A 72,089-nucleotide genomic window follows, 5' to 3' on the forward strand; every position below is an offset into this window, starting at 1 on the left:
CTGTGAGAATTTACTTAATTTCTGAAAGGAATTGTTCCTGGAACTTAGGGTTTCCAAGGGGTAGATCGGATATTGTCCTTCCAAATAGGCCTTTTCAGCAGAGATGAAGAAACACATGCAATTCTCAAAAGAAAACCATGTGTGACCGAACAGAAGCATCAGGCATATTGTTTTTCTGTGAGAACTGAGTTAGTTTATCAAAGGAATACATCCTCCAGCCTTGGTTTTTCACAGTGGAGTTTAGCTCTTTTTGTTTCTAGTAGACGTATTCAGGTTATTTGAACAAATACAAGTATCTCCTGAAAGAAAACCATCCACGTTAGAAGGAGGAACATCTAGCGCATTGTATCCCTGTGAGAACTGAATAGGTGTTTTAACAGACTACTTCCTGCAAGTTCGATTTTTTGAGGGTGAGATGAAATCACTTCCTTCCTTATAGGCCTTTTCAGCTACTTTGAAGAAACACATTTATCTCTACAGGAAACCATCTGTGTTGGAAACTGCCACATCTAAGACATTGTTTTCTTTGAGAATTGAGTTAGTTTCTAAAAGGTACACTTCGGGTAATTCGGTTTTTCAAGGTGGATTTAGGTTCTCTGTTTTCCCACTAGGGCTGTTCAGCCGAGTTGAAAAAACACATTTATGTCTTAAAGAAAACCATTAATGTTGCAAACTTCAGCATCTAGCACATTGTTCGCCTTTGAGAAGTGAGTGAGTTTTCCCAGAAATACTTCCTGCCAATGAGAGTGTACAAGGTGGAGAAAGCCTCGTTTTGTCACAAATAGGCTTATCCAGCAACGTTGAAGAAACCCATGTGAATCTCCAAAGTAAATCACGTGTGTTAGAAGCATGAGCACAGAGCACATTGTTTCCTTTTGAAACTGAGCAGGTTTCACCAAGGAAAACCTTCCCACAATCAGAGATTTCAAGGTGGAGAAAGGTCATATTGTTCAAAATTGGCCTATTCAGCAAGTTGAGGGAACACATGTATATGTCGACAGAAAAGCATGTGTGTTAGAAGCAGAGCATTCAGCATAATTTTTAACAGTGAGAATTGGGTGTATTTGTCAAAGGAATATTTCGTACAACTTAGGATTATCAACGATGAGGTAGGCTTCCTTTGTTTATCGTGGGCACATTCATGTTAGTTGAAGAAACACATGTATCTCTAAAAGAAAACCATGTATGTTAGAAGCTCCAGTATGTAGCACATTGATTCCCTCTGAGAATGGAGCAACTTCTTAAAAAGAACACTTCAGTCAATTTAGGTTTTTCAAGGAGAAGATAGGCTCCCTTTCTTCCAGCTGAGTTGAAGAAACACATGTGTCTCTTGAAAGAACACCATCGGGTTTAGAAGCAGGAGCAACTACCACATGTTTCCAAGTGAGAACTGCATTAGTTTTTGAAAGGAAAATGTCCTGCCATTCAGAGTTTTCCAAAGGGAGATAGGTCCTCTTTGTTTCATGTAGGCCTATTCAGCTGATTTGAAGAAAATCATGTATCTCTCCAAAGAAAACCATGAATCATAGAAGTAGGAGGATCTAGCACATTGTTTCCCTCTGCAATTGAGTTAGTTTTTGAATGAAATACCTCCTGCAGCTTTGGTTTTCCATTATCAAGTGAGAATCTCTTTCTTCCAAATATGTCCTTTCAGAGGAGGTGAAAAACACAGTTATGTCTCCAAGAGAACCATCTGTGTTAGAAGCTGCAGTACCTAGCACATTTTCTCCCAGGGAGAAATGACTTCGTTTTTCAGAGGACTATTTCCTACAATTTAGGTTTTCAAGGTTGAGAGAGGCTCCCTTTGGTCCAAACAGACCTGTCCAGCTGAGTTGAAGAAACACATGTGTCTCTCACAAGCACACCATCTGGCCTTGAAGCAGGAGTATCTAGCACATTGCTTCCATGTGAGAATTGAGTTACTATTAGCTAGAAGACAGCCGGCAACTTTGCTTTTTCCAAGGGGACTTAGGCCGTCTTTCTTCTAAATAGGCCTATTCTGCTGAGTTGAAGAAACACATGTATCTCTACAAGAAAACATTCCCCATTACAAGTAGGAACATCTAACAGATTGCATCCCGGGGAGAATGGAGATAGTTTTTGGAAGACTATCTTCCTGCCAATCATAGTTTTCAAGATGGAGAAACTCGTTTTCTTCCAAATGGGCCTATCCAGCTAATTTGAAGAAGCACATATATCTCTCCAAAGAAAAGCATGTATGTTAGAAGCAGAAGGGTCTAGCACATGCTTTCCCTTTGAGATCTGAGTAAGTTTTTGAAAGAATACTTCCCTGCAACTTAGGTTGTTCAAGGTGGAGATGGGCTCTCTCTGTTCCAAACAGGCCTATTAAGCGGAGCAGAAGACCCACACGTATCTTTTGAAAGAAATCCATCTGTGTGCGAAGCAGGAGTATCGAGGACCTTGATTCCCTGTGAGAATTGAGGTAGTTTTGGAAAGAAATATCTCCTGCAACTTAGGTTTTTCAAGGATATGTTAGGCTCTCTTTTGTCCAATTAGGCCTATTCTGCTCAGCTGATGAAGCATATGTGTCTGTCCAAAGAAAACCATCTGTGTGAGAACGTGCAGCACTCAGCACATATATTCCTTGTGATAATTTGTTTTTGGATGGAATTGTTCCTGGAACTTAGGATTTCCAAGGGGTAGAGAGGCTATATTCCTTCCAAACAGGCCTTTTCAGCAGAGTTGAAGAAACACATGCAATGCTGAAAAGGAAACCAGTTGTGTCTGAAGCAGTAGCATCAGACACATTGCTTTTCTGGGGGAACTGAGTTAGTTTTTGAAAGGAATACATCCTCCAGCATTGGCTTTTCAAGGTGGAGATCGGCTCCTTTTGCTTCTAGTAGACATCTTGAGCTTACTTGAACAAATACCGGTATCTCCTGAAAGAAAACTATCCAGGTTAGAAGCACGAACATCTTGCACATTGTTTCCCTGTTGGAATTGAAGAAGTGTTTTTCAAAGACTCCGTCCTGCAACTTAGGTTCCTTTAGGGTGAGATGGAGTCACTTTCTTCCAAATAGGCCCTTTCAGCTCACTTGAAGAAACACATGTATCTCTACACGATAGCATCTATGTTAGAAGCTGCAGCATCTCGCACAGTGTTTTCTTTGAGAATTGAGTTAGTTTTTACAAGGCTTACTTCGGGTAATTCGGTTTTTGCAGGTGGATTTATGCTCTCTGTTTTCCAACTAGTACTGTTCAGCTGAGTTGAGAAAACACATGTATCTCTTAAAGAAAACCAACTATGTTGCAAACATCATCATCCAGCACATTGTTCCCCTTTTAGAAATGAATGAGTTGTCATAGAAATACTTCCTGTGAGTCAGGGTGTTCCAGGTGGACAAAGCCTCAGTTTATGACAAATAGACTTATCCAGCTAAGTTGAAGAAACCCATGTGTATCTCGATCGAAAACCATGCGTGTTAGAAGCAGGAGCATCGAGCACGTTGGTTTCTTTTGAGAACTGAGTTGGTTTTACTAAGGAAATCCTTCTCACAATCAGAGTTTTCAAGGTGGAGAAAGGCTCGTTTTGTCCCAAGTAGGCCTATCAAGCTAATTTGAACACATATATCTCTCCAAAGTAAACCACGTACGTTGGAAGAAGGAGGGTCTAGCACGTTGTTTTCCTGTGAGATCTGAGTGAGTTCTTGAAAGGAATACTTCCTGCAACTTACGTTGTTCAAGGTGGAGATGGGCTCTCTTTCTTCCTATAGGACTCTTCAGAGGAGTGGAAGACACAGCCATGTCTTTGGAAAGAAATCCATCTGTGTTAGAAGCAGGAGTATCTAGGACATTGATTCCCTGTGAGAATTGTGAGAGTTTTTGAAAGAAATACCTCCTGCAACTTAGGTTTTCCAAGGCTCACATAGGCTCTCTTTTTTTTCCATTTAGGCGTATTCTTCTCAGTTGATGACGCACATGTGTCTGTCCGAAGAAAACCTTCTATGTTAGAATGTGCAACACCTAGCATGTTGATTCCCTGTGAGAATTTACTTAATTTCTGAAAGGAATTGTTCCTGGAACTTAGGGTTTCCAAGGGGTAGATCGGATATTGTCCTTCCAAATAGGCCTTTTCAGCAGAGATGAAGAAACACATGCAATTCTCAAAAGAAAACCATGTGTGACCGAACAGAAGCATCAGGCATATTGTTTTTCTGTGAGAACTGAGTTAGTTTATGAAAGGAATACATCCTCCAGCCTTGGTTTTTCACAGTGGAGTTTAGCTCTTTTTGTTTCTAGTAGACGTATTCAGGTTATTTGAACAAATACAAGTATCTCCTGAAAGAAAACCATCCACGTTAGAAGGAGGAACATCTAGCGCATTGTATCCCTGTGAGAACTGAATAGGTGTTTTAACAGACTACTTCCTGCAAGTTCGATTTTTTGAGGGTGAGATGAAATCACTTCCTTCCTTATAGGCCTTTTCAGCTACTTTGAAGAAACACATTTATCTCTACAGGAAACCATCTGTGTTGGAAACTGCCACATCTAAGACATTGTTTTCTTTGAGAATTGAGTTAGTTTCTAAAAGGTACACTTCGGGTAATTCGGTTTTTCAAGGTGGATTTAGGTTCTCTGTTTTCCCACTAGGGCTGTTCAGCCGAGTTGAAAAAACACATTTATGTCTTAAAGAAAACCATTAATGTTGCAAACTTCAGCATCTAGCACATTGTTCGCCTTTGAGAAGTGAGTGAGTTTTCCCAGAAATACTTCCTGCCAATGAGAGTGTACAAGGTGGAGAAAGCCTCGTTTTGTCACAAATAGGCTTATCCAGCAACGTTGAAGAAACCCATGTGAATCTCCAAAGTAAATCACGTGTGTTAGAAGCATGAGCACAGAGCACATTGTTTCCTTTTGAAACTGAGCAGGTTTCACCAAGGAAAACCTTCCCACAATCAGAGATTTCAAGGTGGAGAAAGGTCATATTGTTCAAAATTGGCCTATTCAGCAAGTTGAGGGAACACATGTATATGTCGACAGAAAAGCATGTGTGTTAGAAGCAGAGCATTCAGCATAATTTTTAACAGTGAGAATTGGGTGTATTTGTCAAAGGAATATTTCGTACAACTTAGGATTATCAACGATGAGGTAGGCTTCCTTTGTTTATCGTGGGCACATTCATGTTAGTTGAAGAAACACATGTATCTCTAAAAGAAAACCATGTATGTTAGAAGCTCCAGTATGTAGCACATTGATTCCCTCTGAGAATGGAGCAACTTCTTAAAAAGAACACTTCAGTCAATTTAGGTTTTTCAAGGAGAAGATAGGCTCCCTTTCTTCCAGCTGAGTTGAAGAAACACATGTGTCTCTTGAAAGAACACCATCGGGTTTAGAAGCAGGAGCAACTACCACATGTTTCCAAGTGAGAACTGCATTAGTTTTTGAAAGGAAAATGTCCTGCCATTCAGAGTTTTCCAAAGGGAGATAGGTCCTCTTTGTTTCATGTAGGCCTATTCAGCTGATTTGAAGAAAATCATGTATCTCTCCAAAGAAAACCATGAATCATAGAAGTAGGAGGATCTAGCACATTGTTTCCCTCTGCAATTGAGTTAGTTTTTGAATGAAATACCTCCTGCAGCTTTGGTTTTCCATTATCAAGTGAGAATCTCTTTCTTCCAAATATGTCCTTTCAGAGGAGGTGAAAAACACAGTTATGTCTCCAAGAGAACCATCTGTGTTAGAAGCTGCAGTACCTAGCACATTTTCTCCCAGGGAGAAATGACTTCGTTTTTCAGAGGACTATTTCCTACAATTTAGGTTTTCAAGGTTGAGAGAGGCTCCCTTTGGTCCAAACAGACCTGTCCAGCTGAGTTGAAGAAACACATGTGTCTCTCACAAGCACACCATCTGGCCTTGAAGCAGGAGTATCTAGCACATTGCTTCCATGTGAGAATTGAGTTACTATTAGCTAGAAGACAGCCGGCAACTTTGCTTTTTCCAAGGGGACTTAGGCCGTCTTTCTTCTAAATAGGCCTATTCTGCTGAGTTGAAGAAACACATGTATCTCTACAAGAAAACATTCCCCATTACAAGTAGGAACATCTAACAGATTGCATCCCGGGGAGAATGGAGATAGTTTTTGGAAGACTATCTTCCTGCCAATCATAGTTTTCAAGATGGAGAAACTCGTTTTCTTCCAAATGGGCCTATCCAGCTAATTTGAAGAAGCACATATATCTCTCCAAAGAAAAGCATGTATGTTAGAAGCAGAAGGGTCTAGCACATGCTTTCCCTTTGAGATCTGAGTAAGTTTTTGAAAGAATACTTCCCTGCAACTTAGGTTGTTCAAGGTGGAGATGGGCTCTCTCTGTTCCAAACAGGCCTATTAAGCGGAGCAGAAGACCCACACGTATCTTTTGAAAGAAATCCATCTGTGTGCGAAGCAGGAGTATCGAGGACCTTGATTCCCTGTGAGAATTGAGGTAGTTTTGGAAAGAAATATCTCCTGCAACTTAGGTTTTTCAAGGATATGTTAGGCTCTCTTTTGTCCAATTAGGCCTATTCTGCTCAGCTGATGAAGCATATGTGTCTGTCCAAAGAAAACCATCTGTGTGAGAACGTGCAGCACTCAGCACATATATTCCTTGTGATAATTTGTTTTTGGATGGAATTGTTCCTGGAACTTAGGATTTCCAAGGGGTAGAGAGGCTATATTCCTTCCAAACAGGCCTTTTCAGCAGAGTTGAAGAAACACATGCAATGCTGAAAAGGAAACCAGTTGTGTCTGAAGCAGTAGCATCAGACACATTGCTTTTCTGGGGGAACTGAGTTAGTTTTTGAAAGGAATACATCCTCCAGCATTGGCTTTTCAAGGTGGAGATCGGCTCCTTTTGCTTCTAGTAGACATCTTGAGCTTACTTGAACAAATACCGGTATCTCCTGAAAGAAAACTATCCAGGTTAGAAGCACGAACATCTTGCACATTGTTTCCCTGTTGGAATTGAAGAAGTGTTTTTCAAAGACTCCGTCCTGCAACTTAGGTTCCTTTAGGGTGAGATGGAGTCACTTTCTTCCAAATAGGCCCTTTCAGCTCACTTGAAGAAACACATGTATCTCTACACGATAGCATCTATGTTAGAAGCTGCAGCATCTCGCACAGTGTTTTCTTTGAGAATTGAGTTAGTTTTTACAAGGCTTACTTCGGGTAATTCGGTTTTTGCAGGTGGATTTATGCTCTCTGTTTTCCAACTAGTACTGTTCAGCTGAGTTGAGAAAACACATGTATCTCTTAAAGAAAACCAACTATGTTGCAAACATCATCATCCAGCACATTGTTCCCCTTTTAGAAATGAATGAGTTGTCATAGAAATACTTCCTGTGAGTCAGGGTGTTCCAGGTGGACAAAGCCTCAGTTTATGACAAATAGACTTATCCAGCTAAGTTGAAGAAACCCATGTGTATCTCGATCGAAAACCATGCGTGTTAGAAGCAGGAGCATCGAGCACGTTGGTTTCTTTTGAGAACTGAGTTGGTTTTACTAAGGAAATCCTTCTCACAATCAGAGTTTTCAAGGTGGAGAAAGGCTCGTTTTGTCCCAAGTAGGCCTATCAAGCTAATTTGAACACATATATCTCTCCAAAGTAAACCACGTACGTTGGAAGAAGGAGGGTCTAGCACGTTGTTTTCCTGTGAGATCTGAGTGAGTTCTTGAAAGGAATACTTCCTGCAACTTACGTTGTTCAAGGTGGAGATGGGCTCTCTTTCTTCCTATAGGACTCTTCAGAGGAGTGGAAGACACAGCCATGTCTTTGGAAAGAAATCCATCTGTGTTAGAAGCAGGAGTATCTAGGACATTGATTCCCTGTGAGAATTGTGAGAGTTTTTGAAAGAAATACCTCCTGCAACTTAGGTTTTCCAAGGCTCACATAGGCTCTCTTTTTTTTCCATTTAGGCGTATTCTTCTCAGTTGATGACGCACATGTGTCTGTCCGAAGAAAACCTTCTATGTTAGAATGTGCAACACCTAGCATGTTGATTCCCTGTGAGAATTTACTTAATTTCTGAAAGGAATTGTTCCTGGAACTTAGGGTTTCCAAGGGGTAGATCGGATATTGTCCTTCCAAATAGGCCTTTTCAGCAGAGATGAAGAAACACATGCAATTCTCAAAAGAAAACCATGTGTGACCGAACAGAAGCATCAGGCATATTGTTTTTCTGTGAGAACTGAGTTAGTTTATGAAAGGAATACATCCTCCAGCCTTGGTTTTTCACAGTGGAGTTTAGCTCTTTTTGTTTCTAGTAGACGTATTCAGGTTATTTGAACAAATACAAGTATCTCCTGAAAGAAAACCATCCACGTTAGAAGGAGGAACATCTAGCGCATTGTATCCCTGTGAGAACTGAATAGGTGTTTTAACAGACTACTTCCTGCAAGTTCGATTTTTTGAGGGTGAGATGAAATCACTTCCTTCCTTATAGGCCTTTTCAGCTACTTTGAAGAAACACATTTATCTCTACAGGAAACCATCTGTGTTGGAAACTGCCACATCTAAGACATTGTTTTCTTTGAGAATTGAGTTAGTTTCTAAAAGGTACACTTCGGGTAATTCGGTTTTTCAAGGTGGATTTAGGTTCTCTGTTTTCCCACTAGGGCTGTTCAGCCGAGTTGAAAAAACACATTTATGTCTTAAAGAAAACCATTAATGTTGCAAACTTCAGCATCTAGCACATTGTTCGCCTTTGAGAAGTGAGTGAGTTTTCCCAGAAATACTTCCTGCCAATGAGAGTGTACAAGGTGGAGAAAGCCTCGTTTTGTCACAAATAGGCTTATCCAGCAACGTTGAAGAAACCCATGTGAATCTCCAAAGTAAATCACGTGTGTTAGAAGCATGAGCACAGAGCACATTGTTTCCTTTTGAAACTGAGCAGGTTTCACCAAGGAAAACCTTCCCACAATCAGAGATTTCAAGGTGGAGAAAGGTCATATTGTTCAAAATTGGCCTATTCAGCAAGTTGAGGGAACACATGTATATGTCGACAGAAAAGCATGTGTGTTAGAAGCAGAGCATTCAGCATAATTTTTAACAGTGAGAATTGGGTGTATTTGTCAAAGGAATATTTCGTACAACTTAGGATTATCAACGATGAGGTAGGCTTCCTTTGTTTATCGTGGGCACATTCATGTTAGTTGAAGAAACACATGTATCTCTAAAAGAAAACCATGTATGTTAGAAGCTCCAGTATGTAGCACATTGATTCCCTCTGAGAATGGAGCAACTTCTTAAAAAGAACACTTCAGTCAATTTAGGTTTTTCAAGGAGAAGATAGGCTCCCTTTCTTCCAGCTGAGTTGAAGAAACACATGTGTCTCTTGAAAGAACACCATCGGGTTTAGAAGCAGGAGCAACTACCACATGTTTCCAAGTGAGAACTGCATTAGTTTTTGAAAGGAAAATGTCCTGCCATTCAGAGTTTTCCAAAGGGAGATAGGTCCTCTTTGTTTCATGTAGGCCTATTCAGCTGATTTGAAGAAAATCATGTATCTCTCCAAAGAAAACCATGAATCATAGAAGCAGGAGGATCTAGCACATTGTTTCCCTCTGAAATTGAGTTAGTTTTTGAATGAAATACCTCCTGCAGCTTTGGTTTTCCATTATCAAGTGAGAATCTCTTTCTTCCAAATATGTCCTTTCAGAGGAGGTGAAAAACACAGTTATGTCTCCAAGAGAACCATCTGTGTTAGAAGCTGCAGTACCTAGCACATTTTCTCCCAGGGAGAAATGACTTCGTTTTTCAGAGGACTATTTCCTACAATTTAGGTTTTCAAGGTTGAGAGAGGCTCCCTTTGGTCCAAACAGACCTGTCCAGCTGAGTTGAAGAAACACATGTGTCTCTCACAAGCACACCATCTGGCCTTGAAGCAGGAGTATCTAGCACATTGGTTCCATGTGAGAATTGAGTTACTATTAGCTAGAAGACAGCCGGCAACTTTGCTTTTTCCAAGGGGACTTAGGCCGTCTTTCTTCTAAATAGGCCTATTCTGCTGAGTTGAAGAAACACATGTATCTCTACAAGAAAACATTCCCCATTACAAGTAGGAACATCTAACAGATTGCATCCCGGGGAGAATGGAGATAGTTTTTGGAAGACTATCTTCCTGCCAATCATAGTTTTCAAGATGGAGAAACTCGTTTTCTTCCAAATGGGCCTATCCAGCTAATTTGAAGAAGCACATATATCTCTCCAAAGAAAAGCATGTATGTTAGAAGCAGAAGGGTCTAGCACATGCTTTCCCTTTGAGATCTGAGTAAGTTTTTGAAAGAATACTTCCCTGCAACTTAGGTTGTTCAAGGTGGAGATGGGCTCTCTCTGTTCCAAACAGGCCTATTAAGCGGAGCAGAAGACCCACATGTATCTTTTGAAAGAAATCCATCTGTGTGCGAAGCAGGAGTATCTAGGACCTTGATTCCCTGTGAGAATTGAGGTAGTTTTGGAAAGAAATATCTCCTGCAACTTAGGTTTTTCAAGGATATGTTAGGCTCTCCTTTGTCCAATTAGGCCTATTCTGCTCAGCTGATGAAGCATATGTGTCTGTCCAAAGAAAACCATCTGTGTGAGAACGTGCAGCACTCAGCACATATATTCCTTGTGATAATTTGTTTTTGGATGGAATTGTTCCTGGAACTTAGGATTTCCAAGGGGTAGAGAGGCTATATTCCTTCCAAACAGGCCTTTTCAGCAGAGTTGAAGAAACACATGCAATGCTGAAAAGGAAACCAGTTGTGTCTGAAGCAGTAGCATCAGACACATTGCTTTTCTGGGGGAACTGAGTTAGTTTTTGAAAGGAATACATCCTCCAGCATTGGCTTTTCAAGGTGGAGATCGGCTCCTTTTGCTTCTAGTAGACATCTTGAGCTTACTTGAACAAATACCGGTATCTCCTGAAAGAAAACTATCCAGGTTAGAAGCACGAACATCTTGCACATTGTTTCCCTGTTGGAATTGAAGAAGTGTTTTTCAAAGACTCCGTCCTGCAACTTAGGTTCCTTTAGGGTGAGATGGAGTCACTTTCTTCCAAATAGGCCCTTTCAGCTCACTTGAAGAAACACATGTATCTCTACACGATAGCATCTATGTTAGAAGCTGCAGCATCTCGCACAGTGTTTTCTTTGAGAATTGAGTTAGTTTTTACAAGGCTTACTTCGGGTAATTCGGTTTTTGCAGGTGGATTTATGCTCTCTGTTTTCCAACTAGTACTGTTCAGCTGAGTTGAGAAAACACATGTATCTCTTAAAGAAAACCAACTATGTTGCAAACATCATCATCCAGCACATTGTTCCCCTTTTAGAAATGAATGAGTTGTCATAGAAATACTTCCTGTGAGTCAGGGTGTTCCAGGTGGACAAAGCCTCAGTTTATGACAAATAGACTTATCCAGCTAAGTTGAAGAAACCCATGTGTATCTCGATCGAAAACCATGCGTGTTAGAAGCAGGAGCATCGAGCACGTTGGTTTCTTTTGAGAACTGAGTTGGTTTTACTAAGGAAATCCTTCTCACAATCAGAGTTTTCAAGGTGGAGAAAGGCTCGTTTTGTCCCAAGTAGGCCTATCAAGCTAATTTGAACACATATATCTCTCCAAAGTAAACCACGTACGTTGGAAGAAGGAGGGTCTAGCACGTTGTTTTCCTGTGAGATCTGAGTGAGTTCTTGAAAGGAATACTTCCTGCAACTTACGTTGTTCAAGGTGGAGATGGGCTCCCTTTCTTCCTATAGGACTCTTCAGAGGAGTGGAAGACACAGCCATGTCTTTGGAAAGAAATCCATCTGTGTTAGAAGCAGGAGTATCTAGGACATTGATTCCCTGTGAGAATTGTGAGAGTTTTTGAAAGAAATACCTCCTGCAACTTAGGTTTTCCAAGGCTCACATAGGCTCTCTTTTTTTTCCATTTAGGCGTATTCTTCTCAGTTGATGACGCACATGTGTCTGTCCGAAGAAAACCTTCTATGTTAGAATGTGCAACACCTAGCATGTTGATTCCCTGTGAGAATTTACTTAATTTCTGAAAGGAATTGTTCCTGGAACTTAGGGTTTCCAAGGGGTAGATCGGATATTGTCCTTCCAAATAGGCCTTTTCAGCAGAGATGAAGAAACACATGCAATTCTCAAAAGAAAACCATGTGTGACCGAACAGAAGCATCAGGCATATTGTTTTTCTGTGAGAACTGAGTTAGTTTATGAAAGGAATACATCCTCCAGCCTTGGTTTTTCACAGTGGAGTTTAGCTCTTTTTGTTTCTAGTAGACGTATTCAGGTTATTTGAACAAATACAAGTATCTCCTGAAAGAAAACCATCCACGTTAGAAGGAGGAACATCTAGCGCATTGTATCCCTGTGAGAACTGAATAGGTGTTTTAACAGACTACTTCCTGCAAGTTCGATTTTTTGAGGGTGAGATGAAATCACTTCCTTCCTTATAGGCCTTTTCAGCTACTTTGAAGAAACACATTTATCTCTACAGGAAACCATCTGTGTTGGAAACTGCCACATCTAAGACATTGTTTTCTTTGAGAATTGAGTTAGTTTCTAAAAGGTACACTTCGGGTAATTCGGTTTTTCAAGGTGGATTTAGGTTCTCTGTTTTCCCACTAGGGCTGTTCAGCCGAGTTGAAAAAACACATTTATGTCTTAAAGAAAACCATTAATGTTGCAAACTTCAGCATCTAGCACATTGTTCGCCTTTGAGAAGTGAGTGAGTTTTCCCAGAAATACTTCCTGCCAATGAGAGTGTACAAGGTGGAGAAAGCCTCGTTTTGTCACAAATAGGCTTATCCAGCAACGTTGAAGAAACCCATGTGAATCTCCAAAGTAAATCACGTGTGTTAGAAGCATGAGCACAGAGCACATTGTTTCCTTTTGAAACTGAGCAGGTTTCACCAAGGAAAACCTTCCCACAATCAGAGATTTCAAGGTGGAGAAAGGTCATATTGTTCAAAATTGGCCTATTCAGCAAGTTGAGGGAACACATGTATATGTCGACAGAAAAGCATGTGTGTTAGAAGCAGAGCATTCAGCATAATTTTTAACAGTGAGAATTGGGTGTATTTGTCAAAGGAATATTTCGTACAACTTAGGATTATCAACGATGAGGTAGGCTTCCTTTGTTTATCGTGGGCACATTCATGTTAGTTGAAGAAACACATGTATCTCTAAAAGAAAACCATGTATGTTAGAAGCTCCAGTATGTAGCACATTGATTCCCTCTGAGAATGGAGCAACTTCTTAAAAAGAACACTTCAGTCAATTTAGGTTTTTCAAGGAGAAGATAGGCTCCCTTTCTTCCAGCTGAGTTGAAGAAACACATGTGTCTCTTGAAAGAACACCATCGGGTTTAGAAGCAGGAGCAACTACCACATGTTTCCAAGTGAGAACTGCATTAGTTTTTGAAAGGAAAATGTCCTGCCATTCAGAGTTTTCCAAAGGGAGATAGGTCCTCTTTGTTTCATGTAGGCCTATTCAGCTGATTTGAAGAAAATCATGTATCTCTCCAAAGAAAACCATGAATCATAGAAGTAGGAGGATCTAGCACATTGTTTCCCTCTGCAATTGAGTTAGTTTTTGAATGAAATACCTCCTGCAGCTTTGGTTTTCCATTATCAAGTGAGAATCTCTTTCTTCCAAATATGTCCTTTCAGAGGAGGTGAAAAACACAGTTATGTCTCCAAGAGAACCATCTGTGTTAGAAGCTGCAGTACCTAGCACATTTTCTCCCAGGGAGAAATGACTTCGTTTTTCAGAGGACTATTTCCTACAATTTAGGTTTTCAAGGTTGAGAGAGGCTCCCTTTGGTCCAAACAGACCTGTCCAGCTGAGTTGAAGAAACACATGTGTCTCTCACAAGCACACCATCTGGCCTTGAAGCAGGAGTATCTAGCACATTGCTTCCATGTGAGAATTGAGTTACTATTAGCTAGAAGACAGCCGGCAACTTTGCTTTTTCCAAGGGGACTTAGGCCCTCTTTCTTCTAAATAGGCCTATTCTGCTGAGTTGAAGAAACACATGTATCTCTACAAGAAAACATTCCCCATTACAAGTAGGAACATCTAACAGATTGCATCCCGGGGAGAATGGAGATAGTTTTTGGAAGACTATCTTCCTGCCAATCATAGTTTTCAAGATGGAGAAACTCGTTTTCTTCCAAATGGGCCTATCCAGCTAATTTGAAGAAGCACATATATCTCTCCAAAGAAAAGCATGTATGTTAGAAGCAGAAGGGTCTAGCACATGCTTTCCCTTTGAGATCTGAGTAAGTTTTTGAAAGAATACTTCCCTGCAACTTAGGTTGTTCAAGGTGGAGATGGGCTCTCTCTGTTCCAAACAGGCCTATTAAGCGGAGCAGAAGACCCACACGTATCTTTTGAAAGAAATCCATCTGTGTGCGAAGCAGGAGTATCGAGGACCTTGATTCCCTGTGAGAATTGAGGTAGTTTTGGAAAGAAATATCTCCTGCAACTTAGGTTTTTCAAGGATATGTTAGGCTCTGTTTTGTCCAATTAGGCCTATTCTGCTCAGCTGATGAAGCATATGTGTCTGTCCAAAGAAAACCATCTGTGTGAGAACGTGCAGCACTCAGCACATATATTCCTTGTGATAATTTGTTTTTGGATGGAATTGTTCCTGGAACTTAGGATTTCCAAGGGGTAGAGAGGCTATATTCCTTCCAAACAGGCCTTTTCAGCAGAGTTGAAGAAACACATGCAATGCTGAAAAGGAAACCAGTTGTGTCTGAAGCAGTAGCATCAGACACATTGCTTTTCTGGGGGAACTGAGTTAGTTTTTGAAAGGAATACATCCTCCAGCATTGGCTTTTCAAGGTGGAGATCGGCTCCTTTTGCTTCTAGTAGACATCTTGAGCTTACTTGAACAAATACCGGTATCTCCTGAAAGAAAACTATCCAGGTTAGAAGCACGAACATCTTGCACATTGTTTCCCTGTTGGAATTGAAGAAGTGTTTTTCAAAGACTCCGTCCTGCAACTTAGGTTCCTTTAGGGTGAGATGGAGTCACTTTCTTCCAAATAGGCCCTTTCAGCTCACTTGAAGAAACACATGTATCTCTACACGATAGCATCTATGTTAGAAGCTGCAGCATCTCGCACAGTGTTTTCTTTGAGAATTGAGTTAGTTTTTACAAGGCTTACTTCGGGTAATTCGGTTTTTGCAGGTGGATTTATGCTCTCTGTTTTCCAACTAGTACTGTTCAGCTGAGTTGAGAAAACACATGTATCTCTTAAAGAAAACCAACTATGTTGCAAACATCATCATCCAGCACATTGTTCCCCTTTTAGAAATGAATGAGTTGTCATAGAAATACTTCCTGTGAGTCAGGGTGTTCCAGGTGGACAAAGCCTCAGTTTATGACAAATAGACTTATCCAGCTAAGTTGAAGAAACCCATGTGTATCTCGATCGAAAACCATGCGTGTTAGAAGCAGGAGCATCGAGCACGTTGGTTTCTTTTGAGAACTGAGTTGGTTTTACTAAGGAAATCCTTCTCACAATCAGAGTTTTCAAGGTGGAGAAAGGCTCGTTTTGTCCCAAGTAGGCCTATCAAGCTAATTTGAACACATATATCTCTCCAAAGTAAACCACGTACGTTGGAAGAAGGAGGGTCTAGCACGTTGTTTTCCTGTGAGATCTGAGTGAGTTCTTGAAAGGAATACTTCCTGCAACTTACGTTGTTCAAGGTGGAGATGGGCTCCCTTTATTCCTATAGGACTCTTCAGAGGAGTGGAAGACACAGCCATGTCTTTGGAAAGAAATCCATCTGTGTTAGAAGCAGGAGTATCTAGGACATTGATTCCCTGTGAGAATTGTGAGAGTTTTTGAAAGAAATACCTCCTGCAACTTAGGTTTTCCAAGGCTCACATAGGCTCTCTTTTTTTTCCATTTAGGCGTATTCTTCTCAGTTGATGAAGCACATGTGTCTGTCCGAAGAAAACCTTCTATGTTAGAATGTGCAACACCTAGCATGTTGATTCCCTGTGAGAATTTACTTAATTTCTGAAAGGAATTGTTCCTGGAACTTAGGGTTTCCAAGGGGTAGATCGGATATTGTCCTTCCAAATAGGCCTTTTCAGCAGAGATGAAGAAACACATGCAATTCTCAAAAGAAAACCATGTGTGACCGAACAGAAGCATCAGGCATATTGTTTTTCTGTGAGAACTGAGTTAGTTTATGAAAGGAATACATCCTCCAGCCTTGGTTTTTCACAGTGGAGTTTAGCTCTTTTTGTTTCTAGTAGACGTATTCAGGTTATTTGAACAAATACAAGTATCTCCTGAAAGAAAACCATCCACGTTAGAAGGAGGAACATCTAGCGCATTGTATCCCTGTGAGAACTGAATAGGTGTTTTAACAGACTACTTCCTGCAAGTTCGATTTTTTGAGGGTGAGATGAAATCACTTCCTTCCTTATAGGCCTTTTCAGCTACTTTGAAGAAACACATTTATCTCTACAGGAAACCATCTGTGTTGGAAACTGCCACATCTAAGACATTGTTTTCTTTGAGAATTGAGTTAGTTTCTAAAAGGTACACTTCGGGTAATTCGGTTTTTCAAGGTGGATTTAGGTTCTCTGTTTTCCCACTAGGGCTGTTCAGCCGAGTTGAAAAAACACATTTATGTCTTAAAGAAAACCATTAATGTTGCAAACTTCAGCATCTAGCACATTGTTCGCCTTTGAGAAGTGAGTGAGTTTTCCCAGAAATACTTCCTGCCAATGAGAGTGTACAAGGTGGAGAAAGCCTCGTTTTGTCACAAATAGGCTTATCCAGCAACGTTGAAGAAACCCATGTGAATCTCCAAAGTAAATCACGTGTGTTAGAAGCATGAGCACAGAGCACATTGTTTCCTTTTGAAACTGAGCAGGTTTCACCAAGGAAAACCTTCCCACAATCAGAGATTTCAAGGTGGAGAAAGGTCATATTGTTCAAAATTGGCCTATTCAGCAAGTTGAGGGAACACATGTATATGTCGACAGAAAAGCATGTGTGTTAGAAGCAGAGCATTCAGCATAATTTTTAACAGTGAGAATTGGGTGTATTTGTCAAAGGAATATTTCGTACAACTTAGGATTATCAACGATGAGGTAGGCTTCCTTTGTTTATCGTGGGCACATTCATGTTAGTTGAAGAAACACATGTATCTCTAAAAGAAAACCATGTATGTTAGAAGCTCCAGTATGTAGCACATTGATTCCCTCTGAGAATGGAGCAACTTCTTAAAAAGAACACTTCAGTCAATTTAGGTTTTTCAAGGAGAAGATAGGCTCCCTTTCTTCCAGCTGAGTTGAAGAAACACATGTGTCTCTTGAAAGAACACCATCGGGTTTAGAAGCAGGAGCAACTACCACATGTTTCCAAGTGAGAACTGCATTAGTTTTTGAAAGGAAAATGTCCTGCCATTCAGAGTTTTCCAAAGGGAGATAGGTCCTCTTTGTTTCATGTAGGCCTATTCAGCTGATTTGAAGAAAATCATGTATCTCTCCAAAGAAAACCATGAATCATAGAAGTAGGAGGATCTAGCACATTGTTTCCCTCTGCAATTGAGTTAGTTTTTGAATGAAATACCTCCTGCAGCTTTGGTTTTCCATTATCAAGTGAGAATCTCTTTCTTCCAAATATGTCCTTTCAGAGGAGGTGAAAAACACAGTTATGTCTCCAAGAGAACCATCTGTGTTAGAAGCTGCAGTACCTAGCACATTTTCTCCCAGGGAGAAATGACTTCGTTTTTCAGAGGACTATTTCCTACAATTTAGGTTTTCAAGGTTGAGAGAGGCTCCCTTTGGTCCAAACAGACCTGTCCAGCTGAGTTGAAGAAACACATGTGTCTCTCACAAGCACACCATCTGGCCTTGAAGCAGGAGTATCTAGCACATTGGTTCCATGTGAGAATTGAGTTACTATTAGCTAGAAGACAGCCGGCAACTTTGCTTTTTCCAAGGGGACTTAGGCCGTCTTTCTTCTAAATAGGCCTATTCTGCTGAGTTGAAGAAACACATGTATCTCTACAAGAAAACATTCCCCATTACAAGTAGGAACATCTAACAGATTGCATCCCGGGGAGAATGGAGATAGTGTTTGGAAGACTATCTTCCTGCCAATCATAGTTTTCAAGATGGAGAAACTCGTTTTCTTCCAAATGGGCCAATCCAGCTAATTTGAAAAAGCACATATATCTCTCCAAAGAAAAGCATGTATGTTAGAAGCAGAAGGGTCTAGCACATGCTTTCCCTTTGAGATCTGAGTAAGTTTTTGAAAGAATACTTCCCTGCAACTTAGGTTGTTCAAGGTGGAGATGGGCTCTCTCTGTTCCAAACAGGCCTATTAAGCGGAGCAGAAGACCCACACGTATCTTTTGAAAGAAATCCATCTGTGTGCGAAGCAGGAGTATCGAGGACCTTGATTCCCTGTGAGAATTGAGGTAGTTTTGGAAAGAAATATCTCCTGCAACTTAGGTTTTTCAAGGATATGTTAGGCTCTGTTTTGTCCAATTAGGCCTATTCTGCTCAGCTGATGAAGCATATGTGTCTGTCCAAAGAAAACCATCTGTGTGAGAACGTGCAGCACTCAGCACATATATTCCTTGTGATAATTTGTTTTTGGATGGAATTGTTCCTGGAACTTAGGATTTCCAAGGGGTAGAGAGGCTATATTCCTTCCAAACAGGCCTTTTCAGCAGAGTTGAAGAAACACATGCAATGCTGAAAAGGAAACCAGTTGTGTCTGAAGCAGTAGCATCAGACACATTGCTTTTCTGGGGGAACTGAGTTAGTTTTTGAAAGGAATACATCCTCCAGCATTGGCTTTTCAAGGTGGAGATCGGCTCCTTTTGCTTCTAGTAGACATCTTGAGCTTACTTGAACAAATACCGGTATCTCCTGAAAGAAAACTATCCAGGTTAGAAGCACGAACATCTTGCACATTGTTTCCCTGTTGGAATTGAAGAAGTGTTTTTCAAAGACTCCGTCCTGCAACTTAGGTTCCTTTAGGGTGAGATGGAGTCACTTTCTTCCAAATAGGCCCTTTCAGCTCACTTGAAGAAACACATGTATCTCTACACGATAGCATCTATGTTAGAAGCTGCAGCATCTCGCACAGTGTTTTCTTTGAGAATTGAGTTAGTTTTTACAAGGCTTACTTCGGGTAATTCGGTTTTTGCAGGTGGATTTATGCTCTCTGTTTTCCAACTAGTACTGTTCAGCTGAGTTGAGAAAACACATGTATCTCTTAAAGAAAACCAACTATGTTGCAAACATCATCATCCAGCACATTGTTCCCCTTTTAGAAATGAATGAGTTGTCATAGAAATACTTCCTGTGAGTCAGGGTGTTCCAGGTGGACAAAGCCTCAGTTTATGACAAATAGACTTATCCAGCTAAGTTGAAGAAACCCATGTGTATCTCGATCGAAAACCATGCGTGTTAGAAGCAGGAGCATCGAGCACGTTGGTTTCTTTTGAGAACTGAGTTGGTTTTACTAAGGAAATCCTTCTCACAATCAGAGTTTTCAAGGTGGAGAAAGGCTCGTTTTGTCCCAAGTAGGCCTATCAAGCTAATTTGAACACATATATCTCTCCAAAGTAAACCACGTACGTTGGAAGAAGGAGGGTCTAGCACGTTGTTTTCCTGTGAGATCTGAGTGAGTTCTTGAAAGGAATACTTCCTGCAACTTACGTTGTTCAAGGTGGAGATGGGCTCCCTTTATTCCTATAGGACTCTTCAGAGGAGTGGAAGACACAGCCATGTCTTTGGAAAGAAATCCATCTGTGTTAGAAGCAGGAGTATCTAGGACATTGATTCCCTGTGAGAATTGTGAGAGTTTTTGAAAGAAATACCTCCTGCAACTTAGGTTTTCCAAGGCTCACATAGGCTCTCTTTTTTTTCCATTTAGGCGTATTCTTCTCAGTTGATGAAGCACATGTGTCTGTCCGAAGAAAACCTTCTATGTTAGAATGTGCAACACCTAGCATGTTGATTCCCTGTGAGAATTTACTTAATTTCTGAAAGGAATTGTTCCTGGAACTTAGGGTTTCCAAGGGGTAGATCGGATATTGTCCTTCCAAATAGGCCTTTTCAGCAGAGATGAAGAAACACATGCAATTCTCAAAAGAAAACCATGTGTGACCGAACAGAAGCATCAGGCATATTGTTTTTCTGTGAGAACTGAGTTAGTTTATGAAAGGAATACATCCTCCAGCCTTGGTTTTTCACAGTGGAGTTTAGCTCTTTTTGTTTCTAGTAGACGTATTCAGGTTATTTGAACAAATACAAGTATCTCCTGAAAGAAAACCATCCACGTTAGAAGGAGGAACATCTAGCGCATTGTATCCCTGTGAGAACTGAATAGGTGTTTTAACAGACTACTTCCTGCAAGTTCGATTTTTTGAGGGTGAGATGAAATCACTTCCTTCCTTATAGGCCTTTTCAGCTACTTTGAAGAAACACATTTATCTCTACAGGAAACCATCTGTGTTGGAAACTGCCACATCTAAGACATTGTTTTCTTTGAGAATTGAGTTAGTTTCTAAAAGGTACACTTCGGGTAATTCGGTTTTTCAAGGTGGATTTAGGTTCTCTGTTTTCCCACTAGGGCTGTTCAGCCGAGTTGAAAAAACACATTTATGTCTTAAAGAAAACCATTAATGTTGCAAACTTCAGCATCTAGCACATTGTTCGCCTTTGAGAAGTGAGTGAGTTTTCCCAGAAATACTTCCTGCCAATGAGAGTGTACAAGGTGGAGAAAGCCTCGTTTTGTCACAAATAGGCTTATCCAGCAACGTTGAAGAAACCCATGTGAATCTCCAAAGTAAATCACGTGTGTTAGAAGCATGAGCACAGAGCACATTGTTTCCTTTTGAAACTGAGCAGGTTTCACCAAGGAAAACCTTCCCACAATCAGAGATTTCAAGGTGGAGAAAGGTCATATTGTTCAAAATTGGCCTATTCAGCAAGTTGAGGGAACACATGTATATGTCGACAGAAAAGCATGTGTGTTAGAAGCAGAGCATTCAGCATAATTTTTAACAGTGAGAATTGGGTGTATTTGTCAAAGGAATATTTCGTACAACTTAGGATTATCAACGATGAGGTAGGCTTCCTTTGTTTATCGTGGGCACATTCATGTTAGTTGAAGAAACACATGTATCTCTAAAAGAAAACCATGTATGTTAGAAGCTCCAGTATGTAGCACATTGATTCCCTCTGAGAATGGAGCAACTTCTTAAAAAGAACACTTCAGTCAATTTAGGTTTTTCAAGGAGAAGATAGGCTCCCTTTCTTCCAGCTGAGTTGAAGAAACACATGTGTCTCTTGAAAGAACACCATCGGGTTTAGAAGCAGGAGCAACTACCACATGTTTCCAAGTGAGAACTGCATTAGTTTTTGAAAGGAAAATGTCCTGCCATTCAGAGTTTTCCAAAGGGAGATAGGTCCTCTTTGTTTCATGTAGGCCTATTCAGCTGATTTGAAGAAAATCATGTATCTCTCCAAAGAAAACCATGAATCATAGAAGCAGGAGGATCTAGCACATTGTTTCCCTCTGAAATTGAGTTAGTTTTTGAATGAAATACCTCCTGCAGCTTTGGTTTTCCATTATCAAGTGAGAATCTCTTTCTTCCAAATATGTCCTTTCAGAGGAGGTGAAAAACACAGTTATGTCTCCAAGAGAACCATCTGTGTTAGAAGCTGCAGTACCTAGCACATTTTCTCCCAGGGAGAAATGACTTCGTTTTTCAGAGGACTATTTCCTACAATTTAGGTTTTCAAGGTTGAGAGAGGCTCCCTTTGGTCCAAACAGACCTGTCCAGCTGAGTTGAAGAAACACATGTGTCTCTCACAAGCACACCATCTGGCCTTGAAGCAGGAGTATCTAGCACATTGGTTCCATGTGAGAATTGAGTTACTATTAGCTAGAAGACAGCCGGCAACTTTGCTTTTTCCAAGGGGACTTAGGCCGTCTTTCTTCTAAATAGGCCTATTCTGCTGAGTTGAAGAAACACATGTATCTCTACAAGAAAACATTCCCCATTACAAGTAGGAACATCTAACAGATTGCATCCCGGGGAGAATGGAGATAGTTTTTGGAAGACTATCTTCCTGCCAATCATAGTTTTCAAGATGGAGAAACTCGTTTTCTTCCAAATGGGCCTATCCAGCTAATTTGAAGAAGCACATATATCTCTCCAAAGAAAAGCATGTATGTTAGAAGCAGAAGGGTCTAGCACATGCTTTCCCTTTGAGATCTGAGTAAGTTTTTGAAAGAATACTTCCCTGCAACTTAGGTTGTTCAAGGTGGAGATGGGCTCTCTCTGTTCCAAACAGGCCTATTAAGCGGAGCAGAAGACCCACATGTATCTTTTGAAAGAAATCCATCTGTGTGCGAAGCAGGAGTATCTAGGACCTTGATTCCCTGTGAGAATTGAGGTAGTTTTGGAAAGAAATATCTCCTGCAACTTAGGTTTTTCAAGGATATGTTAGGCTCTCCTTTGTCCAATTAGGCCTATTCTGCTCAGCTGATGAAGCATATGTGTCTGTCCAAAGAAAACCATCTGTGTGAGAACGTGCAGCACTCAGCACATATATTCCTTGTGATAATTTGTTTTTGGATGGAATTGTTCCTGGAACTTAGGATTTCCAAGGGGTAGAGAGGCTATATTCCTTCCAAACAGGCCTTTTCAGCAGAGTTGAAGAAACACATGCAATGCTGAAAAGGAAACCAGTTGTGTCTGAAGCAGTAGCATCAGACACATTGCTTTTCTGGGGGAACTGAGTTAGTTTTTGAAAGGAATACATCCTCCAGCATTGGCTTTTCAAGGTGGAGATCGGCTCCTTTTGCTTCTAGTAGACATCTTGAGCTTACTTGAACAAATACCGGTATCTCCTGAAAGAAAACTATCCAGGTTAGAAGCACGAACATCTTGCACATTGTTTCCCTGTTGGAATTGAAGAAGTGTTTTTCAAAGACTCCGTCCTGCAACTTAGGTTCCTTTAGGGTGAGATGGAGTCACTTTCTTCCAAATAGGCCCTTTCAGCTCACTTGAAGAAACACATGTATCTCTACACGATAGCATCTATGTTAGAAGCTGCAGCATCTCGCACAGTGTTTTCTTTGAGAATTGAGTTAGTTTTTACAAGGCTTACTTCGGGTAATTCGGTTTTTGCAGGTGGATTTATGCTCTCTGTTTTCCAACTAGTACTGTTCAGCTGAGTTGAGAAAACACATGTATCTCTTAAAGAAAACCAACTATGTTGCAAACATCATCATCCAGCACATTGTTCCCCTTTTAGAAATGAATGAGTTGTCATAGAAATACTTCCTGTGAGTCAGGGTGTTCCAGGTGGACAAAGCCTCAGTTTATGACAAATAGACTTATCCAGCTAAGTTGAAGAAACCCATGTGTATCTCGATCGAAAACCATGCGTGTTAGAAGCAGGAGCATCGAGCACGTTGGTTTCTTTTGAGAACTGAGTTGGTTTTACTAAGGAAATCCTTCTCACAATCAGAGTTTTCAAGGTGGAGAAAGGCTCGTTTTGTCCCAAGTAGGCCTATCAAGCTAATTTGAACACATATATCTCTCCAAAGTAAACCACGTACGTTGGAAGAAGGAGGGTCTAGCACGTTGTTTTCCTGTGAGATCTGAGTGAGTTCTTGAAAGGAATACTTCCTGCAACTTACGTTGTTCAAGGTGGAGATGGGCTCCCTTTCTTCCTATAGGACTCTTCAGAGGAGTGGAAGACACAGCCATGTCTTTGGAAAGAAATCCATCTGTGTTAGAAGCAGGAGTATCTAGGACATTGATTCCCTGTGAGAATTGTGAGAGTTTTTGAAAGAAATACCTCCTGCAACTTAGGTTTTCCAAGGCTCACATAGGCTCTCTTTTTTTTCCATTTAGGCGTATTCTTCTCAGTTGATGACGCACATGTGTCTGTCCGAAGAAAACCTTCTATGTTAGAATGTGCAACACCTAGCATGTTGATTCCCTGTGAGAATTTACTTAATTTCTGAAAGGAATTGTTCCTGGAACTTAGGGTTTCCAAGGGGTAGATCGGATATTGTCCTTCCAAATAGGCCTTTTCAGCAGAGATGAAGAAACACATGCAATTCTCAAAAGAAAACCATGTGTGACCGAACAGAAGCATCAGGCATATTGTTTTTCTGTGAGAACTGAGTTAGTTTATGAAAGGAATACATCCTCCAGCCTTGGTTTTTCACAGTGGAGTTTAGCTCTTTTTGTTTCTAGTAGACGTATTCAGGTTATTTGAACAAATACAAGTATCTCCTGAAAGAAAACCATCCACGTTAGAAGGAGGAACATCTAGCGCATTGTATCCCTGTGAGAACTGAATAGGTGTTTTAACAGACTACTTCCTGCAAGTTCGATTTTTTGAGGGTGAGATGAAATCACTTCCTTCCTTATAGGCCTTTTCAGCTACTTTGAAGAAACACATTTATCTCTACAGGAAACCATCTGTGTTGGAAACTGCCACATCTAAGACATTGTTTTCTTTGAGAATTGAGTTAGTTTCTAAAAGGTACACTTCGGGTAATTCGGTTTTTCAAGGTGGATTTAGGTTCTCTGTTTTCCCACTAGGGCTGTTCAGCCGAGTTGAAAAAACACATTTATGTCTTAAAGAAAACCATTAATGTTGCAAACTTCAGCATCTAGCACATTGTTCGCCTTTGAGAAGTGAGTGAGTTTTCCCAGAAATACTTCCTGCCAATGAGAGTGTACAAGGTGGAGAAAGCCTCGTTTTGTCACAAATAGGCTTATCCAGCAACGTTGAAGAAACCCATGTGAATCTCCAAAGTAAATCACGTGTGTTAGAAGCATGAGCACAGAGCACATTGTTTCCTTTTGAAACTGAGCAGGTTTCACCAAGGAAAACCTTCCCACAATCAGAGATTTCAAGGTGGAGAAAGGTCATATTGTTCAAAATTGGCCTATTCAGCAAGTTGAGGGAACACATGTATATGTCGACAGAAAAGCATGTGTGTTAGAAGCAGAGCATTCAGCATAATTTTTAACAGTGAGAATTGGGTGTATTTGTCAAAGGAATATTTCGTACAACTTAGGATTATCAACGATGAGGTAGGCTTCCTTTGTTTATCGTGGGCACATTCATGTTAGTTGAAGAAACACATGTATCTCTAAAAGAAAACCATGTATGTTAGAAGCTCCAGTATGTAGCACATTGATTCCCTCTGAGAATGGAGCAACTTCTTAAAAAGAACACTTCAGTCAATTTAGGTTTTTCAAGGAGAAGATAGGCTCCCTTTCTTCCAGCTGAGTTGAAGAAACACATGTGTCTCTTGAAAGAACACCATCGGGTTTAGAAGCAGGAGCAACTACCACATGTTTCCAAGTGAGAACTGCATTAGTTTTTGAAAGGAAAATGTCCTGCCATTCAGAGTTTTCCAAAGGGAGATAGGTCCTCTTTGTTTCATGTAGGCCTATTCAGCTGATTTGAAGAAAATCATGTATCTCTCCAAAGAAAACCATGAATCATAGAGGTAGGAGGATCTAGCACATTGTTTCCCTCTGCAATTGAGTTAGTTTTTGAATGAAATACCTCCTGCAGCTTTGGTTTTCCATTATCAAGTGAGAATCTCTTTCTTCCAAATATGTCCTTTCAGAGGAGGTGAAAAACACAGTTATGTCTCCAAGAGAACCATCTGTGTTAGAAGCTGCAGTACCTAGCACATTTTCTCCCAGGGAGAAATGACTTCGTTTTTCAGAGGACTATTTCCTACAATTTAGGTTTTCAAGGTTGAGAGAGGCTCCCTTTGGTCCAAACAGACCTGTCCAGCTGAGTTGAAGAAACACATGTGTCTCTCACAAGCACACCATCTGGCCTTGAAGCAGGAGTATCTAGCACATTGCTTCCATGTGAGAATTGAGTTACTATTAGCTAGAAGACAGCCGGCAACTTTGCTTTTTCCAAGGGGACTTAGGCCCTCTTTCTTCTAAATAGGCCTATTCTGCTGAGTTGAAGAAACACATGTATCTCTACAAGAAAACATTCCCCATTACAAGTAGGAACATCTAACAGATTGCATCCCGGGGAGAATGGAGATAGTTTTTGGAAGACTATCTTCCTGCCAATCATAGTTTTCAAGATGGAGAAACTCGTTTTCTTCCAAATGGGCCTATCCAGCTAATTTGAAGAAGCACATATATCTCTCCAAAGAAAAGCATGTATGTTAGAAGCAGAAGGGTCTAGCACATGCTTTCCCTTTGAGATCTGAGTAAGTTTTTGAAAGAATACTTCCCTGCAACTTAGGTTGTTCAAGGTGGAGATGGGCTCTCTCTGTTCCAAACAGGCCTATTAAGCGGAGCAGAAGACCCACACGTATCTTTTGAAAGAAATCCATCTGTGTGCGAAGCAGGAGTATCGAGGACCTTGATTCCCTGTGAGAATTGAGGTAGTTTTGGAAAGAAATATCTCCTGCAACTTAGGTTTTTCAAGGATATGTTAGGCTCTGTTTTGTCCAATTAGGCCTATTCTGCTCAGCTGATGAAGCATATGTGTCTGTCCAAAGAAAACCATCTGTGTGAGAACGTGCAGCACTCAGCACATATATTCCTTGTGATAATTTGTTTTTGGATGGAATTGTTCCTGGAACTTAGGATTTCCAAGGGGTAGAGAGGCTATATTCCTTCCAAACAGGCCTTTTCAGCAGAGTTGAAGAAACACATGCAATGCTGAAAAGGAAACCAGTTGTGTCTGAAGCAGTAGCATCAGACACATTGCTTTTCTGGGGGAACTGAGTTAGTTTTTGAAAGGAATACATCCTCCAGCATTGGCTTTTCAAGGTGGAGATCGGCTCCTTTTGCTTCTAGTAGACATCTTGAGCTTACTTGAACAAATACCGGTATCTCCTGAAAGAAAACTATCCAGGTTAGAAGCACGAACATCTTGCACATTGTTTCCCTGTTGGAATTGAAGAAGTGTTTTTCAAAGACTCCGTCCTGCAACTTAGGTTCCTTTAGGGTGAGATGGAGTCACTTTCTTCCAAATAGGCCCTTTCAGCTCACTTGAAGAAACACATGTATCTCTACACGATAGCATCTATGTTAGAAGCTGCAGCATCTCGCACAGTGTTTTCTTTGAGAATTGAGTTAGTTTTTACAAGGCTTACTTCGGGTAATTCGGTTTTTGCAGGTGGATTTATGCTCTCTGTTTTCCAACTAGTACTGTTCAGCTGAGTTGAGAAAACACATGTATCTCTTAAAGAAAACCAACTATGTTGCAAACATCATCATCCAGCACATTGTTCCCCTTTTAGAAATGAATGAGTTGTCATAGAAATACTTCCTGTGAGTCAGGGTGTTCCAGGTGGACAAAGCCTCAGTTTATGACAAATAGACTTATCCAGCTAAGTTGAAGAAACCCATGTGTATCTCGATCGAAAACCATGCGTGTTAGAAGCAGGAGCATCGAGCACGTTGGTTTCTTTTGAGAACTGAGTTGGTTTTACTAAGGAAATCCTTCTCACAATCAGAGTTTTCAAGGTGGAGAAAGGCTCGTTTTGTCCCAAGTAGGCCTATCAAGCTAATTTGAACACATATATCTCTCCAAAGTAAACCACGTACGTTGGAAGAAGGAGGGTCTAGCACGTTGTTTTCCTGTGAGATCTGAGTGAGTTCTTGAAAGGAATACTTCCTGCAACTTACGTTGTTCAAGGTGGAGATGGGCTCCCTTTATTCCTATAGGACTCTTCAGAGGAGTGGAAGACACAGCCATGTCTTTGGAAAGAAATCCATCTGTGTTAGAAGCAGGAGTATCTAGGACATTGATTCCCTGTGAGAATTGTGAGAGTTTTTGAAAGAAATACCTCCTGCAACTTAGGTTTTCCAAGGCTCACATAGGCTCTCTTTTTTTTCCATTTAGGCGTATTCTTCTCAGTTGATGAAGCACATGTGTCTGTCCGAAGAAAACCTTCTATGTTAGAATGTGCAACACCTAGCATGTTGATTCCCTGTGAGAATTTACTTAATTTCTGAAAGGAATTGTTCCTGGAACTTAGGGTTTCCAAGGGGTAGATCGGATATTGTCCTTCCAAATAGGCCTTTTCAGCAGAGATGAAGAAACACATGCAATTCTCAAAAGAAAACCATGTGTGACCGAACAGAAGCATCAGGCATATTGTTTTTCTGTGAGAACTGAGTTAGTTTATGAAAGGAATACATCCTCCAGCCTTGGTTTTTCACAGTGGAGTTTAGCTCTTTTTGTTTCTAGTAGACGTATTCAGGTTATTTGAACAAATACAAGTATCTCCTGAAAGAAAACCATCCACGTTAGAAGGAGGAACATCTAGCGCATTGTATCCCTGTGAGAACTGAATAGGTGTTTTAACAGACTACTTCCTGCAAGTTCGATTTTTTGAGGGTGAGATGAAATCACTTCCTTCCTTATAGGCCTTTTCAGCTACTTTGAAGAAACACATTTATCTCTACAGGAAACCATCTGTGTTGGAAACTGCCACATCTAAGACATTGTTTTCTTTGAGAATTGAGTTAGTTTCTAAAAGGTACACTTCGGGTAATTCGGTTTTTCAAGGTGGATTTAGGTTCTCTGTTTTCCCACTAGGGCTGTTCAGCCGAGTTGAAAAAACACATTTATGTCTTAAAGAAAACCATTAATGTTGCAAACTTCAGCATCTAGCACATTGTTCGCCTTTGAGAAGTGAGTGAGTTTTCCCAGAAATACTTCCTGCCAATGAGAGTGTACAAGGTGGAGAAAGCCTCGTTTTGTCACAAATAGGCTTATCCAGCAACGTTGAAGAAACCCATGTGAATCTCCAAAGTAAATCACGTGTGTTAGAAGCATGAGCACAGAGCACATTGTTTCCTTTTGAAACTGAGCAGGTTTCACCAAGGAAAACCTTCCCACAATCAGAGATTTCAAGGTGGAGAAAGGTCATATTGTTCAAAATTGGCCTATTCAGCAAGTTGAGGGAACACATGTATATGTCGACAGAAAAGCATGTGTGTTAGAAGCAGAGCATTCAGCATAATTTTTAACAGTGAGAATTGGGTGTATTTGTCAAAGGAATATTTCGTACAACTTAGGATTATCAACGATGAGGTAGGCTTCCTTTGTTTATCGTGGGCACATTCATGTTAGTTGAAGAAACACATGTATCTCTAAAAGAAAACCATGTATGTTAGAAGCTCCAGTATGTAGCACATTGATTCCCTCTGAGAATGGAGCAACTTCTTAAAAAGAACACTTCAGTCAATTTAGGTTTTTCAAGGAGAAGATAGGCTCCCTTTCTTCCAGCTGAGTTGAAGAAACACATGTGTCTCTTGAAAGAACACCATCGGGTTTAGAAGCAGGAGCAACTACCACATGTTTCCAAGTGAGAACTGCATTAGTTTTTGAAAGGAAAATGTCCTGCCATTCAGAGTTTTCCAAAGGGAGATAGGTCCTCTTTGTTTCATGTAGGCCTATTCAGCTGATTTGAAGAAAATCATGTATCTCTCCAAAGAAAACCATGAATCATAGAAGCAGGAGGATCTAGCACATTGTTTCCCTCTGAAATTGAGTTAGTTTTTGAATGAAATACCTCCTGCAGCTTTGGTTTTCCATTATCAAGTGAGAATCTCTTTCTTCCAAATATGTCCTTTCAGAGGAGGTGAAAAACACAGTTATGTCTCCAAGAGAACCATCTGTGTTAGAAGCTGCAGTACCTAGCACATTTTCTCCCAGGGAGAAATGACTTCGTTTTTCAGAGGACTATTTCCTACAATTTAGGTTTTCAAGGTTGAGAGAGGCTCCCTTTGGTCCAAACAGACCTGTCCAGCTGAGTTGAAGAAACACATGTGTCTCTCACAAGCACACCATCTGGCCTTGAAGCAGGAGTATCTAGCACATTGCTTCCATGTGAGAATTGAGTTACTATTAGCTAGAAGACAGCCGGCAACTTTGCTTTTTCCAAGGGGACTTAGGCCGTCTTTCTTCTAAATAGGCCTATTCTGCTGAGTTGAAGAAACACATGTATCTCTACAAGAAAACATTCCCCATTACAAGTAGGAACATCTAACAGATTGCATCCCGGGGAGAATGGAGATAGTTTTTGGAAGACTATCTTCCTGCCAATCATAGTTTTCAAGATGGAGAAACTCGTTTTCTTCCAAATGGGCCTATCCAGCTAATTTGAAGAAGCACATATATCTCTCCAAAGAAAAGCATGTATGTTAGAAGCAGAAGGGTCTAGCACATGCTTTCCCTTTGAGATCTGAGTAAGTTTTTGAAAGAATACTTCCCTGCAACTTAGGTTGTTCAAGGTGGAGATGGGCTCTCTCTGTTCCAAACAGGCCTATTAAGCGGAGCAGAAGACCCACATGTATCTTTTGAAAGAAATCCATCTGTGTGCGAAGCAGGAGTATCTAGGACCTTGATTCCCTGTGAGAATTGAGGTAGTTTTGGAAAGAAATATCTCCTGCAACTTAGGTTTTTCAAGGATATGTTAGGCTCTCCTTTGTCCAATTAGGCCTATTCTGCTCAGCTGATGAAGCATATGTGTCTGTCCAAAGAAAACCATCTGTGTGAGAACGTGCAGCACTCAGCACATATATTCCTTGTGATAATTTGTTTTTGGATGGAATTGTTCCTGGAACTTAGGATTTCCAAGGGGTAGAGAGGCTATATTCCTTCCAAACAGGCCTTTTCAGCAGAGTTGAAGAAACACATGCAATGCTGAAAAGGAAACCAGTTGTGTCTGAAGCAGTAGCATCAGACACATTGCTTTTCTGGGGGAACTGAGTTAGTTTTTGAAAGGAATACATCCTCCAGCATTGGCTTTTCAAGGTGGAGATCGGCTCCTTTTGCTTCTAGTAGACATCTTGAGCTTACTTGAACAAATACCGGTATCTCCTGAAAGAAAACTATCCAGGTTAGAAGCACGAACATCTTGCACATTGTTTCCCTGTTGGAATTGAAGAAGTGTTTTTCAAAGACTCCGTCCTGCAACTTAGGTTCCTTTAGGGTGAGATGGAGTCACTTTCTTCCAAATAGGCCCTTTCAGCTCACTTGAAGAAACACATGTATCTCTACACGATAGCATCTATGTTAGAAGCTGCAGCATCTCGCACAGTGTTTTCTTTGAGAATTGAGTTAGTTTTTACAAGGCTTACTTCGGGTAATTCGGTTTTTGCAGGTGGATTTATGCTCTCTGTTTTCCAACTAGTACTGTTCAGCTGAGTTGAGAAAACACATGTATCTCTTAAAGAAAACCAACTATGTTGCAAACATCATCATCCAGCACATTGTTCCCCTTTTAGAAATGAATGAGTTGTCATAGAAATACTTCCTGTGAGTCAGGGTGTTCCAGGTGGACAAAGCCTCAGTTTATGACAAATAGACTTATCCAGCTAAGTTGAAGAAACCCATGTGTATCTCGATCGAAAACCATGCGTGTTAGAAGCAGGAGCATCGAGCACGTTGGTTTCTTTTGAGAACTGAGTTGGTTTTACTAAGGAAATCCTTCTCACAATCAGAGTTTTCAAGGTGGAGAAAGGCTCGTTTTGTCCCAAGTAGGCCTATCAAGCTAATTTGAACACATATATCTCTCCAAAGTAAACCACGTACGTTGGAAGAAGGAGGGTCTAGCACGTTGTTTTCCTGTGAGATCTGAGTGAGTTCTTGAAAGGAATACTTCCTGCAACTTACGTTGTTCAAGGTGGAGATGGGCTCCCTTTCTTCCTATAGGACTCTTCAGAGGAGTGGAAGACACAGCCATGTCTTTGGAAAGAAATCCATCTGTGTTAGAAGCAGGAGTATCTAGGACATTGATTCCCTGTGAGAATTGTGAGAGTTTTTGAAAGAAATACCTCCTGCAACTTAGGTTTTCCAAGGCTCACATAGGCTCTCTTTTTTTTCCATTTAGGCGTATTCTTCTCAGTTGATGACGCACATGTGTCTGTCCGAAGAAAACCTTCTATGTTAGAATGTGCAACACCTAGCATGTTGATTCCCTGTGAGAATTTACTTAATTTCTGAAAGGAATTGTTCCTGGAACTTAGGGTTTCCAAGGGGTAGATCGGATATTGTCCTTCCAAATAGGCCTTTTCAGCAGAGATGAAGAAACACATGCAATTCTCAAAAGAAAACCATGTGTGACCGAACAGAAGCATCAGGCATATTGTTTTTCTGTGAGAACTGAGTTAGTTTATGAAAGGAATACATCCTCCAGCCTTGGTTTTTCACAGTGGAGTTTAGCTCTTTTTGTTTCTAGTAGACGTATTCAGGTTATTTGAACAAATACAAGTATCTCCTGAAAGAAAACCATCCACGTTAGAAGGAGGAACATCTAGCGCATTGTATCCCTGTGAGAACTGAATAGGTGTTTTAACAGACTACTTCCTGCAAGTTCGATTTTTTGAGGGTGAGATGAAATCACTTCCTTCCTTATAGGCCTTTTCAGCTACTTTGAAGAAACACATTTATCTCTACAGGAAACCATCTGTGTTGGAAACTGCCACATCTAAGACATTGTTTTCTTTGAGAATTGAGTTAGTTTCTAAAAGGTACACTTCGGGTAATTCGGTTTTTCAAGGTGGATTTAGGTTCTCTGTTTTCCCACTAGGGCTGTTCAGCCGAGTTGAAAAAACACATTTATGTCTTAAAGAAAACCATTAATGTTGCAAACTTCAGCATCTAGCACATTGTTCGCCTTTGAGAAGTGAGTGAGTTTTCCCAGAAATACTTCCTGCCAATGAGAGTGTACAAGGTGGAGAAAGCCTCGTTTTGTCACAAATAGGCTTATCCAGCAACGTTGAAGAAACCCATGTGAATCTCCAAAGTAAATCACGTGTGTTAGAAGCATGAGCACAGAGCACATTGTTTCCTTTTGAAACTGAGCAGGTTTCACCAAGGAAAACCTTCCCACAATCAGAGATTTCAAGGTGGAGAAAGGTCATATTGTTCAAAATTGGCCTATTCAGCAAGTTGAGGGAACACATGTATATGTCGACAGAAAAGCATGTGTGTTAGAAGCAGAGCATTCAGCATAATTTTTAACAGTGAGAATTGGGTGTATTTGTCAAAGGAATATTTCGTACAACTTAGGATTATCAACGATGAGGTAGGCTTCCTTTGTTTATCGTGGGCACATTCATGTTAGTTGAAGAAACACATGTATCTCTAAAAGAAAACCATGTATGTTAGAAGCTCCAGTATGTAGCACATTGATTCCCTCTGAGAATGGAGCAACTTCTTAAAAAGAACACTTCAGTCAATTTAGGTTTTTCAAGGAGAAGATAGGCTCCCTTTCTTCCAGCTGAGTTGAAGAAACACATGTGTCTCTTGAAAGAACACCATCGGGTTTAGAAGCAGGAGCAACTACCACATGTTTCCAAGTGAGAACTGCATTAGTTTTTGAAAGGAAAATGTCCTGCCATTCAGAGTTTTCCAAAGGGAGATAGGTCCTCTTTGTTTCATGTAGGCCTATTCAGCTGATTTGAAGAAAATCATGTATCTCTCCAAAGAAAACCATGAATCATAGAGGTAGGAGGATCTAGCACATTGTTTCCCTCTGCAATTGAGTTAGTTTTTGAATGAAATACCTCCTGCAGCTTTGGTTTTCCATTATCAAGTGAGAATCTCTTTCTTCCAAATATGTCCTTTCAGAGGAGGTGAAAAACACAGTTATGTCTCCAAGAGAACCATCTGTGTTAGAAGCTGCAGTACCTAGCACATTTTCTCCCAGGGAGAAATGACTTCGTTTTTCAGAGGACTATTTCCTACAATTTAGGTTTTCAAGGTTGAGAGAGGCTCCCTTTGGTCCAAACAGACCTGTCCAGCTGAGTTGAAGAAACACATGTGTCTCTCACAAGCACACCATCTGGCCTTGAAGCAGGAGTATCTAGCACATTGCTTCCATGTGAGAATTGAGTTACTATTAGCTAGAAGACAGCCGGCAACTTTGCTTTTTCCAAGGGGACTTAGGCCCTCTTTCTTCTAAATAGGCCTATTCTGCTGAGTTGAAGAAACACATGTATCTCTACAAGAAAACATTCCCCATTACAAGTAGGAACATCTAACAGATTGCATCCCGGGGAGAATGGAGATAGTTTTTGGAAGACTATCTTCCTGCCAATCATAGTTTTCAAGATGGAGAAACTCGTTTTCTTCCAAATGGGCCTATCCAGCTAATTTGAAGAAGCACATATATCTCTCCAAAGAAAAGCATGTATGTTAGAAGCAGAAGGGTCTAGCACATGCTTTCCCTTTGAGATCTGAGTAAGTTTTTGAAAGAATACTTCCCTGCAACTTAGGTTGTTCAAGGTGGAGATGGGCTCTCTCTGTTCCAAACAGGCCTATTAAGCGGAGCAGAAGACCCACACGTATCTTTTGAAAGAAATCCATCTGTGTGCGAAGCAGGAGTATCGAGGACCTTGATTCCCTGTGAGAATTGAGGTAGTTTTGGAAAGAAATATCTCCTGCAACTTAGGTTTTTCAAGGATATGTTAGGCTCTGTTTTGTCCAATTAGGCCTATTCTGCTCAGCTGATGAAGCATATGTGTCTGTCCAAAGAAAACCATCTGTGTGAGAACGTGCAGCACTCAGCACATATATTCCTTGTGATAATTTGTTTTTGGATGGAATTGTTCCTGGAACTTAGGATTTCCAAGGGGTAGAGAGGCTATATTCCTTCCAAACAGGCCTTTTCAGCAGAGTTGAAGAAACACATGCAATGCTGAAAAGGAAACCAGTTGTGTCTGAAGCAGTAGCATCAGACACATTGCTTTTCTGGGGGAACTGAGTTAGTTTTTGAAAGGAATACATCCTCCAGCATTGGCTTTTCAAGGTGGAGATCGGCTCCTTTTGCTTCTAGTAGACATCTTGAGCTTACTTGAACAAATACCGGTATCTCCTGAAAGAAAACTATCCAGGTTAGAAGCACGAACATCTTGCACATTGTTTCCCTGTTGGAATTGAAGAAGTGTTTTTCAAAGACTCCGTCCTGCAACTTAGGTTCCTTTAGGGTGAGATGGAGTCACTTTCTTCCAAATAGGCCCTTTCAGCTCACTTGAAGAAACACATGTATCTCTACACGATAGCATCTATGTTAGAAGCTGCAGCATCTCGCACAGTGTTTTCTTTGAGAATTGAGTTAGTTTTTACAAGGCTTACTTCGGGTAATTCGGTTTTTGCAGGTGGATTTATGCTCTCTGTTTTCCAACTAGTACTGTTCAGCTGAGTTGAGAAAACACATGTATCTCTTAAAGAAAACCAACTATGTTGCAAACATCATCATCCAGCACATTGTTCCCCTTTTAGAAATGAATGAGTTGTCATAGAAATACTTCCTGTGAGTCAGGGTGTTCCAGGTGGACAAAGCCTCAGTTTATGACAAATAGACTTATCCAGCTAAGTTGAAGAAACCCATGTGTATCTCGATCGAAAACCATGCGTGTTAGAAGCAGGAGCATCGAGCACGTTGGTTTCTTTTGAGAACTGAGTTGGTTTTACTAAGGAAATCCTTCTCACAATCAGAGTTTTCAAGGTGGAGAAAGGCTCGTTTTGTCCCAAGTAGGCCTATCAAGCTAATTTGAACACATATATCTCTCCAAAGTAAACCACGTACGTTGGAAGAAGGAGGGTCTAGCACGTTGTTTTCCTGTGAGATCTGAGTGAGTTCTTGAAAGGAATACTTCCTGCAACTTACGTTGTTCAAGGTGGAGATGGGCTCCCTTTATTCCTATAGGACTCTTCAGAGGAGTGGAAGACACAGCCATGTCTTTGGAAAGAAATCCATCTGTGTTAGAAGCAGGAGTATCTAGGACATTGATTCCCTGTGAGAATTGTGAGAGTTTTTGAAAGAAATACCTCCTGCAACTTAGGTTTTCCAAGGCTCACATAGGCTCTCTTTTTTTTCCATTTAGGCGTATTCTTCTCAGTTGATGAAGCACATGTGTCTGTCCGAAGAAAACCTTCTATGTTAGAATGTGCAACACCTAGCATGTTGATTCCCTGTGAGAATTTACTTAATTTCTGAAAGGAATTGTTCCTGGAACTTAGGGTTTCCAAGGGGTAGATCGGATATTGTCCTTCCAAATAGGCCTTTTCAGCAGAGATGAAGAAACACATGCAATTCTCAAAAGAAAACCATGTGTGACCGAACAGAAGCATCAGGCATATTGTTTTTCTGTGAGAACTGAGTTAGTTTATGAAAGGAATACATCCTCCAGCCTTGGTTTTTCACAGTGGAGTTTAGCTCTTTTTGTTTCTAGTAGACGTATTCAGGTTATTTGAACAAATACAAGTATCTCCTGAAAGAAAACCATCCACGTTAGAAGGAGGAACATCTAGCGCATTGTATCCCTGTGAGAACTGAATAGGTGTTTTAACAGACTACTTCCTGCAAGTTCGATTTTTTGAGGGTGAGATGAAATCACTTCCTTCCTTATAGGCCTTTTCAGCTACTTTGAAGAAACACATTTATCTCTACAGGAAACCATCTGTGTTGGAAACTGCCACATCTAAGACATTGTTTTCTTTGAGAATTGAGTTAGTTTCTAAAAGGTACACTTCGGGTAATTCGGTTTTTCAAGGTGGATTTAGGTTCTCTGTTTTCCCACTAGGGCTGTTCAGCCGAGTTGAAAAAACACATTTATGTCTTAAAGAAAACCATTAATGTTGCAAACTTCAGCATCTAGCACATTGTTCGCCTTTGAGAAGTGAGTGAGTTTTCCCAGAAATACTTCCTGCCAATGAGAGTGTACAAGGTGGAGAAAGCCTCGTTTTGTCACAAATAGGCTTATCCAGCAACGTTGAAGAAACCCATGTGAATCTCCAAAGTAAATCACGTGTGTTAGAAGCATGAGCACAGAGCACATTGTTTCCTTTTGAAACTGAGCAGGTTTCACCAAGGAAAACCTTCCCACAATCAGAGATTTCAAGGTGGAGAAAGGTCATATTGTTCAAAATTGGCCTATTCAGCAAGTTGAGGGAACACATGTATATGTCGACAGAAAAGCATGTGTGTTAGAAGCAGAGCATTCAGCATAATTTTTAACAGTGAGAATTGGGTGTATTTGTCAAAGGAATATTTCGTACAACTTAGGATTATCAACGATGAGGTAGGCTTCCTTTGTTTATCGTGGGCACATTCATGTTAGTTGAAGAAACACATGTATCTCTAAAAGAAAACCATGTATGTTAGAAGCTCCAGTATGTAGCACATTGATTCCCTCTGAGAATGGAGCAACTTCTTAAAAAGAACACTTCAGTCAATTTAGGTTTTTCAAGGAGAAGATAGGCTCCCTTTCTTCCAGCTGAGTTGAAGAAACACATGTGTCTCTTGAAAGAACACCATCGGGTTTAGAAGCAGGAGCAACTACCACATGTTTCCAAGTGAGAACTGCATTAGTTTTTGAAAGGAAAATGTCCTGCCATTCAGAGTTTTCCAAAGGGAGATAGGTCCTCTTTGTTTCATGTAGGCCTATTCAGCTGATTTGAAGAAAATCATGTATCTCTCCAAAGAAAACCATGAATCATAGAAGTAGGAGGATCTAGCACATTGTTTCCCTCTGCAATTGAGTTAGTTTTTGAATGAAATACCTCCTGCAGCTTTGGTTTTCCATTATCAAGTGAGAATCTCTTTCTTCCAAATATGTCCTTTCAGAGGAGGTGAAAAACACAGTTATGTCTCCAAGAGAACCATCTGTGTTAGAAGCTGCAGTACCTAGCACATTTTCTCCCAGGGAGAAATGACTTCGTTTTTCAGAGGACTATTTCCTACAATTTAGGTTTTCAAGGTTGAGAGAGGCTCCCTTTGGTCCAAACAGACCTGTCCAGCTGAGTTGAAGAAACACATGTGTCTCTCACAAGCACACCATCTGGCCTTGAAGCAGGAGTATCTAGCACATTGGTTCCATGTGAGAATTGAGTTACTATTAGCTAGAAGACAGCCGGCAACTTTGCTTTTTCCAAGGGGACTTAGGCCGTCTTTCTTCTAAATAGGCCTATTCTGCTGAGTTGAAGAAACACATGTATCTCTACAAGAAAACATTCCCCATTACAAGTAGGAACATCTAACAGATTGCATCCCGGGGAGAATGGAGATAGTGTTTGGAAGACTATCTTCCTGCCAATCATAGTTTTCAAGATGGAGAAACTCGTTTTCTTCCAAATGGGCCTATCCAGCTAATTTGAAGAAGCACATATATCTCTCCAAAGAAAAGCATGTATGTTAGAAGCAGAAGGGTCTAGCACATGCTTTCCCTTTGAGATCTGAGTAAGTTTTTGAAAGAATACTTCCCTGCAACTTAGGTTGTTCAAGGTGGAGATGGGCTCTCTCTGTTCCAAACAGGCCTATTAAGCGGAGCAGAAGACCCACACGTATCTTTTGAAAGAAATCCATCTGTGTGCGAAGCAGGAGTATCTAGGACCTTGATTCCCTGTGAGAATTGAGGTAGTTTTGGAAAGAAATATCTCCTGCAACTTAGGTTTTTCAAGGATATGTTAGGCTCTCTTTTGTCCAATTAGGCCTATTCTGCTCAGCTGATGAAGCATATGTGTCTGTCCAAAGAAAACCATCTGTGTGAGAACGTGCAGCACTCAGCACATATATTCCTTGTGATAATTTGTTTTTGGATGGAATTGTTCCTGGAACTTAGGATTTCCAAGGGGTAGAGAGGCTATATTCCTTCCAAACAGGCCTTTTCAGCAGAGTTGAAGAAACACATGCAATGCTGAAAAGGAAACCAGTTGTGTCTGAAGCAGTAGCATCAGACACATTGCTTTTCTGGGGGAACTGAGTTAGTTTTTGAAAGGAATACATCCTCCAGCATTGGCTTTTCAAGGTGGAGATCGGCTCCTTTTGCTTCTAGTAGACATCTTGAGCTTACTTGAACAAATACCGGTATCTCCTGAAAGAAAACTATCCAGGTTAGAAGCACGAACATCTTGCACATTGTTTCCCTGTTGGAATTGAAGAAGTGTTTTTCAAAGACTCCGTCCTGCAACTTAGGTTCCTTTAGGGTGAGATGGAGTCACTTTCTTCCAAATAGGCCCTTTCAGCTCACTTGAAGAAACACATGTATCTCTACACGATAGCATCTATGTTAGAAGCTGCAGCATCTCGCACAGTGTTTTCTTTGAGAATTGAGTTAGTTTTTACAAGGCTTACTTCGGGTAATTCGGTTTTTGCAGGTGGATTTATGCTCTCTGTTTTCCAACTAGTACTGTTCAGCTGAGTTGAGAAAACACATGTATCTCTTAAAGAAAACCAACTATGTTGCAAACATCATCATCCAGCACATTGTTCCCCTTTTAGAAATGAATGAGTTGTCATAGAAATACTTCCTGTGAGTCAGGGTGTTCCAGGTGGACAAAGCCTCAGTTTATGACAAATAGACTTATCCAGCTAAGTTGAAGAAACCCATGTGTATCTCGATCGAAAACCATGAGTGTTAGAAGCAGGAGCATCGAGCACGTTGGTTTCTTTTGAGAACTGAGTTGGTTTTACTAAGGAAATCCTTCTCACAATCAGAGTTTTCAAGGTGGAGAAAGGCTCGTTTTGTCCCAAGTAGGCCTATCAAGCTAATTTGAACACATATATCTCTCCAAAGTAAACCACGTACGTTGGAAGAAGGAGGGTCTAGCACGTTGTTTTCCTGTGAGATCTGAGTGAGTTCTTGAAAGGAATACTTCCTGCAACTTACGTTGTTCAAGGTGGAGATGGGCTCTCTTTCTTCCTATAGGACTCTTCAGAGGAGTGGAAGACACAGCCATGTCTTTGGAAAGAAATCCATCTGTGTTAGAAGCAGGAGTATCTAGGACATTGATTCCCTGTGAGAATTGTGAGAGTTTTTGAAAGAAATACCTCCTGCAACTTAGGTTTTCCAAGGCTCACATAGGCTCTCTTTTTTTTCCATTTAGGCGTATTCTTCTCAGTTGATGACGCACATGTGTCTGTCCGAAGAAAACCTTCTATGTTAGAATGTGCAACACCTAGCATGTTGATTCCCTGTGAGAATTTACTTAATTTCTGAAAGGAATTGTTCCTGGAACTTAGGGTTTCCAAGGGGTAGATCGGATATTGTCCTTCCAAATAGGCCTTTTCAGCAGAGATGAAGAAACACATGCAATTCTCAAAAGAAAACCATGTGTGACCGAACAGAAGCATCAGGCATATTGTTTTTCTGTGAGAACTGAGTTAGTTTATGAAAGGAATACATCCTCCAGCCTTGGTTTTTCACAGTGGAGTTTAGCTCTTTTTGTTTCTAGTAGACGTATTCAGGTTATTTGAACAAATACAAGTATCTCCTGAAAGAAAACCATCCACGTTAGAAGGAGGAACATCTAGCACATTGTATCCCTGTGAGAACTGAATAGGTGTTTTAACAGACTACTTCCTGCAAGTTCGATTTTTTGAGGGTGAGATGAAATCACTTCCTTCCTTATAGGCCTTTTCAGCTACTTTGAAGAAACACATTTATCTCTACAGGAAACCATCTGTGTTGGAAACTGCCACATCTAAGACATTGTTTTCTTTGAGAATTGAGTTAGTTTCTAAAAGGTACACTTCGGGTAATTCGGTTTTTCAAGGTGGATTTAGGTTCTCTGTTTTCCCACTAGGGCTGTTCAGCCGAGTTGAAAAAACACATTTATGTCTTAAAGAAAACCATTAATGTTGCAAACTTCAGCATCTAGCACATTGTTCGCCTTTGAGAAGTGAGTGAGTTTTCCCAGAAATACTTCCTGCCAATGAGAGTGTACAAGGTGGAGAAAGCCTCGTTTTGTCACAAATAGGCTTATCCAGCAACGTTGAAGAAACCCATGTGAATCTCCAAAGTAAATCACGTGTGTTAGAAGTATGAGCACAGAGCACATTGTTTCCTTTTGAAACTGAGCAGGTTTCACCAAGGAAAACCTTCCCACAATCAGAGATTTCAAGGTGGAGAAAGGTCATATTGTTCAAAATTGGCCTATTCAGCAAGTTGAGGGAACACATGTATATGTCGACAGAAAAGCATGTGTGTTAGAAGCAGAGCATTCAGCATAATTTTTAACAGTGAGAATTGGGTGTATTTGTCAAAGGAATATTTCGTACAATTTAGGATTATCAACGATGCGGTAGGCTTCCTTTGTTTATCGTGGGCACATTCATGTTAGTTGAAGAAACACATGTATCTCTAAAAGAAAACCATGTATGTTAGAAGCTCCAGTATGTAGCACATTGATTCCCTCTGAGAATGGGGCAACTTCTTAAAAAGAACACTTCAGTCAATTTAGTTTTTTCAAGAAGATAGGCTCCCTTTCTTCCAGCTGAGTTGAAGAAACACATGTGTCTCTTGAAAGAACACCATCGGGTTTAGAAGCAGGAGGAACTACCACATGTTTCCAAGTGAGAACTGCATTAGTTTTTGAAAGGAAAATGTCCTGCCATTCAGAGTTTTCCAAAGGGAGATAGGTCCTCTATGTTTCATGTAGGCCTATTCAGCTGATTTGAAGAAAATCATGTATCTCTCCAAAGAAAACCATGAATCATAGAAGTAGGAGGATCTAGCACATTGTTTCCCTCTGCAATTGAGTTAGTTTTTGAATGAAATACCTCCTGCAGCTTTGGTTTTCCATTATCAAGTGAGAATCTCTTTCTTCCAAATATGTCCTTTCAGAGGAGGTGAAAAACACAGTTATGTCTCCAAGAGAACCATCTATGTTAGAAGCTGCAGTACCTAGCACATTTTCTCCCAGGGAGAAATGACTTCGTTTTTCAGAGGACTATTTCCTACAATTTAGGTTTTCAAAGTTGAGAGAGGCTCCCTTTGGTCCAAACAGACCTGTCCAGCTGAGTTGAAGAAACACATGTGTCTCTCACAAGCACACCATCTGGCCTTGAAGCAGGAGTATCTAGCACATTGCTTCCATGTGAGAATTGAGTTACTATTAGCTAGAAGACAGCCGGCAACTTTGCTTTTTCCAAGGGGACTTAGGCCCTCTTTCTTCTAAATAGGCCTATTCTGCTGAGTTGAAGAAACACATGTATCTCTACAAGAAAACATTCCCCATTACAAGTAGGAACATCTAGCAGATTGCATCCCGGGGAGAATGTAGATAGTGTTTGGAAGACTATCTTCCTGCCAATCATAGTTTTCAAGATGGAGAAACTCGTTTTCTTCCAAATGGGCCTATCCAGCTAATTTGAAGAAGCACATATATCTCTCCAAAGAAAAGCATGTATGTTAGAAGCAGAAGGGTCTAGCACATGCTTTCCCTTTGAGATCTGAGTAAGTTTTTGAAAGAATACTTCCCTGCAACTTAGGTTGTTCAAGGTGGAGATGGGCTCTCTCTGTTCCAAACAGGCCTATTAAGCGGAGCAGAAGACCCACACGTATCTTTTGAAAGAAATCCATCTGTGTGCGAAGCAGGAGTATCTAGGACCTTGATTCCCTGTGAGAATTGAGGTAGTTTTGGAAAGAAATATCTCCTGCAACTTAGGTTTTTCAAGGATATGTTAGGCTCTCTTTTGTCCAATTAGGCCTATTCTGCTCAGCTGATGAAGCATATGTGTCTGTCCAAAGAAAACCATCTGTGTGAGAACGTGCAGCACTCAGCACATATATTCCTTGTGATAATTTATTTGTTTTTGGATGGAATTGTTCCTGGAACTTAGGATTTCCAAGGGGTAGAGAGGCTATATTCCTTCCAAACAGGCCTTTTCGGCAGAGTTGAAGAAACACATGCAATGCTGAAAAGGAAACCAGTTGTGTCTAAAGCAGTAGCATCAGACACATTGCTTTTCTGGGGGAACTGATTTAGTTTTTGAAAGGAATACATCCTCCAGCATTGGCTTTTCAAGGTGGAGATCGGCTCCTTTTGCTTCTAGTAGACATCTTGAGCTTACTTGAACAAATACCGGTATCTCCTGAAAGAAAACTATCCAGGTTAGAAGCACGAACATCTTGCACATTGTTTCCCTGTTGGAATTGAAGAAGTGTTTTTCAAAGACTCCGTCCTGCAACTTAGGTTTCTTTAGGGTGAGATGGAGTCACTTTCTTCCAAATAGGCCCTTTCAGCTCACTTGAAGAAACACATGTATCTCTACACGATAGCATCTATGTTAGAAGCTGCAGCATCTCGCACAGTGTTTTCTTTGAGAATTGAGTTAGTTTTTACAAGGCTTACTTCGGGTAATTCGGTTTTTGCAGGTGGATTTATGCTCTCTGTTTTCCAACTAGTACTGTTCAGCTGAGTTGAGAAAACACATGTATCTCTTAAAGAAAACCAACTATGTTGCAAACATCATCATCCAGCACATTGTTCCCCTTTTAGAAATGAATGAGTTGTCATAGAAATACTTCCTGTGAGTCAGGGTGTTCCAGGTGGACAAAGCCTCAGTTTATGACAAATAGACTTATCCAGCTAAGTTGAAGAAACCCATGTGTATCTCGATCGAAAACCATGCGTGTTAGAAGCAGGAGCATCGAGCACGTTGGTTTCTTTTGAGAACTGAGTTGGTTTTACTAAGGAAATCCTTCTCACAATCAGAGTTTTCAAGGTGGAGAAAGGCTCGTTTTGTCCCAAGTAGGCCTATCAAGCTAATTTGAACACATATATCTCTCCAAAGTAAACCACGTACGTTGGAAGAAGGAGGGTCTAGCACGTTGTTTTCCTGTGAGATCTGAGTGAGTTCTTGAAAGGAATACTTCCTGCAACTTACGTTGTTCAAGGTGGAGATGGGCTCTCTTTCTTCCTATAGGACTCTTCAGAGGAGTTTAAGACACAGCCATGTCTTTGGAAAGAAATCCATCTGTGTTAGAAGCAGGAGTATCTAGGACATTGATTCCCTGTGAGAATTGTGAGAGTTTTTGAAAGAAATACCTCCTGCAACTTAGGTTTTCCAAGGCTCACATAGGCTCTCTTTTTTTTCCATTTAGGCGTATTCTTCTCAATTGATGACGCACATGTGTCTGTCCGAAGAAAACCTTCTATGTTAGAATGTGCAACACCTAGCATGTTGATTCCCTGTGAGAATTTACTTAATTTCTGAAAGGAATTGTTCCTGGAACTTAGGGTTTCCAAGGGGTAGATCGGATATTGTCCTTCCAAATAGGCCTTTTCAGCAGAGATGAAGAAACACATGCAATTCTCAAAAGAAAACCATGTGTGACCGAACAGAAGCATCAGGCATATTGTTTTTCTGTGAGAACTGAGTTAGTTTATGAAAGGAATACATCCTCCAGCCTTGGTTTTTCACAGTGGAGTTTAGCTCTTTTTGTTTCTAGTAGACGTATTCAGGTTATTTGAACAAATACAAGTATCTCCTGAAAGAAAACCATCCACGTTAGAAGGAGGAACATCTAGCGCATTGTATCCCTGTGAGAACTGAATAGGTGTTTTAACAGACTACTTCCTGCAAGTTCGATTTTTTGAGGGTGAGATGAAATCACTTCCTTCCTTATAGGCCTTTTCAGCTACTTTGAAGAAACACATTTATCTCTACAGGAAACCATCTGTGTTGGAAACTGGCACATCTAAGACATTGTTTTCTTTGAGAATTGAGTTAGTTTCTAAAAGGTACACTTCGGGTAATTCGGATTTTCAAGGTGGATTTAGGTTCTCTGTTTTCCCACTAGGGCTGTTCAGCCGAGTTGAAAAAACACATTTATGTCTTAAAGAAAACCATTAATGTTGCAAACTTCAGCATCTAGCACATTGTTCGCCTTTGAGAAGTGAGTGAGTTTTCCCAGAAATACTTCCTGCCAATGAGAGTGTACAAGGTGGAGAAAGCCTCGTTTTGTCACAAATAGGCTTATCCAGCAACGTTGAAGAAACCCATGTGAATCTCCAAAGTAAATCACGTGTGTTAGAAGTATGAGCACAGAGCACATTGTTTCCTTTTGAAACTGAGCAGGTTTCACCAAGGAAAACCTTCCCACAATCAGAGATTTCAAGGTGGAGAAAGGTCATATTGTTCAAAATTGGCCTATTCAGCAAGTTGAAGGAACACATATATATGTCGACAGAAAAGCATGTGTGTTTGAAGCAGAGCATTCAGCATAATTTTTAACAGTGAGAATTGGGTGTATTTGTCAAAGGAATATTTCGTACAACTTAGGATTATCAACGATGAGGTAGGCTTCCTTTGTTTATCGTGGGCACATTCATGTTAGTTGAAGAAACACATGTATCTCTAAAAGAAAACCATGTATGTTAGAAGCTCCAGTATGTAGCACATTGATTCCCTCTGAGAATGGAGCAACTTCTTAAAAAGAACACTTCAGTCAATTTAGGTTTTTTAAGGAGAAGATAGGCTCCCTTTCTTCCAGCTGAGTTGAAGAAACACATGTGTCTCTTGAAAGAACACCATCGGGTTTAGAAGCAGGAGCAACTACCACATGTTTCCAAGTGAGAACTGCATTAGTTTTTGAAAGGAAAATGTCCTGCCATTCAGAGTTTTCCAAAGGGAGATAGGTCCTCTTTGTTTCATGTAGGCCTATTCAGCTGATTTGAAGAAAATCATGTATCTCTCCAAAGAAAACCATGAATCATAGAAGTAGGAGGATCTAGCACATTGTTTCCCTCTGCAATTGAGTTAGTTTTTGAATGAAATACCTCCTGCAGCTTTGGTTTTCCATTATCAAGTAAGAATCTCTTTCTTCCAAATATGTCCTTTCAGAGGAGGTGAAAAACACAGTTATGTCTCCAAGAGAACCATCTGTGTTAGAAGCTGCAGTACCTAGCACATTTTCTCCCAGGGAGAAATGACTTCGTTTTTCAGAGGACTATTTCCTACAATTTAGGTTTTCAAGGTTGAGAGAGGCTCCCTTTGGTCCAAACAGACCTGTCCAGCTGAGTTGAAGAAACACATGTGTCTCTCAAAAGCACACCATCTGGCCTTGAAGCAGGAGTATCTAGCACATTGCTTCCATGTGAGAATTGAGTTACTATTAGCTAGAAGACAGCCGGCAACTTTGCTTTTTCCAAGGGGACTTAGGCCCTCTTTCTTCTAAATAGGCCTATTCTGCTGAGTTGAAGAAACACATGTATCTCTACAAGAAAACATTCCCCATTACAAGTAGGAACATCTAGCAGATTGCATCCCGGGGAGAATGGAGATAGTTTTTGGAAGACTATCTTCCTGCCAATCATAGTTTTCAAGATGGAGAAACTCGTTTTCTTCCAAATGGGCCTATCCAGCTAATTTGAAGAAGCACATATATCTCTCCAAAGAAAAGCATGTATGTTAGAAGCAGAAGGGTCTAGCACATGCTTTCCCTTTGAGATCTGAGTAAGTTTTTGAAAGAATACTTCCCTGCAACTTAGGTTGTTCAAGGTGGAGATGGGCTCTCTCTGTTCCAAACAGGCCTATTAAGCGGAGCAGAAGACCCACACGTATCTTTTGAAAGAAATCCATCTGTGTGCGAAGCAGGAGTATCTAGGACCTTGATTCCCTGTGAGAATTGAGGTAGTTTTGGAAAGAAATATCTCCTGCAACTTAGGTTTTTCAAGGATATGTTAGGCTCTCTTTTGTCCAATTAGGCCTATTCTGCTCAGCTGATGAAGCATATGTGTCTGTCCAAAGAAAACCATCTGTGTGAGAACGTGCAGCACTCAGCACATATATTCCTTGTGATAATTTATTTGTTTTTGGATGGAATTGTTCCTGGAACTTAGGATTTCCAAGGGGTAGAGAGGCTATATTCCTTCCAAACAGGCCTTTTCAGCAGAGTTGAAGAAACACATGCAATGCTGAAAAGGAAACCAGTTGTGTCTGAAGCAGTAGCATCAGACACATTGCTTTTCTGGGGGAACTGAGTTAGTTTTTGAAAGGAATACATCCTCCAGCATTGGCTTTTCAAGGTGGAGATCGGCTCCTTTTGCTTCTAGTAGACATCTTGAGCTTACTTGAACAAATACCGGTATCTCCTGAAAGAAAACTATCCAGGTTAGAAGCACGAACATCTTGCACATTGTTTCCCTGTTGGAATTGAAGAAGTGTTTTTCAAAGACTCCGTCCTGCAACTTAGGTTTCTTTAGGGTGAGATGGAGTCACTTTCTTCCAAATAGGCCCTTTCAGCTCACTTGAAGAAACACATGTATCTCTACACGATAGCATCTATGTTAGAAGCTGCAGCATCTCGCACAGTGTTTTCTTTGAGAATTGAGTTAGTTTTTACAAGGCTTACTTCGGGTAATTCGGTTTTTGCAGGTGGATTTATGCTCTCTGTTTTCCAACTAGTACTGTTCAGCTGAGTTGAGAAAACACATGTATCTCTTAAAGAAAACCAACTATGTTGCAAACATCATCATCCAGCACATTGTTCCCCTTTTAGAAATGAATGAGTTGTCATAGAAATACTTCCTGTGAGTCAGGGTGTTCCAGGTGGACAAAGCCTCAGTTTATGACAAATAGACTTATCCAGCTAAGTTGAAGAAACCCATGTGTATCTCGATCGAAAACCATGCGTGTTAGAAGCAGGAGCATCGAGCACGTTGGTTTCTTTTGAGAACTGAGTTGGTTTTACTAAGGAAATCCTTCTCACAATCAGAGTTTTCAAGGTGGAGAAAGGCTCGTTTTGTCCCAAGTAGGCCTATCAAGCTAATTTGAACACATATATCTCTCCAAAGTAAACCACGTACGTTGGAAGAAGGAGGGTCTAGCACGTTGTTTTCCTGTGAGATCTGAGTGAGTTCTTGAAAGGAATACTTCCTGCAACTTACGTTGTTCAAGGTGGAGATGGGCTCTCTTTCTTCCTATAGGACTCTTCAGAGGAGTGGAAGACACAGCCATGTCTTTGGAAAGAAATCCATCTGTGTTAGAAGCAGGAGTATCTAGGACATTGATTCCCTGTGAGAATTGTGAGAGTTTTTGAAAGAAATACCTCCTGCAACTTAGGTTTTCCAAGGCTCACATAGGCTCTCTTTTTTTTCCATTTAGGCGTATTCTTCTCAGTTGATGAAGCACATGTGTCTGTCCGAAGAAAACCTTCTATGTTAGAATGTGCAACACCTAGCATGTTGATTCCCTGTGAGAATTTACTTAATTTCTGAAAGGAATTGTTCCTGGAACTTAGGGTTTCCAAGGGGTAGATCGGATATTGTCCTTCCAAATAGGCCTTTTCAGCAGAGATGAAGAAACACATGCAATTCTCAAAAGAAAACCATGTGTGACCGAACAGAAGCATCAGGCATATTGTTTTTCTGTGAGAACTGAGTTAGTTTATGAAAGGAATACATCCTCCAGCCTTGGTTTTTCACAGTGGAGTTTAGCTCTTTTTGTTTCTAGTAGACGTATTCAGGTTATTTGAACAAATACAAGTATCTCCTGAAAGAAAACCATCCACGTTAGAAGGAGGAACATCTAGCGCATTGTATCCCTGTGAGAACTGAATAGGTGTTTTAACAGACTACTTCCTGCAAGTTCGATTTTTTGAGGGTGAGATGAAATCACTTCCTTCCTTATAGGCCTTTTCAGCTACTTTGAAGAAACACATTTATCTCTACAGGAAACCATCTGTGTTGGAAACTGCCACATCTAAGACATTGTTTTCTTTGAGAATTGAGTTAGTTTCTAAAAGGTACACTTCGGGTAATTCGGTTTTTCAAGGTGGATTTAGGTTCTCTGTTTTCCCACTAGGGCTGTTCAGCCGAGTTGAAAAAACACATTTATGTCTTAAAGAAAACCATTAATGTTGCAAACTTCAGCATCTAGCACATTGTTCGCCTTTGAGAAGTGAGTGAGTTTTCCCAGAAATACTTCCTGCCAATGAGAGTGTACAAGGTGGAGAAAGCCTCGTTTTGTCACAAATAGGCTTATCCAGCAACGTTGAAGAAACCCATGTGAATCTCCAAAGTAAATCACGTGTGTTAGAAGCATGAGCACAGAGCACATTGTTTCCTTTTGAAACTGAGCAGGTTTCACCAAGGAAAACCTTCCCACAATCAGAGATTTCAAGGTGGAGAAAGGTCATATTGTTCAAAATTGGCCTATTCAGCAAGTTGAAGGAACACATATATATGTCGACAGAAAAGCATGTGTGTTTGAAGCAGAGCATTCAGCATAATTTTTAACAGTGAGAATTGGGTGTATTTGTCAAAGGAATATTTCGTACAACTTAGGATTATCAACGATGAGGTAGGCTTCCTTTGTTTATCGTGGGCACATTCATGTTAGTTGAAGAAACACATGTATCTCTAAAAGAAAACCATGTATGTTAGAAGCTCCAGTATGTAGCACATTGATTCCCTCTGAGAATGGAGCAACTTCTTAAAAAGAACACTTCAGTCAATTTAGGTTTTTTAAGGAGAAGATAGGCTCCCTTTCTTCCAGCTGAGTTGAAGAAACACATGTGTCTCTTGAAAGAACACCATCGGGTTTAGAAGCAGGAGCAACTACCACATGTTTCCAAGTGAGAACTGCATTAGTTTTTGAAAGGAAAATGTCCTGCCATTCAGAGTTTTCCAAAGGGAGATAGGTCCTCTTTGTTTCATGTAGGCCTATTCAGCTGATTTGAAGAAAATCATGTATCTCTCCAAAGAAAACCATGAATCATAGAAGTAGGAGGATCTAGCACATTGTTTCCCTCTGCAATTGAGTTAGTTTTTGAATGAAATACCTCCTGCAGCTTTGGTTTTCCATTATCAAGTAAGAATCTCTTTCTTCCAAATATGTCCTTTCAGAGGAGGTGAAAAACACAGTTATGTCTCCAAGAGAACCATCTGTGTTAGAAGCTGCAGTACCTAGCACATTTTCTCCCAGGGAGAAATGACTTCGTTTTTCAGAGGACTATTTCCTACAATTTAGGTTTTCAAGGTTGAGAGAGGCTCCCTTTGGTCCAAACAGACCTGTCCAGCTGAGTTGAAGAAACACATGTGTCTCTCAAAAGCACACCATCTGGCCTTGAAGCAGGAGTATCTAGCACATTGCTTCCATGTGAGAATTGAGTTACTATTAGCTAGAAGACAGCCGGCAACTTTGCTTTTTCCAAGGGGACTTAGGCCCTCTTTCTTCTAAATAGGCCTATTCTGCTGAGTTGAAGAAACACATGTATCTCTACAAGAAAACATTCCCCATTACAAGTAGGAACATCTAGCAGATTGCATCCCGGGGAGAATGGAGATAGTTTTTGGAAGACTATCTTCCTGCCAATCATAGTTTTCAAGATGGAGAAACTCGTTTTCTTCCAAATGGGCCTATCCAGCTAATTTGAAGAAGCACATATATCTCTCCAAAGAAAAGCATGTATGTTAGAAGCAGAAGGGTCTAGCACATGCTTTCCCTTTGAGATCTGAGTAAGTTTTTGAAAGAATACTTCCCTGCAACTTAGGTTGTTCAAGGTGGAGATGGGCTCTCTCTGTTCCAAACAGGCCTATTAAGCGGAGCAGAAGACCCACACGTATCTTTTGAAAGAAATCCATCTGTGTGCGAAGCAGGAGTATCTAGGACCTTGATTCCCTGTGAGAATTGAGGTAGTTTTGGAAAGAAATATCTCCTGCAACTTAGGTTTTTCAAGGATATGTTAGGCTCTCTTTTGTCCAATTAGGCCTATTCTGCTCAGCTGATGAAGCATATGTGTCTGTCCAAAGAAAACCATCTGTGTGAGAACGTGCAGCACTCAGCACATATATTCCTTGTGATAATTTATTTGTTTTTGGATGGAATTGTTCCTGGAACTTAGGATTTCCAAGGGGTAGAGAGGCTATATTCCTTCCAAACAGGCCTTTTCAGCAGAGTTGAAGAAACACATGCAATGCTGAAAAGGAAACCAGTTGTGTCTGAAGCAGTAGCATCAGACACATTGCTTTTCTGGGGGAACTGAGTTAGTTTTTGAAAGGAATACATCCTCCAGCATTGGCTTTTCAAGGTGGAGATCGGCTCCTTTTGCTTCTAGTAGACATCTTGAGCTTACTTGAACAAATACCGGTATCTCCTGAAAGAAAACTATCCAGGTTAGAAGCACGAACATCTTGCACATTGTTTCCCTGTTGGAATTGAAGAAGTGTTTTTCAAAGACTCCGTCCTGCAACTTAGGTTTCTTTAGGGTGAGATGGAGTCACTTTCTTCCAAATAGGCCCTTTCAGCTCACTTGAAGAAACACATGTATCTCTACACGATAGCATCTATGTTAGAAGCTGCAGCATCTCGCACAGTGTTTTCTTTGAGAATTGAGTTAGTTTTTACAAGGCTTACTTCGGGTAATTCGGTTTTTGCAGGTGGATTTATGCTCTCTGTTTTCCAACTAGTACTGTTCAGCTGAGTTGAGAAAACACATGTATCTCTTAAAGAAAACCAACTATGTTGCAAACATCATCATCCAGCACATTGTTCCCCTTTTAGAAATGAATGAGTTGTCATAGAAATACTTCCTGTGAGTCAGGGTGTTCCAGGTGGACAAAGCCTCAGTTTATGACAAATAGACTTATCCAGCTAAGTTGAAGAAACCCATGTGTATCTCGATCGAAAACCATGCGTGTTAGAAGCAGGAGCATCGAGCACGTTGGTTTCTTTTGAGAACTGAGTTGGTTTTACTAAGGAAATCCTTCTCACAATCAGAGTTTTCAAGGTGGAGAAAGGCTCGTTTTGTCCCAAGTAGGCCTATCAAGCTAATTTGAACACATATATCTCTCCAAAGTAAACCACGTACGTTGGAAGAAGGAGGGTCTAGCACGTTGTTTTCCTGTGAGATCTGAGTGAGTTCTTGAAAGGAATACTTCCTGCAACTTACGTTGTTCAAGGTGGAGATGGGCTCTCTTTCTTCCTATAGGACTCTTCAGAGGAGTGGAAGACACAGCCATGTCTTTGGAAAGAAATCCATCTGTGTTAGAAGCAGGAGTATCTAGGACATTGATTCCCTGTGAGAATTGTGAGAGTTTTTGAAAGAAATACCTCCTGCAACTTAGGTTTTCCAAGGCTCACATAGGCTCTCTTTTTTTTCCATTTAGGCGTATTCTTCTCAGTTGATGAAGCACATGTGTCTGTCCGAAGAAAACCTTCTATGTTAGAATGTGCAACACCTAGCATGTTGATTCCCTGTGAGAATTTACTTAATTTCTGAAAGGAATTGTTCCTGGAACTTAGGGTTTCCAAGGGGTAGATCGGATATTGTCCTTCCAAATAGGCCTTTTCAGCAGAGATGAAGAAACACATGCAATTCTCAAAAGAAAACCATGTGTGACCGAACAGAAGCATCAGGCATATTGTTTTTCTGTGAGAACTGAGTTAGTTTATGAAAGGAATACATCCTCCAGCCTTGGTTTTTCACAGTGGAGTTTAGCTCTTTTTGTTTCTAGTAGACGTATTCAGGTTATTTGAACAAATACAAGTATCTCCTGAAAGAAAACCATCCACGTTAGAAGGAGGAACATCTAGCGCATTGTATCCCTGTGAGAACTGAATAGGTGTTTTAACAGACTACTTCCTGCAAGTTCGATTTTTTGAGGGTGAGATGAAATCACTTCCTTCCTTATAGGCCTTTTCAGCTACTTTGAAGAAACACATTTATCTCTACAGGAAACCATCTGTGTTGGAAACTGCCACATCTAAGACATTGTTTTCTTTGAGAATTGAGTTAGTTTCTAAAAGGTACACTTCGGGTAATTCGGTTTTTCAAGGTGGATTTAGGTTCTCTGTTTTCCCACTAGGGCTGTTCAGCCGAGTTGAAAAAACACATTTATGTCTTAAAGAAAACCATTAATGTTGCAAACTTCAGCATCTAGCACATTGTTCGCCTTTGAGAAGTGAGTGAGTTTTCCCAGAAATACTTCCTGCCAATGAGAGTGTACAAGGTGGAGAAAGCCTCGTTTTGTCACAAATAGGCTTATCCAGCAACGTTGAAGAAACCCATGTGAATCTCCAAAGTAAATCACGTGTGTTAGAAGCATGAGCACAGAGCACATTGTTTCCTTTTGAAACTGAGCAGGTTTCACCAAGGAAAACCTTCCCACAATCAGAGATTTCAAGGTGGAGAAAGGTCATATTGTTCAAAATTGGCCTATTCAGCAAGTTGAAGGAACACATATATATGTCGACAGAAAAGCATGTGTGTTTGAAGCAGAGCATTCAGCATAATTTTTAACAGTGAGAATTGGGTGTATTTGTCAAAGGAATATTTCGTACAACTTAGGATTATCAACGATGAGGTAGGCTTCCTTTGTTTATCGTGGGCACATTCATGTTAGTTGAAGAAACACATGTATCTCTAAAAGAAAACCATGTATGTTAGAAGCTCCAGTATGTAGCACATTGATTCCCTCTGAGAATGGAGCAACTTCTTAAAAAGAACACTTCAGTCAATTTAGGTTTTTTAAGGAGAAGATAGGCTCCCTTTCTTCCAGCTGAGTTGAAGAAACACATGTGTCTCTTGAAAGAACACCATCGGGTTTAGAAGCAGGAGCAACTACCACATGTTTCCAAGTGAGAACTGCATTAGTTTTTGAAAGGAAAATGTCCTGCCATTCAGAGTTTTCCAAAGGGAGATAGGTCCTCTTTGTTTCATGTAGGCCTATTCAGCTGATTTGAAGAAAATCATGTATCTCTCCAAAGAAAACCATGAATCATAGAAGTAGGAGGATCTAGCACATTGTTTCCCTCTGCAATTGAGTTAGTTTTTGAATGAAATACCTCCTGCAGCTTTGGTTTTCCATTATCAAGTGAGAATCTCTTTCTTCCAAATATGTCCTTTCAGAGGAGGTGAAAAACACAGTTATGTCTCCAAGAGAACCATCTGTGTTAGAAGCTGCAGTACCTAGCACATTTTCTCCCAGGGAGAAATGACTTCGTTTTTCAGAGGACTATTTCCTACAATTTAGGTTTTCAAGGTTGAGAGAGGCTCCCTTTGGTCCAAACAGACCTGTCCAGCTGAGTTGAAGAAACACATGTGTCTCTCAAAAGCACACCATCTGGCCTTGAAGCAGGAGTATCTAGCACATTGCTTCCATGTGAGAATTGAGTTACTATTAGCTAGAAGACAGCCGGCAACTTTGCTTTTTCCAAGGGGACTTAGGCCCTCTTTCTTCTAAATAGGCCTATTCTGCTGAGTTGAAGAAACACATGTATCTCTACAAGAAAACATTCCCCATTACAAGTAGGAACATCTAGCAGATTGCATCCCGGGGAGAATGGAGATAGTTTTTGGAAGACTATCTTCCTGCCAATCATAGTTTTCAAGATGGAGAAACTCGTTTTCTTCCAAATGGGCCTATCCAGCTAATTTGAAGAAGCACATATATCTCTCCAAAGAAAAGCATGTATGTTAGAAGCAGAAGGGTCTAGCACATGCTTTCCCTTTGAGATCTGAGTAAGTTTTTGAAAGAATACTTCCCTGCAACTTAGGTTGTTCAAGGTGGAGATGGGCTCTCTCTGTTCCAAACAGGCCTATTAAGCGGAGCAGAAGACCCACACGTATCTTTTGAAAGAAATCCATCTGTGTGCGAAGCAGGAGTATCTAGGACCTTGATTCCCTGTGAGAATTGAGGTAGTTTTGGAAAGAAATATCTCCTGCAACTTAGGTTTTTCAAGGATATGTTAGGCTCTCTTTTGTCCAATTAGGCCTATTCTGCTCAGCTGATGAAGCATATGTGTCTGTCCAAAGAAAACCATCTGTGTGAGAACGTGCAGCACTCAGCACATATATTCCTTGTGATAATTTATTTGTTTTTGGATGGAATTGTTCCTGGAACTTAGGATTTCCAAGGGGTAGAGAGGCTATATTCCTTCCAAACAGGCCTTTTCAGCAGAGTTGAAGAAACACATGCAATGCTGAAAAGGAAACCAGTTGTGTCTGAAGCAGTAGCATCAGACACATTGCTTTTCTGGGGGAACTGAGTTAGTTTTTGAAAGGAATACATCCTCCAGCATTGGCTTTTCAAGGTGGAGATCGGCTCCTTTTGCTTCTAGTAGACATCTTGAGCTTACTTGAACAAATACCGGTATCTCCTGAAAGAAAACTATCCAGGTTAGAAGCACGAACATCTTGCACATTGTTTCCCTGTTGGAATTGAAGAAGTGTTTTTCAAAGACTCCGTCCTGCAACTTAGGTTTCTTTAGGGTGAGATGGAGTCACTTTCTTCCAAATAGGCCCTTTCAGCTCACTTGAAGAAACACATGTATCTCTACACGATAGCATCTATGTTAGAAGCTGCAGCATCTCGCACAGTGTTTTCTTTGAGAATTGAGTTAGTTTTTACAAGGCTTACTTCGGGTAATTCGGTTTTTGCAGGTGGATTTATGCTCTCTGTTTTCCAACTAGTACTGTTCAGCTGAGTTGAGAAAACACATGTATCTCTTAAAGAAAACCAACTATGTTGCAAACATCATCATCCAGCACATTGTTCCCCTTTTAGAAATGAATGAGTTGTCATAGAAATACTTCCTGTGAGTCAGGGTGTTCCAGGTGGACAAAGCCTCAGTTTATGACAAATAGACTTATCCAGCTAAGTTGAAGAAACCCATGTGTATCTCGATCGAAAACCATGCGTGTTAGAAGCAGGAGCATCGAGCACGTTGGTTTCTTTTGAGAACTGAGTTGGTTTTACTAAGGAAATCCTTCTCACAATCAGAGTTTTCAAGGTGGAGAAAGGCTCGTTTTGTCCCAAGTAGGCCTATCAAGCTAATTTGAACACATATATCTCTCCAAAGTAAACCACGTACGTTGGAAGAAGGAGGGTCTAGCACGTTGTTTTCCTGTGAGATCTGAGTGAGTTCTTGAAAGGAATACTTCCTGCAACTTACGTTGTTCAAGGTGGAGATGGGCTCTCTTTCTTCCTATAGGACTCTTCAGAGGAGTGGAAGACACAGCCATGTCTTTGGAAAGAAATCCATCTGTGTTAGAAGCAGGAGTATCTAGGACATTGATTCCCTGTGAGAATTGTGAGAGTTTTTGAAAGAAATACCTCCTGCAACTTAGGTTTTCCAAGGCTCACATAGGCTCTCTTTTTTTTCCATTTAGGCGTATTCTTCTCAGTTGATGAAGCACATGTGTCTGTCCGAAGAAAACCTTCTATGTTAGAATGTGCAACACCTAGCATGTTGATTCCCTGTGAGAATTTACTTAATTTCTGAAAGGAATTGTTCCTGGAACTTAGGGTTTCCAAGGGGTAGATCGGATATTGTCCTTCCAAATAGGCCTTTTCAGCAGAGATGAAGAAACACATGCAATTCTCAAAAGAAAACCATGTGTGACCGAACAGAAGCATCAGGCAAATTGTTTTTCTGTGAGAACTGAGTTAGTTTATGAAAGGAATACATCCTCCAGCCTTGGTTTTTCACAGTGGAGTTTAGCTCTTTTTGTTTCTAGTAGACGTATTCAGGTTACTTGAACAAATACAAGTATCTCCTGAAAGAAAACCATCCACGTTAGAAGGAGGAACATCTAGCGCATTGTATCCCTGTGAGAACTGAATAGGTGTTTTAACAGACTACTTCCTGCAAGTTCGATTTTTTGAGGGTGAGATGAAATCACTTCCTTCCTTATAGGCCTTTTCAGCTACTTTGAAGAAACATATTTATCTCTACAGGAAACCATCTGTGTTGGAAACTGCCACATCTAAGACATTGTTTTCTTTGAGAATTGAGTTAGTTTCTAAAAGGTACACTTCGGGTAATTCGGTTTTTCAAGGTGGATTTAGGTTCTCTGTTTTCCCACTAGGGCTGTTCAGCCGAGTTGAAAAAACACATTTATGTCTTAAAGAAAACCATTAATGTTGCAAACTTCAGCATCTAGCACATTGTTCGCCTTTGAGAAGTGAGTGAGTTTTCCCAGAAATACTTCCTGCCAATGAGAGTGTACAAGGTGGAGAAAGCCTCGTTTTGTCACAAATAGGCTTATCCAGCAACGTTGAAGAAACCCATGTGAATCTCCAAAGTAAATCACGTGTGTTAGAAGCATGAGCACAGAGCACATTGTTTCCTTTTGAAACTGAGCAGGTTTCACCAAGGAAAACCTTCCCACAATCAGAGATTTCAAGGTGGAGAAAGGTCATATTGTTCAAAATTGGCCTATTCAGCAAGTTGAGGGAACACATGTATATGTCGACAGAAAAGCATGTGTGTTAGAAGCAGAGCATTCAGCATAATTTTTAACAGTGAGAATTGGGTGTATTTGTCAAAGGAATATTTCGTACAACTTAGGATTATCAACGATGAGGTAGGCTTCCTTTGTTTATCGTGGGCACATTCATGTTAGTTGAAGAAACACATGTATCTCTAAAAGAAAACCATGTATGTTAGAAGCTCCAGTATGTAGCACATTGATTCCCTCTGAGAATGGAGCAACTTCTTAAAAAGAACACTTCAGTCAATTTAGGTTTTTCAAGGAGAAGATAGGCTCCCTTTCTTCCAGCTGAGTTGAAGAAACACATGTGTCTCTTGAAAGAACACCATCGGGTTTAGAAGCAGGAGCAACTACCACATGTTTCCAAGTGAGAACTGCATTAGTTTTTGAAAGGAAAATGTCCTGCCATTCAGAGTTTTCCAAAGGGAGATAGGTCCTCTTTGTTTCATGTAGGCCTATTCAGCTGATTTGAAGAAAATCATGTATCTCTCCAAAGAAAACCATGAATCATAGAAGTAGGAGGATCTAGCACATTGTTTCCCTCTGCAATTGAGTTAGTTTTTGAATGAAATACCTCCTGCAGCTTTGGTTTTCCATTATCAAGTGAGAATCTCTTTCTTCCAAATATGTCCTTTCAGAGGAGGTGAAAAACACAGTTATGTCTCCAAGAGAACCATCTGTGTTAGAAGCTGCAGTACCTAGCACATTTTCTCCCAGGGAGAAATGACTTCGTTTTTCAGAGGACTATTTCCTACAATTTAGGTTTTCAAGGTTGAGAGAGGCTCCCTTTGGTCCAAACAGACCTGTCCAGCTGAGTTGAAGAAACACATGTGTCTCTCAAAAGCACACCATCTGGCCTTGAAGCAGGAGTATCTAGCACATTGCTTCCATGTGAGAATTGAGTTACTATTAGCTAGAAGACAGCCGGCAACTTTGCTTTTTCCAAGGGGACTTAGGCCCTCTTTCTTCTAAATAGGCCTATTCTGCTGAGTTGAAGAAACACATGTATCTCTACAAGAAAACATTCCCCATTACAAGTAGGAACATCTAGCAGATTGCATCCCGGGGAGAATGGAGATAGTTTTTGGAAGACTATCTTCCTGCCAATCATAGTTTTCAAGATGGAGAAACTCGTTTTCTTCCAAATGGGCCTATCCAGCTAATTTGAAGAAGCACATATATCTCTCCAAAGAAAAGCATGTATGTTAGAAGCAGAAGGGTCTAGCACATGCTTTCCCTTTGAGATCTGAGTAAGTTTTTGAAAGAATACTTCCCTGCAACTTAGGTTGTTCAAGGTGGAGATGGGCTCTCTCTGTTCCAAACAGGCCTATTAAGCGGAGCAGAAGACCCACACGTATCTTTTGAAAGAAATCCATCTGTGTGCGAAGCAGGAGTATCTAGGACCTTGATTCCCTGTGAGAATTGAGGTAGTTTTGGAAAGAAATATCTCCTGCAACTTAGGTTTTTCAAGGATATGTTAGGCTCTCTTTTGTCCAATTAGGCCTATTCTGCTCAGCTGATGAAGCATATGTGTCTGTCCAAAGAAAACCATCTGTGTGAGAACGTGCAGCACTCAGCACATATATTCCTTGTGATAATTTATTTGTTTTTGGATGGAATTGTTCCTGGAACTTAGGATTTCCAAGGGGTAGAGAGGCTATATTCCTTCCAAACAGGCCTTTTCAGCAGAGTTGAAGAAACACATGCAATGCTGAAAAGGAAACCAGTTGTGTCTGAAGCAGTAGCATCAGACACATTGCTTTTCTGGGGGAACTGAGTTAGTTTTTGAAAGGAATACATCCTCCAGCATTGGCTTTTCAAGGTGGAGATCGGCTCCTTTTGCTTCTAGTAGACATCTTGAGCTTACTTGAACAAATACCGGTATCTCCTGAAAGAAAACTATCCAGGTTAGAAGCACGAACATCTTGCACATTGTTTCCCTGTTGGAATTGAAGAAGTGTTTTTCAAAGACTCCGTCCTGCAACTTAGGTTTCTTTAGGGTGAGATGGAGTCACTTTCTTCCAAATAGGCCCTTTCAGCTCACTTGAAGAAACACATGTATCTCTACACGATAGCATCTATGTTAGAAGCTGCAGCATCTCGCACAGTGTTTTCTTTGAGAATTGAGTTAGTTTTTACAAGGCTTACTTCGGGTAATTCGGTTTTTGCAGGTGGATTTATGCTCTCTGTTTTCCAACTAGTACTGTTCAGCTGAGTTGAGAAAACACATGTATCTCTTAAAGAAAACCAACTATGTTGCAAACATCATCATCCAGCACATTGTTCCCCTTTTAGAAATGAATGAGTTGTCATAGAAATACTTCCTGTGAGTCAGGGTGTTCCAGGTGGACAAAGCCTCAGTTTATGACAAATAGACTTATCCAGCTAAGTTGAAGAAACCCATGTGTATCTCGATCGAAAACCATGCGTGTTAGAAGCAGGAGCATCGAGCACGTTGGTTTCTTTTGAGAACTGAGTTGGTTTTACTAAGGAAATCCTTCTCACAATCAGAGTTTTCAAGGTGGAGAAAGGCTCGTTTTGTCCCAAGTAGGCCTATCAAGCTAATTTGAACACATATATCTCTCCAAAGTAAACCACGTACGTTGGAAGAAGGAGGGTCTAGCACGTTGTTTTCCTGTGAGATCTGAGTGAGTTCTTGAAAGGAATACTTCCTGCAACTTACGTTGTTCAAGGTGGAGATGGGCTCTCTTTCTTCCTATAGGACTCTTCAGAGGAGTGGAAGACACAGCCATGTCTTTGGAAAGAAATCCATCTGTGTTAGAAGCAGGAGTATCTAGGACATTGATTCCCTGTGAGAATTGTGAGAGTTTTTGAAAGAAATACCTCCTGCAACTTAGGTTTTCCAAGGCTCACATAGGCTCTCTTTTTTTTCCATTTAGGCGTATTCTTCTCAGTTGATGAAGCACATGTGTCTGTCCGAAGAAAACCTTCTATGTTAGAATGTGCAACACCTAGCATGTTGATTCCCTGTGAGAATTTACTTAATTTCTGAAAGGAATTGTTCCTGGAACTTAGGGTTTCCAAGGGGTAGATCGGATATTGTCCTTCCAAATAGGCCTTTTCAGCAGAGATGAAGAAACACATGCAATTCTCAAAAGAAAACCATGTGTGACCGAACAGAAGCATCAGGCATATTGTTTTTCTGTGAGAACTGAGTTAGTTTATGAAAGGAATACATCCTCCAGCCTTGGTTTTTCACAGTGGAGTTTAGCTCTTTTTGTTTCTAGTAGACGTATTCAGGTTATTTGAACAAATACAAGTATCTCCTGAAAGAAAACCATCCACGTTAGAAGGAGGAACATCTAGCGCATTGTATCCCTGTGAGAACTGAATAGGTGTTTTAACAGACTACTTCCTGCAAGTTCGATTTTTTGAGGGTGAGATGAAATCACTTCCTTCCTTATAGGCCTTTTCAGCTACTTTGAAGAAACACATTTATCTCTACAGGAAACCATCTGTGTTGGAAACTGCCACATCTAAGACATTGTTTTCTTTGAGAATTGAGTTAGTTTCTAAAAGGTACACTTCGGGTAATTCGGTTTTTCAAGGTGGATTTAGGTTCTCTGTTTTCCCACTAGGGCTGTTCAGCCGAGTTGAAAAAACACATTTATGTCTTAAAGAAAACCATTAATGTTGCAAACTTCAGCATCTAGCACATTGTTCGCCTTTGAGAAGTGAGTGAGTTTTCCCAGAAATACTTCCTGCCAATGAGAGTGTACAAGGTGGAGAAAGCCTCGTTTTGTCACAAATAGGCTTATCCAGCAACGTTGAAGAAACCCATGTGAATCTCCAAAGTAAATCACGTGTGTTAGAAGCATGAGCACAGAGCACATTGTTTCCTTTTGAAACTGAGCAGGTTTCACCAAGGAAAACCTTCCCACAATCAGAGATTTCAAGGTGGAGAAAGGTCATATTGTTCAAAATTGGCCTATTCAGCAAGTTGAAGGAACACATATATATGTCGACAGAAAAGCATGTGTGTTTGAAGCAGAGCATTCAGCATAATTTTTAACAGTGAGAATTGGGTGTATTTGTCAAAGGAATATTTCGTACAACTTAGGATTATCAACGATGAGGTAGGCTTCCTTTGTTTATCGTGGGCACATTCATGTTAGTTGAAGAAACACATGTATCTCTAAAAGAAAACCATGTATGTTAGAAGCTCCAGTATGTAGCACATTGATTCCCTCTGAGAATGGAGCAACTTCTTAAAAAGAACACTTCAGTCAATTTAGGTTTTTTAAGGAGAAGATAGGCTCCCTTTCTTCCAGCTGAGTTGAAGAAACACATGTGTCTCTTGAAAGAACACCATCGGGTTTAGAAGCAGGAGCAACTACCACATGTTTCCAAGTGAGAACTGCATTAGTTTTTGAAAGGAAAATGTCCTGCCATTCAGAGTTTTCCAAAGGGAGATAGGTCCTCTTTGTTTCATGTAGGCCTATTCAGCTGATTTGAAGAAAATCATGTATCTCTCCAAAGAAAACCATGAATCATAGAAGTAGGAGGATCTAGCACATTGTTTCCCTCTGCAATTGAGTTAGTTTTTGAATGAAATACCTCCTGCAGCTTTGGTTTTCCATTATCAAGTGAGAATCTCTTTCTTCCAAATATGTCCTTTCAGAGGAGGTGAAAAACACAGTTATGTCTCCAAGAGAACCATCTGTGTTAGAAGCTGCAGTACCTAGCACATTTTCTCCCAGGGAGAAATGACTTCGTTTTTCAGAGGACTATTTCCTACAATTTAGGTTTTCAAGGTTGAGAGAGGCTCCCTTTGGTCCAAACAGACCTGTCCAGCTGAGTTGAAGAAACACATGTGTCTCTCACAAGCACACCATCTGGCCTTGAAGCAGGAGTATCTAGCACATTGCTTCCATGTGAGAATTGAGTTACTATTAGCTAGAAGACAGCCGGCAACTTTGCTTTTTCCAAGGGGACTTAGGCCGTCTTTCTTCTAAATAGGCCTATTCTGCTGAGTTGAAGAAACACATGTATCTCTACAAGAAAACATTCCCCATTACAAGTAGGAACATCTAGCAGATTGCATCCCGGGGAGAATGGAGATAGTTTTTGGAAGACTATCTTCCTGCCAATCATAGTTTTCAAGATGGAGAAACTCGTTTTCTTCCAAATGGGCCTATCCAGCTAATTTGAAGAAGCACATATATCTCTCCAAAGAAAAGCATGTATGTTAGAAGCAGAAGGGTCTAGCACATGCTTTCCCTTTGAGATCTGAGTAAGTTTTTGAAAGAATACTTCCCTGCAACTTAGGTTGTTCAAGGTGGAGATGGGCTCTCTCTGTTCCAAACAGGCCTATTAAGCGGAGCAGAAGACCCACACGTATCTTTTGAAAGAAATCCATCTGTGTGCGAAGCAGGAGTATCTAGGACCTTGATTCCCTGTGAGAATTGAGGTAGTTTTGGAAAGAAATATCTCCTGCAACTTAGGTTTTTCAAGGATATGTTAGGCTCTCTTTTGTCCAATTAGGCCTATTCTGCTCAGCTGATGAAGCATATGTGTCTGTCCAAAGAAAACCATCTGTGTGAGAACGTGCAGCACTCAGCACATATATTCCTTGTGATAATTTATTTGTTTTTGGATGGAATTGTTCCTGGAACTTAGGATTTCCAAGGGGTAGAGAGGCTATATTCCTTCCAAACAGGCCTTTTCAGCAGAGTTGAAGAAACACATGCAATGCTGAAAAGGAAACCAGTTGTGTCTGAAGCAGTAGCATCAGACACATTGCTTTTCTGGGGGAACTGAGTTAGTTTTTGAAAGGAATACATCCTCCAGCATTGGCTTTTCAAGGTGGAGATCGGCTCCTTTTGCTTCTAGTAGACATCTTGAGCTTACTTGAACAAATACCGGTATCTCCTGAAAGAAAACTATCCAGGTTAGAAGCACGAACATCTTGCACATTGTTTCCCTGTTGGAATTGAAGAAGTGTTTTTCAAAGACTCCGTCCTGCAACTTAGGTTTCTTTAGGGTGAGATGGAGTCACTTTCTTCCAAATAGGCCCTTTCAGCTCACTTGAAGAAACACATGTATCTCTACACGATAGCATCTATGTTAGAAGCTGCAGCATCTCGCACAGTGTTTTCTTTGAGAATTGAGTTAGTTTTTACAAGGCTTACTTCGGGTAATTCGGTTTTTGCAGGTGGATTTATGCTCTCTGTTTTCCAACTAGTACTGTTCAGCTGAGTTGAGAAAACACATGTATCTCTTAAAGAAAACCAACTATGTTGCAAACATCATCATCCAGCACATTGTTCCCCTTTTAGAAATGAATGAGTTGTCATAGAAATACTTCCTGTGAGTCAGGGTGTTCCAGGTGGACAAAGCCTCAGTTTATGACAAATAGACTTATCCAGCTAAGTTGAAGAAACCCATGTGTATCTCGATCGAAAACCATGCGTGTTAGAAGCAGGAGCATCGAGCACGTTGGTTTCTTTTGAGAACTGAGTTGGTTTTACTAAGGAAATCCTTCTCACAATCAGAGTTTTCAAGGTGGAGAAAGGCTCGTTTTGTCCCAAGTAGGCCTATCAAGCTAATTTGAACACATATATCTCTCCAAAGTAAACCACGTACGTTGGAAGAAGGAGGGTCTAGCACGTTGTTTTCCTGTGAGATCTGAGTGAGTTCTTGAAAGGAATACTTCCTGCAACTTACGTTGTTCAAGGTGGAGATGGGCTCTCTTTCTTCCTATAGGACTCTTCAGAGGAGTGGAAGACACAGCCATGTCTTTGGAAAGAAATCCATCTGTGTTAGAAGCAGGAGTATCTAGGACATTGATTCCCTGTGAGAATTGTGAGAGTTTTTGAAAGAAATACCTCCTGCAACTTAGGTTTTCCAAGGCTCACATAGGCTCTCTTTTTTTTCCATTTAGGCGTATTCTTCTCAGTTGATGAAGCACATGTGTCTGTCCGAAGAAAACCTTCTATGTTAGAATGTGCAACACCTAGCATGTTGATTCCCTGTGAGAATTTACTTAATTTCTGAAAGGAATTGTTCCTGGAACTTAGGGTTTCCAAGGGGTAGATCGGATATTGTCCTTCCAAATAGGCCTTTTCAGCAGAGATGAAGAAACACATGCAATTCTCAAAAGAAAACCATGTGTGACCGAACAGAAACATCAGGCATATTGTTTTTCTGTGAGAACTGAGTTAGTTTATGAAAGGAATACATCCTCCAGCCTTGGTTTTTCACAGTGGAGTTTAGCTCTTTTTGTTTCTAGTAGACGTATTCAGGTTATTTGAACAAATACAAGTATCTCCTGAAAGAAAACCATCCACGTTAGAAGGAGGAACATCTAGCGCATTGTATCCCTGTGAGAACTGAATAGGTGTTTTAACAGACTACTTCCTGCAAGTTCGATTTTTTGAGGGTGAGATGAAATCACTTCCTTCCTTATAGGCCTTTTCAGCTACTTTGAAGAAACACATTTATCTCTACAGGAAACCATCTGTGTTGGAAACTGCCACATCTAAGACATTGTTTTCTTTGAGAATTGAGTTAGTTTCTAAAAGGTACACTTCGGGTAATTCGGTTTTTCAAGGTGGATTTAGGTTCTCTGTTTTCCCACTAGGGCTGTTCAGCCGAGTTGAAAAAACACATTTATGTCTTAAAGAAAACCATTAATGTTGCAAACTTCAGCATCTAGCACATTGTTCGCCTTTGAGAAGTGAGTGAGTTTTCCCAGAAATACTTCCTGCCAATGAGAGTGTACAAGGTGGAGAAAGCCTCGTTTTGTCACAAATAGGCTTATCCAGCAACGTTGAAGAAACCCATGTGAATCTCCAAAGTAAATCACGTGTGTTAGAAGCATGAGCACAGAGCACATTGTTTCCTTTTGAAACTGAGCAGGTTTCACCAAGGAAAACCTTCCCACAATCAGAGATTTCAAGGTGGAGAAAGGTCATATTGTTCAAAATTGGCCTATTCAGCAAGTTGAGGGAACACATGTATATGTCGACAGAAAAGCATGTGTGTTAGAAGCAGAGCATTCAGCATAATTTTTAACAGTGAGAATTGGGTGTATTTGTCAAAGGAATATTTCGTACAACTTAGGATTATCAACGATGAGGTAGGCTTCCTTTGTTTATCGTGGGCACATTCATGTTAGTTGAAGAAACACATGTATCTCTAAAAGAAAACCATGTATGTTAGAAGCTCCAGTATGTAGCACATTGATTCCCTCTGAGAATGGAGCAACTTCTTAAAAAGAACACTTCAGTCAATTTAGGTTTTTCAAGGAGAAGATAGGCTCCCTTTCTTCCAGCTGAGTTGAAGAAACACATGTGTCTCTTGAAAGAACACCATCGGGTTTAGAAGCAGGAGCAACTACCACATGTTTCCAAGTGAGAACTGCATTAGTTTTTGAAAGGAAAATGTCCTGCCATTCAGAGTTTTCCAAAGGGAGATAGGTCCTCTTTGTTTCATGTAGGCCTATTCAGCTGATTTGAAGAAAATCATGTATCTCTCCAAAGAAAACCATGAATCATAGAAGTAGGAGGATCTAGCACATTGTTTCCCTCTGAAATTGAGTTAGTTTTTGAATGAAATACCTCCTGCAGCTTTGGTTTTCCATTATCAAGTGAGAATCTCTTTCTTCCAAATATGTCCTTTCAGAGGAGGTGAAAAACACAGTTATGTCTCCAAGAGAACCATCTGTGTTAGAAGCTGCAGTACCTAGCACATTTTCTCCCAGGGAGAAATGACTTCGTTTTTCAGAGGACTATTTCCTACAATTTAGGTTTTCAAGGTTGAGAGAGGCTCCCTTTGGTCCAAACAGACCTGTCCAGCTGAGTTGAAGAAACACATGTGTCTCTCACAAGCACACCATCTGGCCTTGAAGCAGGAGTATCTAGCACATTGGTTCCATGTGAGAATTGAGTTACTATTAGCTAGAAGACAGCCGGCAACTTTGCTTTTTCCAAGGGGACTTAGGCCGTCTTTCTTCTAAATAGGCCTATTCTGCTGAGTTGAAGAAACACATGTATCTCTACAAGAAAACATTCCCCATTACAAGTAGGAACATCTAACAGATTGCATCCCGGGGAGAATGGAGATAGTTTTTGGAAGACTATCTTCCTGCCAATCATAGTTTTCAAGATGGAGAAACTCGTTTTCTTCCAAATGGGCCTATCCAGCTAATTTGAAGAAGCACATATATCTCTCCAAAGAAAAGCATGTATGTTAGAAGCAGAAGGGTCTAGCACATGCTTTCCCTTTGAGATCTGAGTAAGTTTTTGAAAGAATACTTCCCTGCAACTTAGGTTGTTCAAGGTGGAGATGGGCTCTCTCTGTTCCAAACAGGCCTATTAAGCGGAGCAGAAGACCCACACGTATCTTTTGAAAGAAATCCATCTGTGTGCGAAGCAGGAGTATCTAGGACCTTGATTCCCTGTGAGAATTGAGGTAGTTTTGGAAAGAAATATCTCCTGCAACTTAGGTTTTTCAAGGATATGTTAGGCTCTCTTTTGTCCAATTAGGCCTATTCTGCTCAGCTGATGAAGCATATGTGTCTGTCCAAAGAAAACCATCTGTGTGAGAACGTGCAGCACTCAGCACATATATTCCTTGTGATAATTTATTTGTTTTTGGATGGAATTGTTCCTGGAACTTAGGATTTCCAAGGGGTAGAGAGGCTATATTCCTTCCAAACAGGCCTTTTCAGCAGAGTTGAAGAAACACATGCAATGCTGAAAAGGAAACCAGTTGTGTCTGAAGCAGTAGCATCAGACACATTGCTTTTCTGGGGGAACTGAGTTAGTTTTTGAAAGGAATACATCCTCCAGCATTGGCTTTTCAAGGTGGAGATCGGCTCCTTTTGCTTCTAGTAGACATCTTGAGCTTACTTGAACAAATACTGGTATCTCCTGAAAGAAAACTATCCAGGTTAGAAGCACGAACATCTTGCACATTGTTTCCCTGTTGGAATTGAAGAAGTGTTTTTCAAAGACTCCGTCCTGCAACTTAGGTTCCTTTAGGGTGAGATGGAGTCACTTTCTTCCAAATAGGCCCTTTCAGCTCACTTGAAGAAACACATGTATCTCTACACGATAGCATCTATGTTAGAAGCTGCAGCATCTCGCACAGTGTTTTCTTTGAGAATTGAGTTAGTTTTTACAAGGCTTACTTCGGGTAATTCGGGTTTTGCAGGTGGATTTATGCTCTCTGTTTTCCAACTAGTACTGTTCAGCTGAGTTGAGAAAACACATGTATCTCTTAAAGAAAACCAACTATGTTGCAAACATCATCATCCAGCACATTGTTCCCCTTTTAGAAATGAATGAGTTGTCATAGAAATACTTCCTGTGAGTCAGGGTGTTCCAGGTGGACAAAGCCTCAGTTTATGACAAATAGACTTATCCAGCTAAGTTGAAGAAACCCATGTGTATCTCGATCGAAAACCATGCGTGTTAGAAGCAGGAGCATCGAGCACGTTGGTTTCTTTTGAGAACTGAGTTTGTTTTACTAAGGAAATCCTTCTCACAATCAGAGTTTTCAAGGTGGAGAAAGGCTCGTTTTGTCCCAAGTAGGCCTATCAAGCTAATTTGAACACATATATCTTCCAAAGTAAACCACGTACGTTGGAAGAAGGAGGGTCTAGCACGTTGTTTTCCTGTGAGATCTGAGTGAGTTCTTGAAAGGAATACTTCCTGCAACTTACGTTGTTCAAGGTGGAGATGGGCTCTCTTTCTTCCTATAGGACTATTCAGAGGAGTGGAAGACACAGCCATGTCTTTGGAAAGAAATCCATCTGTGTTAGAAGCAGGAGTATCTAGGACATTGATTCCCTGTGAGAATTGTGATAGTTTTTGAAAGAAATACCTCCTGCAACTTAGGTTTTCCAAGGCTCACATAGGCTCTCTTTTTTTTCCATTTAGGCGTATTCTTCTCAGTTGATGAAGCACATGTGTCTGTCCGAAGAAAACCTTCTATGTTAGAATGTGCAACACCTAGCATGTTGATTCCCTGTGAGAATTTACTTAATTTCTGAAAGGAATTGTTCCTGGAACTTAGGGTTTCCAAGGGGTAGATCGGATATTGTCCTTCCAAATAGGCCTTTTCAGCAGAGATGAAGAAACACATGCAATTCTCAAAAGAAAACCATGTGTGACCGAACAGAAGCATCAGGCATATTGTTTTTCTGTGAGAACTGAGTTAGTTTATGAAAGGAATACATCCTCCAGCCTTGGTTTTTCACAGTGGAGTTTAGCTCTTTTTGTTTCTAGTAGACGTATTCAGGTTATTTGAACAAATACAAGTATCTCCTGAAAGAAAACCATCCACGTTAGAAGGAGGAACATCTAGCGCATTGTATCCCTGTGAGAACTGAATAGGTGTTTTAACAGACTACTTCCTGCAAGTTCGATTTTTTGAGGGTGAGATGAAATCACTTCCTTCCTTATAGGCCTTTTCAGCTACTTTGAAGAAACACATTTATCTCTACAGGAAACCATCTGTGTTGGAAACTGTCACATCTAAGACATTGTTTTCTTTGAGAATTGAGTTAGTTTCTAAAAGGTACACTTCGGGTAATTCGGTTTTTCAAGGTGGATTTAGGTTCTCTGTTTTCCCACTAGGGCTGTTCAGCCGAGTTGAAAAAACACATTTATGTCTTAAAGAAAACCATTAATGTTGCAAACTTCAGCATCTAGCACATTGTTCGCCTTTGAGAAGTGAGTGAGTTTTCCCAGAAATACTTCCTGCCAATGAGAGTGTACAAGGTGGAGAAAGCCTCGTTTTGTCACAAATAGGCTTATCCAGCAACGTTGAAGAACCCCATGTAAATCTCCAAAGTAAATCACGTGTGTTAGAAGCATGAGCACAGAGCACATTGGTTCCTTTTGAAACTGAGCAGGTTTCACCAGGGAAAACCTTCCCACAATCAGAGATTTCAAGGTGGAGAAAGGTCATATTGTTCAAAATTGGCCTATTCAGCAAGTTGAAGGAACACATGTATATGTTGACAGAAAAGCATGTGTGTTAGAAGCAGAGCATTCAGCATAATTTTTAACAGTGAGAATTGGGTGTATTTGTCAAAGGAATATTTCGTACAACTTAGGATTATCAACGATGAGGTAGGCTTCCTTTGTTTATCGTGGGCACATTCATGTTAGTTGAAGAAACACATGTATCTCTAAAAGAAAACCATGTATGTTAGAAGCTCCAGTATGTAGCACATTGATTCCCTCTGAGAATGGAGCAACTTCTTAAAAAGAACACTTCAGTCAATTTAGGTTTTTCAAGGAGAAGATAGGCTCCCTTATGTGTCTCTTGAAAGAACACCATCGGGTTTAGAAGCAGGAGCAACTACCACATGTTTCCAAGTGAGAACTGCATTAGTTTTTGAAAGGAAAATGTCCTGCCATTCAGAGTTTTCCAAAGGGAGATAGGTCCTCTTTGTTTCATGTAGGCCTATTCAGCTGATTTGAAGAAAATCATGTATCTCTCCAAAGAAAACCATGAATCATAGAAGTAGGAGGATCTAGCACATTGTTTCCCTCTGAAATTGAGTTAGTTTTTGAATGAAATACCTCCTGCAGCTTTGGTTTTCCATTATCAAGTGAGAATCTCTTTCTTCCAAATATGTCCTTTCAGAGGAAGTGAAAAACACAGTTATGTCTCCAAGAGAACCATCTATGTTAGAAGCTGCAGTACCTAGCACATTTTCTCCCAGGGAGAAATGACTTCGTTTTTCAGAGGACTATTTCCTACAATTTAGGTTTTCAAGGTTGAGAGAGGCTCCCTTTGGTCCAAACAGACCTGTCCAGCTGAGTTGAAGAAACACATGTGTCTCTCCCAAGCACACCATCTGGCCTTGAAGCAGGAGTATCTAGCACATTGCTTCCATGTGAGAATTGAGTTACTATTAGCTAGAAGACAGCCGGCAACTTTGCTTTTTCCAAGTGGACTTAGGCCCTCTTTCTTCTAAATAGGCCTATTCTGCTGAGTTGAAGAAACACATGTATCTCTACAAGAAAACATTCCCCGTTACAAGTAGGAACATCTAGCAGATTGCATCCCGGGGGGAATGGAGATAGTTTTTGGAAGACTATCTTCCTGCCAATCATAGTTTTCAAGATGGAGAAACTCGTTTTCTTCCAAATGGGCCTATCCAGCTAATTTGAAGAAGCACATATATCTCTCCAAAGAAAAGCATGTATGTTAGAAGCAGAAGGGTCTAGCACATGCTTTCCCTTTGAGATCTGAGTAAGTTTTTGAAAGAATACTTCCCTGCAACTTAGGTTGTTCAAGGTGGAGATGGGGTCTCTCTGTTCCAAACAGGCCTATTAAGCGGAGCAGAAGACCCACACGTATCTTTTGAAAGAAATCCATCTGTGTGCGAAGCAGGAGTATCTAGGACGTTGATTCCCTGTGAGAATTGAGGTAGTTTTGGAAAGAAATATCTCCTGCAACTTAGGTTTTTCAAGGATATGTTAGGCTCTCTTTTGTCCAATTAGGCCTATTCTGCTCAGCTGATGAAGCATATGTGTCTGTCCAAAGAAAACCATCTGTGTGAGAACGTGCAGCACTCAACACATATATTCCTTGTGATAATTTATTTGTTTTTGGATGGAATTGTTCCTGGAACTTAGGATTTCCAAGGGGTAGAGAGGCTATATTCCTTCCAAACAGGCCTTTTCAGCAGAGTTGAAGAAACACATGCAATGCTGAAAAGGAAACCAGTTGTGTCTGAAGCAGTAGCATCAGACACATTGCTTTTCTGGGGGAACTGAGTTAGTTTTTGAAAGGAATACATCCTCCAGCATTGGCTTTCAAGGTGGTGATCGGCTCCTTTTGCTTCTAGTAGACATCTTGAGCTTACTTGAACAAATACCGGTATCTCCTGAAAGAAAACTATCCAGGTTAGAAGCACGAACATCTTGCACATTGTTTCCCTGTTGGAATTGAAGAAGTGTTTTTCAAAGATTCCGTCCTGCAACTTAGGTTTCTTTAGGGTGAGATGGAGTCACTTTCTTCCAAATAGGCCCTTTCAGCTCACTTGAAGAAACACATGTATCTCTACACGATAGCATCTATGTTAGAAGCTGCAGCATCTCGCACAGTGTTTTCTTTGAGAATTGAGTTAGTTTTTACAAGGCTTACTTCGGGTAATTCGGTTTTTGCAGGTGGATTTATGCTCTCTGTTTTCCAACTAGTACTGTTCAGCTGAGTTGAGAAAACACATGTATCTCTTAAAGAAAACCAACTATGTTGCAAACATCATCATCCAGCACATTGTTCCCCTTTTAGAAATGAATGAGTTGTCATAGAAATACTTCCTGTGAGTCAGGGTGTTCCAGGTGGACAAAGCCTCAGTTTATGACAAATAGACTTATCCAGCTAAGTTGAAGAAACCCATGTGTATCTCGATCGAAAACCATGCGTGTTAGAAGTAGGAGCATCGAGCACGTTGGTTTCTTTTGAGAACTGAGTTGGTTTTACTAAGGAAAACCTTCTCACAATCAGAGTTTTCAAGGTGGAGAAAGGCTCGTTTTGTCCCAAGTAGGCCTATCAAGCTAATTTGAACACATATATCTTCCAAAGTAAACCACGTACGTTGGAAGAAGGAGGGTCTAGCACGTTGTTTTCCTGTGAGATCTGAGTGAGTTCTTGAAAGGAATACTTCCTGCAACTTACGTTGTTCAAGGTGGAGATGGGCTCTCTTTCTTCCTATAGGACTATTCAGAGGAGTGGAAGACACAGCCATGTCTTTGGAAAGAAATCCATCTGTGTTAGAAGCAGGAGTATCTAGGACATTGATTCCCTGTGAGAATTGTGATAGTTTTTGAAAGAAATACCTCCTGCAACTTAGGTTTTCCAAGGCTCACATAGGCTCTCTTTTTTTTCCATTTAGGCGTATTCTTCTCAGTTGATGAAGCACATGTGTCTGTCCGAAGAAAACCTTCTATGTTAGAATGTGCAACACCTAGCATGTTGATTCCCTGTGAGAATTTACTTAATTTCTGAAAGGAATTGTTCCTGGAACTTAGGGTTTCCAAGGGGTAGATCGGATATTGTCCTTCCAAATAG

Source organism: Castor canadensis, chromosome 17, assembly GCF_047511655.1.
Source record: "Castor canadensis chromosome 17, mCasCan1.hap1v2, whole genome shotgun sequence".
Lineage (NCBI taxonomy): Eukaryota > Metazoa > Chordata > Mammalia > Rodentia > Castoridae > Castor > Castor canadensis.